This window comes from Balaenoptera acutorostrata, chromosome X (assembly GCF_949987535.1).
Source record: "Balaenoptera acutorostrata chromosome X, mBalAcu1.1, whole genome shotgun sequence".
In the NCBI taxonomy this organism is placed as follows: Eukaryota; Metazoa; Chordata; class Mammalia; order Artiodactyla; family Balaenopteridae; genus Balaenoptera; species Balaenoptera acutorostrata.
The window spans coordinates 102059188-102131276 of record NC_080085.1 but is presented as its reverse complement, the minus strand read 5'-3'; the positions used below and the strand labels follow the sequence as shown (position 1 = coordinate 102131276).

The 72089-nt window shown below is 36.3% G+C and overlaps 2 protein-coding genes across 4 annotated transcripts; one reads left to right on the top strand and one right to left on the bottom strand.

The window, feature by feature from the left end:
* Nucleotides 1–25822: 25822 nt before the first annotated feature.
* Nucleotides 25823–26859, top strand: CT83 (cancer/testis antigen 83). The gene is made up of 2 exons (XM_007171670.1): nt 25823–25885; nt 26662–26859. Exons 1-2 carry the CDS (start codon nt 25823–25825, stop codon nt 26857–26859), a joined length of 261 nt encoding a protein of 86 aa, XP_007171732.1.
* Nucleotides 26860–29294: 2435 nt separating this feature from the next.
* On the bottom strand, nt 29295–53080 carry SLC6A14 (solute carrier family 6 member 14). 3 transcript variants are annotated; one of them, XM_007171648.2, is made up of 15 exons: nt 52964–53080; nt 52568–52701; nt 51456–51621; nt 47570–47701; nt 45601–45762; nt 44668–44806; nt 43418–43550; nt 41689–41829; nt 36808–37036; nt 34863–34988; nt 33540–33658; nt 32893–32992; nt 32525–32634; nt 30359–30526; nt 29295–29666 (listed from the first exon to the last, which is right to left on the bottom strand). In XM_007171648.2, the coding sequence occupies exons 2-15, from the start codon at nt 52613–52615 to the stop codon at nt 29520–29522; spliced, it is 1920 nt and encodes a 639-aa protein (XP_007171710.1). In that variant the 5' UTR covers nt 52616–52701; nt 52964–53080; the 3' UTR covers nt 29295–29519. The 3 variants fall into 3 exon arrangements, with proteins under 3 accessions (XP_007171710.1, XP_007171712.1, XP_057394239.1); XM_007171650.2 differs by lacking the exon at nt 47570–47701; XM_057538256.1 differs by lacking the exon at nt 52964–53080 and having other exon boundaries at nt 52568–52803.
* Nucleotides 53081–72089: the final 19009 nt, after the last annotated feature.

The window sequence follows — 72089 nt, the reverse complement described above, 5'->3', positions numbered from 1 at the left end:
ATTACATTATGGTTCTCTTATAAAAAGTTCATACCTTTAGAAATGCATACTGAAGATAGGGGTATATTATGATTTGGGTCATAAGATGTATTTAAAATACTTCAGCAACAGCAATAATAACAAAAATGGATAGATAAAGCAAGTGAGGCAATATCAAAGATTGTTGAATATTGGTGATGGGCATAGGGAGTACATCATCTTATTCATGTAGGCTTGAAATTTTTCTTCTAAAATTTTATTTCTTTTATTATTTTGTAATAACTCTATTTTTAAACTAATTTTTATTGGAGTATAGTTGATTTACAATGTTCTGTTAGTTTCAGGTGTACAACAAAATGAATCAGTTATACATATACAAATATCCACTCTTTTTTAGATTCTTTTCCCATATAGGCCATTACAGAGTACTGAGTAGAGTTCCCTGTGCTATACAGTAGGTCCCCATTAGTCATCTATTTTATATATAGTAGTGTGTATATGTCATTCCAATCTCTCAATTTATCCCTCCCCCTGCTTCCCCCTTGGTAACCATAAGTTTGTTTTCTACATCTGTGACTCTATTTCTGTTTTGTAAATAAGTTTATTTGTCCCATTATTTTAGATTCCACATATAAACTCCTAAAATTTCAAAATCAACATTTACAATGTGCCAGAAATGGAATCCTTTCTAACTTTTTAAACTTGGGAAAATTTTTAGATATCAACTTAAAAATGTGTGGGAGTACCTACTTTTTTCAAATTTCTTTTAAGGGTTATGCAAGCAAAATATAAACAAAGACTGCCAACGTAAGAGGACATTGAGGGTGACTTTTCTTTTTGCCTTTGAATAAGTATCTGCAGCCCAAAGCTGAGAAAGAAAGGACAGTTAAACTCTCCACATTTTCAGGAGGCCCTCCAAGGCCCAGTCTGTAACTGGGGCCAGATATCTCCCTTGGTTACTATAAAGAAGCTGCAGAATTGTCTCTGTGAGCCTAAAATATCTCTGCAGGCCACTGCCAAAATCTATAAGAGCAAAAGACTAATGAGAGGTAAGGTGAGTCAGCATTTAGTAAGCACCTTAATGGCAAGTTACAGCAGCTTTTCTCTCTCCTTTCCCTGAAGGTATAGGAGGATAAGTATCTCACTCCTTGGCATGATGCTGGTTATGGCCTGCCTGTGGCACTGTTGTAGGAGTGTAGTGGAGGGTGGTGAGGGAGCTTATGGGAGAGCATGGCATGCACCTCCTGGAGTGTGTGTGGTATATGTAGACATAGCTATTGTTGCCTGTCTCTCTACTAGAAATGTCTGGAGGCAAGGAGTTTGCTAGTACAGCCAGAGCAAGGAGGGGATGTCGTGTGGTGTCCTTGGTAAGAAGGGGAGAATCCTCACCCAGAACACTACCCAATACTCAATAGCACTGGAGTGTACAGAAAAGGACCTCAGCGGTTCCCTTGAATCCACACGAAGGAGTATATGGTACAGGAGGGGCAGCCGCAGTGGGGCTACCTAGGCAGCCAAAAAATGAGGAAACATCTCAATCAGAGAAGGGCTTGGGGTGTGACTCTATAACATATCATCAGCCAACTAGGAGGCTCACTGAGATTACACTGTACTCTGTACACTGCCCCAACCTCCACAAAACCAAAAGAAAAAACAACAAAAACGTCTGTGGTAAACATTACCATTATTTATCAATATTCAAAGCCTTTTTATCTCTGGACACATGGAGCAATTGCCCATTGAAGCTGTGTGGTGCGGCCATGAGGTGTGAACTGCATTGACCAATGAAATGTGGGCAGAAGTAGCATGCATCACTTCTATATTGAAGGATTCAATTGCCAGTGTTTGGTGCTACAGCCTACTTTTGCCCACTGCAGTGATTGTGGAAGCATTTATTGATGAGATGTTATGTTGATTGAAGCATCCTGGAATGCTGAGCCGACATATGGAGGCATATGAACTGAAGAGTCACCTAGACTCCAGAAGACTTTGTAAGATTAATGAAAAAGGGTTTTTCTTTGCAAGGCACTGAGATTTTAGAGTTGTTTATTACTGTAACAGAGCCTCAAAAATCCTGTTACTCCATCAATGACGACATATTAGCAAAAGTCACCAGCAGCTGACAGAAGACTAGTTATGTAAGATGATCCCTGCAATCTCTCTTATTCTTCCTTCTACCTCCCAATCCTATAGGAGTTTTTTTGTTTGTTTTTTTGTTTGGCTGTGTCGTGTCTTAGTTGTGGCACGTGGGATCTTTCATTGTGGCACGCAAGCTCTTCCTTGCGGCGCGCAGGCTTAGTTGCCCCCACGGCATGTGGGATCTTAGTTCCCCCACCAGGGATCGAATCTGTGTCCCCTGCATTGGAAGGTAGATTCTTAACCCTGGACCACCAGGGAAGTCCCTCCTATAAGAGTTTTGCTTGAAGAGGAAGAGGTCGGGTTTCCTGTCAGTGGTGGAGAGATGTCTCCTGATATCACTCTGAGGAAAGCACTGAATCCAATATGAGATTCAATATTGGAGTATTTAAATTAGATAACTTCTTAAAATAACTGAAATTGGCCAGTGACCAGAAAGCTATGGCATCTGGTCAAGATAGTTTTAAGGTATCTGTCACCTATTATGGAAGGGATATCAGAAGGAGCATAGTTGGGTGCAATGATGAGAGAGAACAAAAGTTCCATAATTGTAACCCACCAAGATCAGACTGATCACGAACAGTAAACCAGTTACATCTCCTACAAAATTCGAGAATACACTATATACAGAGAGAATGAATAATAGTAGGTACCTTTCTGCTTCTACCATCTGAAGAATATGTACAATTTTTTTCCATTTCTTTTCCAAAAACAATATCCTTAGGATTCATAGCTTTCCCTTTCCTAATTTCACAAGTATTAAAACAATATATCCTCCAATGAAAACCTTTTCAGTTGAAACTCCACAGTGCCCACCACAGTGTTTTTTACATCATGTCTAAGTAAATGTCTATGACATCTTTTACTAGAGGACAGGGGAATCTCAGGATGCAGACTATCTATGGAATAGTCAAATTACAGGTACAAATCTCATCATTTATGCTCAATTGACTTAGTGTAAATACTTAACATTTCCTGCTTTTAATACTTGGTTCTTGTTCGAGATTTCCCTTTTAGCCTCATATGTGGGTTTACACTGTCCTCTCTTGATCATGTACTCCTATTTCTATCTGGCAGCCTAAGCTATTTATCTCATCTCCTAGGATACTTGAGGAAATGTTGTCCTTCCTGAGTATTTGCCTCTCACCACCCCGCCTCCACCCACCCCCAACCCCATCATTTCAGAAAAACTCCTCAACTCAGGGGCATGCACAGCCTCAGTATGGAATATCCTTGAACTTGCCTCTTTCCTTTAAGATGCATCTCAGCTCCCTGAACTGTCCCTTCTCTATACATATGCGTATCTCTTGCCCCTCTTATCAATCTTTTCAACTAGGAATTCGACTCCCTCCCCCAGTGCGTACACACACACACATGCTCTGGTCCTATCCGAGCTAAGATTACTCTCAAAATGACATGTGATTTCAAGGCAAGGTTTTATGGATCCTAACAGATAATAAAAATCTCTCATTATAGCTAATTAAAAAATTGTGTGGAACTTTTCAATTTGCTTAGTCGTTTCACAGTGCAGTAGTTCTATTTATTCACAGGGATTAAAACATATTCTTGAATCTAGTGTACTCCTTGAAAAGACTCCAGCTGTAATATAAAGTAAATCTAAACTAAGTATTCACTGCCAATACCCTGCCATTTTCTTTTAACACTAAATCTTCTTCTTTCTTTTTATTTTTTATTTTTTGGCCATGCCTCACAGACCAGGAATCGAACCTGGGGTGAGAGCACCAAGTCCTAACTGCTGGACCACCGGGGAATTCCCTAAAGCTCCTTAGTTCTAGTTTATAAAATAATTCTAAATAGTTTGTAAATATTAATTGTGGTCTTGCAGTTTGAGTCAACTTACTTTCAGAGTTACTTGTATAGCTTTTATAAAAAGTCATTGAGTTTAAAAATGGTAAATGTAAACTATATTGTATCTTATTTTTTCATTTGTTTTCCTTCCTTTTTAGAATTCTCTTCCTCCTCTGTTTTGGTGACCCAGGCATTTCTTCTCTACATCTTTGCTGCAATTCAAGGAGCTGCCACCAGGTGTATGACAGCACCAACGCTATTAGATGAAATTGGCTCAAGAGGTTCTATTATCATGTGTGAGAGAGGGAAATTAATACACATGACCTAGATTATGTTTTAAAATATATTTGATATAGTAACACAAAAGTATTAATCTACCAATCATATCTAATTATCTCGCAATTGCGGAAGAAAATCAGCTGATAAGTGCTTCATAGGGTTGGAAACCCAGGAAACCAACCTCCAAGAGATAAATAAGTAAAGACAATAAGGCAAAAATACATGATTTTACAAACATGCTATAGTAGACAAGTTCTCTTATATGTTAAATAATGCTCCAGAGGGAACTGCCCTATCTTTTTTTGTTCGTTCATGCTTACATATTGGTATTACCTATAATCAATGTTTTCTTAAATAAATAAATAATTTTCCATTCAAAAGTGCATAATGTAATCCATAAATGCACTAAAATGAACACACGGATTGTTACATGTGGCAATATGCCAAAAGCAACAGGGCACCACTGCCTTCCCCTCTGCATAATGAAATGTCTGCACTTCCCTAAAATAAGTCATGTACCACATCTAGTATTCGACCATCTGACATGCAGATCTAGTGAGGGTGCCTGTGTCAACCTATAAAACTAAATTTTGGTAAACTTTCATTTTTTGTTTTTTCTTAAATATACAATTTATTACTAACTTCCAGCACCCAAGTGAATCTTCTTGTACACTTGCTAGCATGAGTGTACCCACTTTTAAGACCATGGATTTAGAGCATGGATTTGCTCTGGCAGATCTGGGTTCCAAATCTCTATTCCACCACTTACTAGCTGTGTAACCTCGGGAAGACACGATCTCACTAAGTCTCATTTTTCTCATCTGTAAAATGAAGATGTTAAAATGTTTATCACATAGAGTTATGAGAATTAAATGAGATAATGTGCATAAAATAATTGCCACCAAACCCAGCACATAATTAATACATGATATATTTTATCCATTATTAGCAAGATTACTTCTGTAGGTTTGGAATCTCCAGAAATGTGTCATTGAGAAGGGATGGGAAATATCTACTACACGTTAGCTAGAGTTGTCCTCAGAGGACAGCCATTTGGGATGGGACTCTCCCAGACTGGCCATGCTTAGGGAACCGATGAGTTCACAGTGAATAAATCTATTGGTCCTTGGAGAGAATACTTTCATTACTGCTTACTTTCTGAGATATCATCTACTTCTCTGGCTTGTCTATTGCCTTGTTGCTGCTTCTCAGAGAGGTAAATTTATACTTACTTGCTTGTTATTCTTCATCTATACTTTTTATTTGATACAGAAATTTTAAAGATTTGGCAAGGGTTAGGACAGTAAGTAAATGAATTTCAATCGTGTTTTTCTAGAAATTGTAATGGCTTGCTCATCTTTTTTTTTTTTTCTTTTTTAATAAACTTTCAAGTTTTGTTGCTCAGTAACACATACCGTGAATGAAATCTGTGTTAGCCTTGCAATTTAGTTTTTAGGTGCTAATGTTTATGTTGCCTATTCATGACTTGCCCCAGCGCATCCCAGCAAAAATCACCCCATGGAGGAAAAACAACTCTGTTTCACACAAGATCTATAGTAAGTTATTCTACCATCTTACAGTTTATTATTGTCAAATGCTGTGTTTACTGTTTTTGTACTGCTGATGATTCATTGGGCTGTAGACAAGAGTGAACTGAAAACTAGTGTTTGAAAACTAGTGAATTTGATCACAAGAAGGGATACAGTCAATTTCTCCACTTTAAAACACCTATAGCTCACAAATCAGGATTGCTATTCCTGTCCCTGCTTCATCTCTGCTAAAGTCCCTGATACTGAGTTATCACCAGCGCTGCCTCAGGAGTCACTATGTCACTGTAAAAAGGTTTTTTGTTGTTGTTGTTGTTAATACAAAAGTAATAAAAGAGGAAGAAGCTAAAAATCAGAAACATCTTAGAGAAAATGTCCCCTGAGAGAGAGAACCATTCAGGAATAACTAACCTGTTTGGTGGCTTCCGGCTTGGAAAAAAATTCTGCCTACACTGCTTGAATAGTTTCACCTCATGTTATTAACACAAAGGAAGTCTGTTAATTAGTGCTATTTTTGGATTAACACAAATTCTCTTTGAGCAATTTAAGCATCGATGCCAACAAAAAAGGGATTATTGATCATCCACGCGTTAAAAGGGACTTAAAGCAGATTGTTTTCTTCTTAACACTAGGATATAAAATGAATTATCTGAAAGGAAAGTATGGCAGTTTTATTAGAGGCAAATAGATAATGTTGGATCCTGCAGCATTTTAAGAAGCAGATCAGGCCTGTTTGGAATCCCACAGTAGTGGGCAGGGGGCTATGTAGGACAGCCTGAGGGCATTGAGTTTTATATGGCTCTGAAGACACTGGTATGTGCCCCAAATCAAAGACCAAACTTGCTTGTTTTAAAATTTTACCTCGAACTGATCGATCATTCACCCTGGAAAGAGGGTAAAAAAATTTCTTATTTTTCCTCCCGTATCTCATTCCTTTATTTCATGACCCAAAACCAGGACCTCACACTTAGTTTTGCGTTACAGTCCGGGCTTGGAAGTTGACCTGTGTATTTATTCTGGAAATTGTCTTTAAAGAAAAATGTATTACAAATTCTAAGCAACCAACATACAATGAAATATTGGAGCCCACCCGTTTTCTTTAGTTGAGGACTACCTCAGTTCCTATATCATGTTTCTTTCTGGGAAGATATAAGTACATTCCTTGCTGGTATTCTAAAAGCAGAATATTTAAGACTATTTTGTCCATTAAGAAAAGGGTATTAAAGCCATGTTAAAGTCAAAATTATTCTCTCCTCTGCCTACTGAAACTTTCCAAGAAGTGTATGCAGAATGGTTGAATATTCTTTTTAAATGTTTGGTCCATTTGTCTCAAATTGTTAGTCATCTTGTTCTCCCTTCTAATGAGTTGTAACCTGAGAGGCTGGGAGATTGAATCTGACCCCATTCTGGGGACAAGCTAAGGAAGCCTGCTGAGAGCTTTCAGTTCTGTGTATCATTTTGATGTTTGAGGTAAAATATCAAAATAAATTGGCTCCCAAAAGAAAGATACCAAATGCATACTAAAAAACTCTTGCCGTCTGCCATTCCCATCAAACTCCAAGCAATGCTGCAATAAAAGTGACTGACTTGTATTCCCTCGTATCATCTTGCTTATTCTCTCTCTCTCCTCAGACCATCTGGTGGGTTTCTGCAGACAATACCCTGCCCAGTTACTGTGAATGGAGCATTGCTTGTTGGGGAAGAAAATCAATTATCAGTTTCTTTTTCTCTTTCAATTGGAGGCGGGATTGCTCTGTTCCATTCAAGAAACCTTCCAGTGGACTATGTTGTAGCTCCCATTATGTAAAGCTTTTTATAAGACTTAAGCTCTAACGCCTCAGCTTTCCTCATTCAATGCTGTCTTCATTCCATTTGTTCCTCTTGTACACTGCTGTGCAATATTTCTTCAACATTTTAGGTGCTTTCCTTATTTCTTTTTGTCTAGGAACACTAAATCATGTGTTAACATTTTATCACAAACTTCTCTTCTCTCCTTTGAAGCAATAACTACAAAAGATTCCTCCTCACCCCTACCTACACATACCAAGTTTTGTCAGGGTTTTTATGTGCATGGGTGGTAAGGGAGGTCTTAATGACCAAAGTGCACTATCCCAACGGAGTCTTATGTCATGTTCCGAATGGTATTCTCTTTGTTCACGACAAGAATGAGTGTGTAACCAACTTGGTTTATTAAATTCCTGCTGTCAGTCTATGCCTATGGACTGACCAGAGAGAATGGTTTCTCTGATGGCTGCCTTTGATCTAAGGGCTGGATTTCAAGAGATAGGTCCACCCTGAACATTGCAGCAGAGGGAAGAAACTGAATGACTGGGAAACTTGGAGATGGTCCTGATATTTTTTCAGCAGAAAGCTTGCTATTTTACAGCTAAATGCTTTTATCCCAGCCTGAACTGCTGCTCTCTAACTTGACTTTAAAAAGAAAGGAATCTATGCTTAATGGGTATGAATTTTTCTTTTAAGATGATGAAGTTCTAGAACTAGCTAGTAGTGTTGGTTGTACAACATTGTGAATGTACTAAACACCATTGAATTTTACACTTTGAAATGGTGAATTTCATGTTGTATATTTCACAACAATTAAAAAAAGAAAGGAATCTGGAAAAAAAGAACAGGACAAAAATTACAAAGAAGACCAAGTCATCCTTGGTGACCCACAATTGCCCTTTTCCAACTCATCTGCCAACTTCCAGTCTACCTTTCCCTAACTGTACGATGACTCTTGCTATGCTCTGTCTACCCAGAGCTACATTTTTCTGCCTCTTTTAGGTCTGGTCTTGCTGAGTCAGCGCTGCATGTCACTCAGATGACACCTACATTGTCTCCTCAACCTTGTCAGTAATCACGTTAAGTTCCCATTCTGCTTACAGTTGGATGAAAATGTTCCTGCTGAAATTGTTCTGTGTTTCCCAGAAAGATATCAGTATGGAACACCGTAATGGAAATCAGCAGAATTAGGACACAGCATGCTGTAAAGAAGCATGGGGTTTAGGTGACTGTATAAAGATATATATATATGTCTTTATATTTATAGAAAGTATGTCTCATATATATGTCATATATATATATGATATATATATATATAGACAAGTACTGTGGATTCTGATAAACAAAACGAACAAAACAAAATGAAAACAGACTCACAGATACAGAGAACAAAAGGGTGGTTGCCAGAAGGGAGAGGGGTGGTGGGGTAAAATAGGTGAAGGGGATGAAGAAGTACAAACCTCCAGTTACAAAATAGATAAGCCACAGGGAGGTAATATACAGCATAAGGAATACTGTCAATAATATTGTAATAACTTTGTAGAGGGACAGATGGTTACTAGACTTATTGTGGTCATCATTTCATAATGCATGTAAATGTCAAGTCACTATATAGTACACCTGAAACTCACGTAATATTGTGCATCAACTATATTTCAGCTTTAAAAATTGCACAAATGTTAATTTTGTTAGCTTTTTGACCTTTTTCATATAACTAATTATTTCTGGATAAGTGATTTCTGGAGAAGGGAGAATACTGTAGTTATAATATAAATAGAGGTAGCTTATTTTTGCCATTCTACCTGGTCTGTTGCCTTAATTTGCCAAATAATCATAATTATAAAATATTACTGGCTCTACAATGCAGTGCCTGGTTTATTTAATTCTAGTTTTGCTATTTAATTGAAAATAAAGCATTGTGGGGGAGAAAACATGGGGTTTGAAATCAAATAGATCAACACTCCACAACTTACACAGGAAAAGTGCATTATCCTGAGCCTCAATATTTTGTCTATAAAAATGGGATAGCGCCTATCACGTAGTGGAGTTGTGACATTTAAATAGAAATATGTTTAAAGTGTTGTCACATGCAAGACACAGTCGATAAATATTATCCCTAATTGTCTAGTTCTGGCACTAACTAAACGTAGAATCTTCATCAAGTCTTTTAATCCTTTTAGCTTCCATTTCTTCTGAGTAAAATGAGGAAGAAGATCAATGGAGCATTATTATTCAAAAGTAAGACAGAAGATTGGGCAGATCTTGAACAAAAAAAGAACTTTATCTCTGTAAATTTCCTCTGGGTTATTTTTATTTTAGATCATGCAGGATGCAGTAGTGTACAGACCCAAATCCTTATGGTTTAATGAAGAGTGGGTTCATTATGTAATTTTGTTTTATTTTATAAAAAGGCAACCTGGAATTTCCAAAATTCACATAGAATCATATGCTATGACCTTGAATTATAAAAGCAAATCTATTGTGCACATACTTTTCTTACAATAACTAAACAGATAGATGGAGCTTCTAAAATGTTTGGAATTTTTCTTGTTCAAGTAAGCATACATAAACTCATCTAAAGAGTCTTTCATCAAAACTAGTTTACTCAACTTTTTGTCCCAGTAACGTGAGAGAAAATGCATAATTTTACCATTATGTATTATGAAATACTTGGAATAAAAATATGTACGGTTACCATTTAATCCTTCATATGTAAATATTTTTGTACCAGTAATATATACTACTGAACTTAATGAGTTACTGAAAACTTCATTTTTTTTGTCTATTCAACCACTCATGTAGAGAAATTGAATCAACTAAAAATGTACTGAGTTCCTATGATTTTCCAGGTATCGTGTTTCCCTGCCCTCGTGGACTTGGTGGCCTAATAGGGCACGTAGATATTAATCAAAGTGCCATGCAAATTAATATGAAATTACACTTTAAGACATGCTACAAGGAAAGGTACAGGGTGCTATGAAACTGTATAATAGGGAGATTAACCTAAAGTCATGGGTGTCAAGAAATGCTTTTTATTAGGTTATCTCTTCATAATGACACATAAGTGACACATTAAGCATCACTTAATTTTTATATTCTGAGTTGGATAATGGTATTCCTGTTCATTCAGTCACCTAAACTTGAATTTCACAATCATCATTGATGTAACCTTCTTCCTGGGCTTCTCTTACCCCCATTCAGTCCCTATATCCTATCCTTCTTCAGAGCAATATCTCACACATCTTGGCTTTTATTTACATTTCCATTGTTGCTGCCCAGTTATTGGCTATTGTCTTACAGCTGGACTATTACCTCAGTGTTCAATCTTTGATCCTGCCTGTACCCTTTCCACTCTCCAATCCTTTCTAATCATTGAGGCCAGCGTAATGTTTCTTAAATTACCTCAGTGCCTACCTTTGCAATCTGTCCCTAGCTCCGTGATTTCAACACAGTGGGCCTCGGATCACCTGGGAGACCTTTTCCAATAGAAAACTTTCTGGGATCCCCATCCCAGACCTCTTGAATCAAAAACTCTTAGGGTGGGGCCCAGGAATTTGATATTACCAAAAGCTCTCCAGAAGATTTTGATGTGTAGAGTTGTTTGAAAACCATCTTCTCAACACAGCTTCCCAGTCCTATCTCCCTCTGCTGCCCTACACATAAACAAGACTATAGCAATTCCTTAAATACCATCTTCCTTTCCTGTTTATTTGTATATACTGTACTGTTCTCTCTGCTTAGAATGCATTCGCCTCACACGTCTGCCAATCCTTGTTTTTGAAGGTTTTATTCCAAGGCCACTTCCTCCACTGGGCTTTGGGACTTCTCCTAAGCTGGAATTGATTTCCCACTCTCTTGAGAGCTCCAGAAACATTTTGTTTATAGCACTTATGCATTGTATTAGAATGTCTTGTCTCCCCTACTAGACCATAATCACATAAAGTCTTTTTCTAAGACAATCTGTAACCACCATAATGCTTAGCTTAGTTCTTTGGGTAAAGCAAGTGATACAGGGTATATTTGCTGAAAAAATGAAACAAGTTTTACTATTCTGCAAAGAGTAAGATTACCTGTGAATATACTGCTATCAGAGCATCTCCTCCTTAACTACAAAAGCTATTAAAATATACATTGCCAACCAATGTTTTCCATAAAAGTAAATGTAGCTATAGGTATTAGACATATGGATATATAAACTCATATGGTTTCAATATACACTATTTTCATTAATAAAAAAATCCCAAGTCCTTTTTGTCATTCACTCAATTTTACCTCACAGTCTGACTTCTAATTCATCCATTTTTCAAATAGCAAACGAGATGATATGCCTTCTCCAGAAGCAATGCTGCTGATGCCATGCTGTGAATCACTGAGCAAACAGCATTGGAGCAGAAACTTCTTGGCACTTCCTTCCAGAGGTCACAGCCAAAGTCTGGTTATTTTTAACTTGTGTTCTCATCCAACGAATTAATTCACGTTGTGGACTAAAATTCAAAAAAGAAAAAATAAATGGCCCTGCTGTACAATTAGTGGAATGATTATTAAAACTTCAGAAAGATTTTGATTTATACAAAGACATAGGTCTCATTGACTGGATGAAATCAAGTACCTTTTCATAAGTGGGCTCAAAGCCAATGGGTTTTCAGGAATAAGGCTTTAGAGTAGAATATGTGTTAGATTATGTACCAGAAGTTATCAGGCATTTTATGCTTTGTAGGATGAACGTGAACTAACATGTAAATTTGCTCATGGTTCCAAGGAGTCTAGGATGTTTTACTAGCCTAGAAGAAATTGTTCTTTTGAACTGATAAAGATTTAAATAAAAATGAAAATTGTCCCCGTAGCACTTGGAGCACTCTCTCTGTCATTCTCACTGTTTTTTCTTTTTCTTTCTTCAGTTTACCAATTCTCTTTGTCCTGAAGGATACATCCCTTTAGGGGTTGGGAAATAGGTTGCATGTCCCTTCTGGAACCCTCTTTCTGTCTTCTCTCATTGGTATTTGTCTTCCTGCTATCATCTGAATGTTCACTCCCTCTACTATGGTAATCGTCTTCTTTCCTGCCCTGACTTGAACCACTTTCTCATCTCGAAAGGAATCCCATTTCTCCAGAAGTCATTCAGATAAGTGCTTCTCAAACTTTAATGTGCATATGACTCACTGGTATATTGTTATAATGCTAATTCTTATACAGTAGGGCTGGGTTGGGGCCTACATTTCCAACGAGCTCCTTGGTGAAGCCCACACCTGCTACTTTGGGGACAGCACTCTGAATATCAAGGTTTTAGGGGACAGAAAAAATTTTTCATCAACTTTTACTACCTAACAATGGCCTCAGAATTTTACCTTGTTCAGAAAAATGTACATTTTTAAATAAACCTTCAATAGCTCGTATGTATATATAATATGGAAATTTTAAATACTATACCTATATCCATGGAAGAAATATTTAGGTATAATTATCATTGAATCCCTCAAATCATGTGACAAATTAGACAGATGCTTTGCTTATAAAAAGAGCCAGGCCTACCACTTTCACCACTATTATTCAACATAGTTTTGGAAGTTTTAGCCAGAGCAATCAGAGAAGAAAAAGAAATAAAAGGAATCCAAATTGTAAAAGAAGAAGTAAAACGGTCACTGTTTGCAAATGACATGATGCTATACATAGAGAATCCTAAAAAAGGCTACCAGAAAACTACTAGATTTAATCAGTGAATTTGGTAAAGTAGCAGGATACAAAATTAATGCACAGAAATCTCTTGCATTCCTATATACTAATGATGAAAAATCTGAAAGTGAAATTAAGAAAACACTCCCATATACCATTGCAACAAAAAGAATGAAATATCTAGGAATAAACCTACCTAAGGAGACAAAAGACCTGTATGCAGAAAAGTATAAGACACTGATGAAAGAAATTAAAGATGATACAAACAGATGGAGAGATATACCATGTTCTTGGATTGGAAGAATCAACATTGTGAAAATGACTCTACTACCCAAAGCAATCTACCTGTTCAATGCAATCCCTATCAAACTACCAATGGCATTTTTCACAGAACTAGAACAAAAAAATTTCACAGTTTGTATGGAAACACAAAAGACCCCGAATAGCCAAAGTAATCTTGAGAAAGACAAACAGAGCTGGAGGAATCAGGCTCCCAGACTTCAGACTATACTACAAAGCTACAGTAATCAAGACAGTATGGTACTGGCACAAAAACAGAAAAATAGATCAGTGGAACAGGATAGAAAGCCCAGAGATAAACCCACACATATATGGTCACCTTATCTTTGATAAAGGAGGCAAGAATATACAATGGAGAAAAGACAACCTCTTCAATAAGTGGTGCTAGGAAAACTGGACAGCTACATGTAAAAGAATGAAATTAGAACACTTCCTAACACCATACACAAAAATAAATCCAAATGGATTAAAGACCTAAATGTAAGGCCAGACACTATAAAACTCTTAGAGGAAAACATAGGCAGAACACTCTATGACATAAATCACAGCAAGATCCTTTTTGACCCACCTCCTAGAGAAATGGAAATAAAAACAAAAATAAACACATGGGACCTAATGAAACTTAAAAGCTTTTGCATAGCAAAGGAAACCATAAACAAGACGAAAAGACAACCCTCAGAATGGGAGAAAATATTTGCAAACAAAGCAACTGACAAAGGATTAATCTCCAAAATATACAAGCAGCTCATGCAACTCAATATCAAAAAAACAAACAACCTAATCCAAAAATGGCAGAAGACCAAAACAGACATTTCTCCAAAGAAGATAAACAGGTTGCCAACAAACACATGAAAGAATGCTCAACATCACTAATCATTAGAGAAATGCAAATGCAAACTACAATGAGGTATCACCTCACACCAGTCAGAATGGCTATCATCAAAAAATCTACTAACAATAAATGCTGGAGAGGGTGTGGAGAAAAGGGAACCCTCTTGTACTGTTAGTGGGAATGTGAATTGATACAGCCCCTATGGAGAACAGTATGGAGGTTCCTTTAAAAACTAAAAACAGAACTACCATATGACCCAGCAATCCCACCACTGGGCATGTACCCTGAGAAAACCATAATTCAAAAAGAGTCATGTACCACAATGTTCATTGCAGCTCTATTTACAATAGCCAGGACATGGAAACAATCTAAGTGTCCATTGACAGATGAATGGATAAAGAAGATGTGGCACATATATACAATGTTATATTACTCAGCCATAAAAGAAACGAAACTGAGTTATTTGTAGTGAGGTGGATGGACCTAGAGACTGTCATACAGAGTGAAGTAAGTCAGAAAGGGAAAAACAATTACCGTATGCTAACACATATATATGGAATCTGCAAAAAAAAAAAAAAATGGTTCTGAGGAACCTAGGGACAGGACAGGAATAAAGACGCAGACATAGAGAATGGACTTGAGGACACAGGGAGGGGGAAGGGTAAGCTGGGACGAAGTGAGAGAGTGGCATGGACATATATACACTATCAAATGTAAAATAGATAGCTAGTGGGAAGCAGCCGCATAGCACAGGGAGATCAGCTCGGTGCTTTGTGTCCACCTAGAGGGGTGGGAGGGAGATGCAAGAGGGAGGAGATATGGGGATATATGTATATGTATAGTTGATTCACTATGTTATACAGCAGAAACTAACACACCATTGTAAAGCAATTATACTCCAATAAAGATGTTAAAAAAAAAAAACTGGCCAGGCCTAATTAGAGGACTCTGTAAGCAGATGTTAAAATTCTCCCACTTTATGGATGTGGAAATTGAGTTCTAGTGATATGAAATAACTGGCCTCAGGTTATGAAGATTATAATTGAAACAAAGAGGATTTGAATACTAATTTTCTGACTAGAAAAATCTATTCTCTTTCTACAATGTAACTGTTCCTACCTGAGAACTAGAGAAATATGTAGAGTCACAGATAGGCTGAAAAGTCCTTCAGGGAGCTTAAAATTTTTTAAATTTAACTATCAAGTCAATGCGACTAGATTCTGGGGGAAGGAGAAAGGGCATTTGTTATTTCTAATGTACACACACGTGCACATAATATTACTAAAAGCAAAAACTTAAAATTGTATATTCAAATACATCTCTAAACTTTGGTAAAGTTGATTTAAAAAAAGTAGCAATGAACAGTCAAAACTCATAGGTAAATTTAAGTAATAACCTGCTAAAAGGATAGTTTTGTTACTATCTTTGGAGGCTTATAGATTTTTGTTCAGCATTCAATCCCACCATATTTTCTTATCAATTTGTAGAATTTCATTCACTCTTTATTTCTTAAAACTTGACTACTCTTTTTTTGAGTACAATTTTAATACACTTTCTACTGAATTATTATAATATAATTTAGAGTAAAATTCAAGGAACAATAATAACAGTATGATACCAAGTCCAGTGTACTATAGACTGATATTAAAATAGAGTCCAGAATAAAAGTCCCCATTACCAGCTTTAGGACTAAAAGAGACCAGGAAATAAATATGATGTAATGGGAAAGAAAAAGTCTAGCTTATTTCAAGGTGCAATTCCTATTTCTCTGTATACAGTTGGCCACAGTCATTTCCTGAAGCTGAATAAATAAAGCAAAACATAAGAACTGGCATCTAAAAACACATATAAAATTAAGTAATAATCATAAGCAGGAATATTTTTTCAATAGAAATGACTTCAATTTAGTTGAAATAGTTTTTCAGGGCTTTCCTGGTGGTGCAGTGGTTAAGAATCTGCCTGCCAATGCACGGGACACAGGTTTGATCCCTGGTCCGGGAAGATCCCACATGCCTCAGAGCAACTAGCCAGTGCACCACAACAACTGAGCCTGTGTGCCACAACTACTTAAGCTCTCGCGCCTAGAGCCTGTGCTCCACAACAAGAGAAGCCACCGCAATGAGAAGCATGCACACCGCAAAGAAGAGTAGCCCCCCACTCACCGCAACTAGAGAAAGCCCATGAGCAGGAACAAAGACCCAACACAGCCAAAAATAAATAAATAAATAAAGTCATTAAAAAAAAAGAAATAGTTTTTCTCTTCAGTCAAAAACTGTTGGTAGGAATGTAAATTGATACAGCCACTATGGAGAACAGTATGGAGGTTCCTTAAAAAACTAAAAATAGAATTACCATATGACCCAGCAATCCCACTACTGGGCATGTACCCAGAGAAAACCATAATTCAAAAAGACACATGCACCCCAATGTTCATTGCAGCACTATTTACAATAGCCAGGTCATGGAAGCAGCCTAAATGCCCATCGACAGAAGAATGGATAAAGAAGGTGTGGTACATATATACAATGGAATATTACTCAGCCATAAAAAGAAATGAAATTGAATTATTTGTAGAGACGTGGATGGACCTAGAGACTGTCATACAGAGTGAAGTAAGTCAGAAAGGGAAAAACAAATATTGTATATTAACGCATATATTTGGAATCTAGAAAAATGGTACAGATGAACTGGTGTGCAAGGCAGAAATAGAGACACAGATGTAGAGAACAAACATATGGACACCAAGGGGGGAAAGTGGGGGGGTGGGGGGTGGGTGGTGGTGGTGGGATGAATTGGGAGATTGGGATTGACATATATGCACTAATATGTATAAAATAGATAACTAATAAGAACCTGCTGTATAAAACAAAATATTCCCCCAAAAATGGACAAAAAAACAAACAAAAAATACCCATATTTTAAACCACTTTTCACATTCAGTTTATCTCCCAATAGTTACCGGGCTAGATTAATGTGGAGACTAGAGGACAGCAGTTCCTTTCAAATTTATGTGACTTCGGTCAGGGCTTTCACCATATCTTCATTGGATCCACCTTAACCTCTTCTGTCCAGAGCAGGCTTTCATGGAAAAAATAATGAACTGTGCAAAACCTGTAGAATGTATGTGTCTAAAGCATCATCTGACATTTTGTAGAGACTGCTTTCCAGACAATAGAAACAGTGGGCTCTGATCCTCATCTTAGAACCTAACTACTACACTAAGACACCACAGAAAAAAAATGTGACCCAACCCCTACCCATGATGGCAAAGGCCAAATGGGGAACCTAGACATCTATGCTCACAAGGCTGTAATAAGGCTCTCCAACACCCCTGATTAGGAGGCTCAGAGAAAGTCAAATAGAAAACAGGGACTTTCAACACCAATCCCTGCAACGAATCCCATCCCCATGGTGTCAGTGGATACTACATGGGGGTCCTGAGCTTACTTCCCACCCACCATTAATGAGGCGCTGTATTCCCTCCCTGCTGAGGTTGTGTCAAAGGAGGTCTAGTGGAGAGTCAGGACTTTTACCATTACGGAGATGCAGTGAAGTCACCCCTACCATGGTGTCAGTGGAGACCATGTGGGGAGCTGGAAGTCCACTCCTAACAGCAGAAATGAGTTCACCCTTCTTCAACACTCAGATGTCAATGGAAGCCAAGTTGGGAATCTTTACTTCTACTCAAACTGACAGTAATGAGGCAGCATCTCTTCTTTCACTGCCAGAGCGTTGTCAGAGAAAAGAGAAAATCAGCAAAAAATCCTGAAGGTTTCAGTGCTACCCAGAATCTCATAATATGAAAATGTCCAAATTTCAATAGAAAGTCACTCATCATACTAAGAAGCTGGATGATCCCAAACAGAACAAGAATAGACAGTCAGTAAATGCCAAGTCCAAGAGGATAGACAGAGATGTTGAATTAACTAAAAGGAAAAAATTGGCAACCCCATAAATGTATATCCAGCAAAAATACCCTTCAGTAATAAAGGGAAAATCAAGACATTCTCAGATGAGAGAAAAACTAAGAGAATTTCTTGCCAACAAACATACTGTAAAAGAATGGCTAAAAGGATTCCTCTAAACCAAAGGGAAACAATAAAAGAAAGAACCTTGGAACATCAGGAAGTAAGAAAGAGCATGGCAAGCAAAAATATGGGTGAATACAATATGCTTTTCTTCTTCTCCTGAGTTTTCTAAATTATATTTGATGGTTTAAAAAAAAAAGTAAAACTGTTTGATGTGGTTTTAAATGTATGTAGAAGAAATATTTAAGACAACTATATTACAAAACAGGGAGGGAAAAGGGACATAAAGGGAGGTACTATTTCAATATTTCACTCAGAATGGTAAAATAAGGACACCAGTAGAAACCGCAATTAAGGGACATTCTACAAAATACCTGAGAGCCTAGAGGAGCGTAAGGAGACATGATAGCTAAATGTATTGTATTTCCTGGATGTGATCCTAGAATAGAAAAAGAACATTAGATTAAAAAAAAAAACTGAGGAAATCTGAATAAAGTATGGAGTTTAGTTTAAAATAATGTACCAATATTAGTTCATTGATTGTGGCAGATTTACCATATTAATGTAAGATGTTAATAATAAGGGTACAGATATATGTGAACTCTTTGTACTAGCTTTGCAATTTTTCTATGAATGTATAGCTATTCTAAAGTTTAAAGTTTCCTTTAAAAAATTACTAGGCCATAAAGAAAACCTATGCTAAATGACTGATTTCATTCTCCAAACACAATACAGTAATAGAACAATAGAAAAGCAACTATAAATATCTAAAATGATTATAGAGATTATAAAAATAAATGAAAACCATGATGAAAGCACGGATTGGTAAAAAAAAAGAACAATTTTTTCTTAATCAATAGTTCAAAGAAGAAATCATAAAGGAAACGGTTATATATTTAGAATTAAATAATCACAAAAATACTACATATAAGAATTTACTATACAACTGTAGTAATTAAAACAGCGTGATATTGATGGAGCCTTCAGACTAATGAAACTGAAATGAAGCCAAGTGTATATGCATACATTTGTACATATATGAAAAATTAGCATATAATAGAGATGATGTCAAAATTAGGAGAATACAAGCTTTCCAATAAATGGTGTTGGTTCAATTGAGTATATATGAAGAAAAATAAAATTGGAACCCAACATCACATAATAATAAAAATCAATTCCCAGTGGATGTAAAAACCAAATATGAAAAAAAAAAACTATTGGAGAAAACGTAGAGGACTATCTGTATGATTTGTGGGTGTCAGTGGCTTTCTCATACAAGAACCCAAAGCTAAAACTATACAGTAAAATATCAAAATTTTAGTATGCAATAATTTAAATTTTTCCATATGACAAAAGACAAGGTAAAATTAGAAGATACAACTGGGAGAAGACATTTCCAACATGTATAACCAAAACCAGGTTGGCGGGGGTCAAGAATCCACAAAGAACTCCTATATATTTGTTTTTTTAAAAAACTTGTTAAAAGATGGTCAAAGAATATGGACAAGTAATTCACAGAGGAGGAATATGAATAGTCAATAAACATATGAAAGGATCATATAGTACCTCTAGTCTTAATTTTTTGAGGACCCTCCATTTTGTTTCCCATAGTGTCTGCACCAATTTACATTCTTATCAACAGTGCATGAGGGTTCCCTTCTCTCCAATTCTCGCCAGTATTTGTTATTTGTTGTTTCTTTGATGATAGCCATTCTGACAGATATGAGGTGATATCTCATTGTGGGTTTGATTTGCAATATGCACCCCTATGTTCATTGCAGCATTATATACAATAGCCAAGATATGAAAACAACCATGAATGGAAAAAGAAGAATGAGTATCCACATTTATCATCATCGAGTATTAGTTTCTTTAAAATATTAGTCAAATATCAATATATACACCTCACTTTAACTTTTATTTCTTTGATTGCTAGACTGAGCATTATTATTATTGTAATTTTTTGTCAATTGTTTTACTTCTTTTTTTATGTTCTTACCAATTTTCTACTAGAATATTCATCTTTGTTCTGAGATTTCCAGTCTCTTTCCATGTCGACATATTCCCGTTCTAACACCACATTGTTTTAAAAAGTGTTTCTTTAATGCATTTTTATATAAGCAAGTATCTTCTCTTTATTTTTGTTCTTCAAAAATTTCTTGGCTGTCTTATATTTTAAAACTTCCAGATGAATGTTAAAAGCATTTTCTCAAGTTTCAAAAATCCTCTTGAGATTTTGATCTGAATTACAGTAAAATTACATCTGAATTTTTGAAAATTTGGCATGTTTATATTGTTTAGTCTTCCTATCCAGGAACATGTTATTCTTCTACATTTATGTAAATCTTGTATCTCTCCCAGTAAAGTTTTGTAATTTTCTTCAGCCAATTTTTTTTTTCTGGGTATTTTGTATATTATATTGTCATTGTAAGTGGTCTTGTTTTCCTACTATATTTTCTAACTAGTTATTACCAGTATATAAGAAAGCTCTTTAATCTGTTCATTTACTTTGCATCCAGGCGCTTTACTAAACTCATTAGATCTAAGATTTTTTATGTAGAATCTTTTAGATTTTCTATGCAGATATTTCTTACTGCATTCACTGGAATTTCTATACCATTATTAAATGATTATAGTGACGGAGCACAGTTGTCTTTTTCTTGATGTTGATTATAATGTCTCCAGTGTGTCGTTGTTACAGATGTTGTTGGTTATTGTTTTCATCTCAATATCATAATATTAAGGACCTATTCTTTCATGCCCAGGCTTTTAAAAAATTAATGTTTCATTTTGTTAATCCAGAAATGGGTATTGAAATTTAGTAAATGCCTCTTTTGGACGTCTATTGAGATAGTCTTATAATATCGTCTTTTTTTTTTTTTTTGACCTATGGAAATGATATACTAAGAGATTTCCTAATGTTGTCATCCTAACATTCTGAAATAAATTATATTTGGTGATATTATTTTTTTAATATTGTCCATATTTTATTTGCTTAGTGCTTTATTTTAGATTTTTTTCATTTTAAGAGAATCAGTCTTTAAATTCTCTGTGCTATATTTGGCAAGATTTTATGTCAGGGTTATGTTAGCTTCAAAAAATGCTTTAGGGAGCCTTCCCTCTTTTGCCAAGATCTGACTTTTTAAATTACTGGCTAATTAAATATTACATGAAAATCTGAAAAAAAAAAACCCATAAATAATCAGTCTGGGAATTTGAATATAGCTTCCCAATAGAATATAAGCTGCAAGGAAGATTTTTGTCTGTTTTGTTCACAACTGTATCCCTACTGTTCTAGAACAGTGCCTGGTATTCAGTAAACGTTTGTTGAATAAATGGAAAGTAATGAATAGTCTCCCGGACCTTTGGTAGAGTTGTTTGGAAGGTTTCTTTTTCCTGATTTATCCCGTGTTTTGCTCTATAAAGCTCTTCTAGGGCGTCACTTACACACACACACATACCACCCCTCAAAAAAAAAACACTGGTTTATTTTAGACAACTCAACTATATGTATTACTAGAAAAATCATGTATTGTACTTAAATTTCCCACTGACATTAAGAACAATTATCATATTTTCCATTATTACAAGTTATAAAAAAACTGCAAATTATATTTTAATACAATTTTCAGGTTGGCATTTCAAAGTTTCAGTGACAAACATAATGAATTGTTAAAGTCTCAATTTGAGATGGACATTGTAGCTCATTCTCTTAGTAAAAAAGCTAAAAGCAATTTTTCTTCCAAGTCCCTTAATACTTTCCAGAACATATTACGGCTCTAAAGGTCACTTAAAATAAGCTCTAAATGTCGCTTAAAGTAAAACAATGCCACTGAAAATAAAATATCAGATTTAAGCATCATCATTCAGATTATATAATCTTTTTATTTTGCCTATATTACAGCATCAGAGGTGATACGGGGGTAGAGGAACAAAAAATGTCTCAAGTTAGGGTTGATCATAACATACACAGTCTTTAGCCTTTTTCTTTTCAAATAAAAGAAATATGGTCTAGTAATTTTGACTCAAATATGATTAATTTGAAAGGGCATGTTCTCAGCAAAATTCTATAGCAATTTATATGTAGTGAAGTCTGGATTATGGTGTCACAGATCAATGATCTGTGCTGTATTTAACAAATACAACATACCACTTATTTATTTGGCCCTGGATAATATGGTGCAATTCCAAATGAAAGGAAGCTGTAATTGAAAAGTACAGAGCAACCAAAAAAAATGAAATAAACCTACAATGCCCTCTGTTGATGAAATATGTGACTAGAGAATGCATGATCAGAAAGAAAAAATTCAACATATGTTTCTTAGTTCATTTTTGTTTAGTTTCTCTAAAATATGTCCTAATTGAATTTCATAAAATAAACGTTTTATGTTCTTCTGTTTTTACAGCAATCAGCACAAAATTATGTCAGTTAATAGGAAAAAGTATCAACATATAAATGGTTAGTGCAGTAGGCCCAGTCACGTGGCCTTGAATAGGTGTGATCTACTCGGAACTTGTTCTCGAAGAACAACAATTGGAAGGGAAGAACCATTTTTAGACAATTTCAATTAAAGCAAGGTGGAAGATGTAGATGGGTGGAATTCTGAACAAGCCAGATTGCTGTCCTCCCCCCTCATTTTCCCTAATCTTCAAATATCAGCCAAGCCCTTACAAATGATGGAGTTCATGTGCGTCTTATGGGTGCAAGGATGGTTGGTATCCTGAGACAAATTCTAAATCCCCTCCTCTAGAAGATGTCACAGAGATTGATAGACATCCTTCAATAATTCCTCATTCTCTCTTTCTCAGTAGCATAACCATAAATTTTGATTGGGCTTATCAGTACCCAGAATAAATACTGTATTTCTTGGCCTCCTTTGCAGCTAGATTTGGCCATGTATCTACATTCTGGCCAGTAAAATGAAAGTGATAGTATCATGTGCAACTTTGGGGAAATGTCCTTAAAAGAAAGGAGGCACGTCCTTCTCACGTTTTCCACCAGCCTGGTAACAGAACAGTTCAGCAACAACTTGGACCATGAGGTGGAAGATGTATGTTGAAGATGACAAAGCAACAGAATGTAACAGACCAGGGTTCCCAATACGTTTATGAATCTCCCGTGCCCACACTGAATTGCTTGTCTTTTAATCAACTCTTTTTGTTTAAGTTATTGTTGCAGTGAAATATTATTCAGCTTTAAAAGGAAGGAAATTCTGACAAGGGCTACAACATGGATGAACCTTGAAGACATTATGCTAAGTGAAATAAACCAGTCACAACGCAACAAATATTGTGTAATTCCACTTATATAAGGTACCTAGTATAGTCAAATTCATAGAGACAGAGAGTAGAATGGTGGTTTCCAGGGCATGTGTGGACGTGAGAATAGGAAGCTAGTGTTTAATGAGTACAGATTTTCAATTGGGAAAGATGAAAAAGTTTTGGAGATGGATGGTGGTGACGGTTGCACAACAATGCGAATGTACCTACTGCCACAGAACTGTACACTTAAAATTGGTTAAAATGTTAAGTTCTATGTTTTATATACTTTATGACAATTTTTAAAATGCCCAAAAAATGTCAATGTTAGCAACAGTCAATGTGCATGATGAGACTATTTTCCCAAATCTTTGAGGTGCTCCCTTGGATACCAGTAAGATCAAAATTCAAAATTCTATTGTTAGAGACAATGTTACTGGCCTTTACTCAATTTTATTTGATGAAATAAGAAATTAAATGTTAAGATAACCACAATTACATGCCAAAGGAAGCGTTATCACCCAACTATTAAATATTTAAATCCTTCAGTGTTCTATTCTTACTTCTCTTTCAGTTTGTACGCCCTACACTGACATGAGGGAGTTTCTTACACATCTAGAGCTTCAATTGTCATTTATATGCAGACGCCTCCCAAATGTACGTTTTCACTTATTTCCCTGAGATCAATTCTTTTATGTTTCAAAGTCACCTCAAACTCAACATGTCCAACACCAAATTCACGATCAGCGTCCCCATACTTGGTTATTTCCCATCCATCCAATTGAGTAGGCCATAAAGCCAGGACCTTCACTCTCCTTTACATCTCATATCCTATTATAAGCTCCTGTACCATCATGTACTTCTTATCACTTATCTCATTAATACTTTTACATTATTTCTGTGAGTATTTGATTGATTAATGTCTATCTCTCACACTAGAGTGCACATTCCAGGTGAGCAGAGACTTTATTTTGCCCATAGTCATATTCCCAGAATACAGCACAGTGCCCACCCTTTATGTGGGAGTTTAATAAATACGTGTTAAATAAATCTTTAAGCTCTGAACTCATAATTGGGAAATAAGTTTGATATGAAAAATGTATACATGTAATTCCTCTCCTTCCTGTCTATATGAAGATTTGAGTTATTCCCCAAGCAGGGTTAGTGGATTACACTTTGACACTCATCTTGAGATTACCCTGGCTATTGCTTTTAGTTCTGCGTTTTAGTTTAGTGCCATTTTGTACATTTACCTGAATTTCTTGAACGCTTCTAACTTGTCTAGTACAATGATTCCTGTATCTATCCCCTCTCATTATCTAATCCAAATATACTGTTCAATTCCTTGGGTGGAGAATAGTAAATACTTGAGGCTCACAAGTGTAGGTAGAGGTCCTGGGGATGGGGATGAGGGTAAGGGAATGGGAGAGTTTATCTCAGGACTCATACTCTGTGGGTTCAAGTCGTGCTTTTGCTACTAGTTTCAAATGAGTTTAACACCTGAATCTGTTTCTGCATTTCCAAAGGTAGACACAGTATTAAAAATACCTATAGCACAAAATGATTGTGAGAACTATGTGGAGGAATGACCCTGGAATTACCTTTTAAACTGTACAGTGACACAAATGTACATTAACTATCCCAGTGTGAATAGGGTTGGAGTGAATCCTAAAATAGCACCGGGGCTAGGGAGGAGGTATTTGGCCAAGACTCACAATTTGTAGGTAACTACTTTTACAGCCTTTCTACTTCGTTTTTGAACTTGTTTTTGAAATGAATAATGGAGTGGTTGCACCAAAGATAAATTTATCTTAACAAAAAAAAAAGGGGGGGGGAGCATTTTTAAAATCTAGTATTTAACCAGTCAATTTAGAGTCTGTACTTCTACCATGTTTCAGCTTCCCGAAAATCCCAAACTCTCCCCTCGTCTCTAACTCTGTAACCAGGTGGGCGGTTAGTAGGCGCTGCCTGGTTTCCGGAAAGCCGGTGTTACGTCATCAGGTTGTGAGTAGCGCCCCGCTGCGTGTGCTCAATTGTGAGGTCACAAGCCCTCTCCAGTATATAAGGCTGGACGCTGCCGCGCGCTTAGTGTACTGGTCAGCGGCTTCCGTGGTCTGGGCGACTAGCAGCCCCCTGCTTGCCAACTGCCAGCCGAGTGCTTCGCTGCCCGAGAAGAGTGAAGGGGCCATAGAGGAGCCATGAGTCTCCTGTTCCTGCTAATGAGCTGCGTTCTGTTCGCCTTGTGGAAAATCCTGTTTCAGGTAAAGTGTACAAGAGCAATTGGAATTAGATGAAGCTCGATGAATACATGGACTGGGGAGGGGCCATGTTTAAGAGAGTAGAGAGATAGTAAAATAAGAGTAAGGGGGAGGTCACCTCATTCCTTTTTCTTTTGAAAGAGCCCCAGATGTTGACTCTTTCCCCGCACGCTTCTCTCATATTGACCAGCGGGTCCACAGCTGAAGTATGTTATAAAAAGCCCCAAGTCACTAAGTGCTATGGTCAGCTTTTCACCCACTTGAAAAGTACAGCAGAAAGCACCCACTCCCCAGCACTACCTCCCATTTTAAGAATCTGTACTTTCTCTCTTCTTTGGCTTCTACTGCCACATGTGTTTCTGTTTGCCTCTTCCTCCCTTGTATTTGCCTTTTCAGCCATCTTTATAAGAGCTTTTGGGGGCATTCACAAGTAATTAAGGTCAAAATGTGGGTTTCCTGGTGATATTTAAAGTTCCAAGTGAAGTGCCTTTAGATAGGAATCAGACAGGATCCAGGTATAGACCTACTGGAATGCCCAAGAAATGTAAGCCAAGGGTATGGCATTTTGGCATTAAAAGGCTACTTTAATTTTTTTTTTTTCTCAGTCTGTGTTTGGGAAGGGCATATTTCCAAATCAGTGCATTCATTCAACAGATTTTTAATCTTGGGGGAGGACAATCAGTTCATTTTGGTAAACCAAGACTAAGGATGTTATTTGGCGGTATTTGGATATTACTAAACTCAATAAACTACATATGTATAATTTCCTTCCCTTACAGAGAAACACTGGTGAAATGTCATCAAATTCGACTTCTCCTGCGCTGGTAAGATCATCCTCTTCTACTCAGTCAACTAAGAGCAATACTGATAAGTGTCTTTCAGTCAACAGTCAATGGGATATTAATCTCCAAAACTCAATAGCCATGCAGAGGAAACTATTTGTAAACCTCAGCATCATGGAATACAATCTGGCTTAATTGGAACGATTCCTAGTTACTAAGGGTTTAAATCGTGCATTAAGTTAACCGGAAATCCGCTAACAAGCCTACAGAATGTAATGACACTGGAGGCAATCATTAAAGGCACTTTGAGTGGATTCATTTGAGTATATGTGTTTATGCCAAATGAATTATTATTTAAAAGGGGAGGGGATGCCAAGTCAGATACAAAATTCAGACATTTGTCAGTTTGCTCACTCACATTTAAAGAATTGATTATGTTGCTAATATATATTTCACTGGGAAAGGAATGAAAGCACAATAGAAAAAGAAACAGCTCGAGTTGTTTTCTTTTTAATAAGCTACACTAAAAAGAATATTGAGATACAGTGATTTTAATTTCACTCAAGTGTGAAAAACAGTTTTTTCTAATGGTTTACAATACAATACTGTAAATGTCTGCAAGTTTGCATTAAAGTAAATGGGATTTGATGGAACTCTTTCCATTATGCAGAATAGTCTTTCTTACCACTGTTGAATCTGTGTAATAATAATACTAAGAGCTACCACTGAGCACCCTAAAATGTGCCAGGCACTCTGTTAAGATCTGTACTTTACACAATTGTAAAGATAGTCACAGAAACTCTTAACTACTCTTTGTAGTCAGCTCTTGAAGTGGTTTCTTTTCCAGTACCACCACTACCACCAATTAGATATTATCAGTATTTCATTAGAAGTGTGCCTAAATCTTCCCTGAACTGCAAGAGTCACCGCAGAAAATTGCATGCATTTTTTTATTTGGTGAAAAGTCCACACCTCAAATAACACCAAAATATAAGGGTAGAATGCATGTAATATAATATGGATTAAAGTTAATGTCTAAGCTGTAGTTATCTATTTCAAATAGTATTTTACAAAATCCAGTATAATTGAGGAATTAACAATCTGTTGACATTCACTAACAGCATTTGAGCTACGCTCAAAGAAAACCCTCAAAATATCTAACACAAGTTCATCTTATATATGTACATAATTCACTGAGGTTGTTCAATTACAGGCCTACCTATCTACCTACCTTCATGCCCCCTCCCCCCAAAATAAGTTACCAGTGTACATTAAAGAAACACCTTAATCCCTTACTCCTTTAAGCTTCAATCAAAAGGAAGAGGAAAAGGAATTTAAAATGTATAAGAAATTAAGGCTTAAAATTATTCTTTTATTCCTCATTTGACAAGAACAAAAAGCCAGCAGTAGTATATGAGGTTCTTAAACTTTTCTGAGTCACAGATCATTTTTGATATTCTGGTGAAAACTATGTACTCTCACCCTAGAAAAATGCATACACACATACACGTAGAAAAATATTACATGTAATTTCAGCTTCATACATTCTCTGAAGCCCAGGTTAAGAACCTTAAGAATAAATGAAAAGTTTCTTACGTAGTTATGTAATGTTCACCATCCTAGGTTGTGATAGTAAACCAGTTGTCAGTGATATATAATCAATGTATAAATCTATTAGTGGATGGATCTAGAGACTGTCATACAGAGTGAAGTAAGTCAGAAAGAGAAAAACAAATATCGTATATTAACACATATATGTGGAACCTAGACACAGATGTGGAGGACAAACGTATGGACACCGAGGGGGGAAAGTGGTGGGGGTGGAGGTGGGATGAATTGGGAGACTGGGATTGACATGTATACACTAATATGTATAAAATGGACAACTAATAAGAACCTGCTGTATAAAAAATAAATAAAATAAAATTCAAAAAAAAAAGTGGATGGAGCACTTAGAACCCCCATGAGTTGTCAAAAAAAAATCTATTAGTGATATAATATGTTTTCATTAGCTTTTGTAAGCACTGGGATATAGGACTTTCTAATTTGGCTGCCCTCATTCTTGACAAGTTTCACACGTTTATCTCCTGTAAGTATGTAAATAAGTTACCACCCATAAGTAGTAACTTATTCAGATAAGACAAAATCATTCTACTTGATCTATTAACTAGAAGTAATCAAAGCTTCTGGATTCCATTTTCTAGATTTATCACTTACTGGCCATAGGATCCTTAGTTTTCTGTCTTACTTCACTATTTGTAAATAAAGAATGTAACCACTAAGTTCACCTAGAAAAAGTGAGCCATGAATACATGAAGTTTTTAGACATATGAACCAAAAGTATTAAGCTACAGTCATCATAGTATATACACAGTCTATTTTTTTCATATATATGGCATTTCTAATTAAGTGAGGCTTTCAATTTTAACACTGTCTTTTAAATATATTGATTTATTTTCCTCAGCTTTATGGAAAGGAAGGATTATGTACTAAGAAAACGTAAGCAAGTGATATTTAAAACCTTGTATAATAGAAAATATAACTATTTTCTAAATAACCAGTTCAAAATAAAGCCTTCAATATATTAGAAAAATATTATTTTTAATATTTTATTGTGAAATAGAGGCAGCTATGTGTGTGTTAAGATAATCTTAAAAGAAATATAATAATCACATTGCTAAACGTTAGTAGATTCACATTTTTATATTACATTCCTGCTTAAATGGGAAAAAAAGCTCATCATACTATTATGAACCTAGTATATACGTTTTTCTACTCAACATACAAATAAATAAAAATTTCCTCTATTCTAAAATAATCACATTACACAACCACATATTTTTAAAAACTAGATCTCATTCTGGTTTTCTACTGCCACTAACAGTAGGTATTTCATGGTCAGTCTCTTTTTCACGATCTACCATGTTTTTATATCTTTCCCCACGATGTCTTTCCAGGTATGGCCCCCAGTTAGAAGCTGGTCTGCAGCAGCTTACAATGCGCTGAAAAGCAAAGAAAAAAAAATGAAAATTTTAGAGTGTTAAGTCTCCTTGCTAACCAAAATGAAATAAGAACCATAGAAAAGTAAAAAATGATCATCTAAATTCTTAATATACTGTCTACCAAAAACAATGATACTCAAATGTAACAAATTGTTAATAGAATTGTATTAACTACAAAGCCAAAATAATTGAGTATGTAAATGATTTCAAAAGAAAGTGTTTCGTGAACCCATTCAAGCAACAATATCACTTCATACACTTTCACTGAATTCTCAGACATTTCTATCCTGGCCTTAGGGTGAGGGTTAAGTGAGGATCTAAACCAGTGTATGCCTGGGAAGTTTCAAGAACCAAAGAAAGGGTCAAACCATTGATCTAGATCCACAAAGCACTCACCTAGATCTTGAACCCAATCTGCCTGCTGAGCCTACCTTGTCATTGTCCTATTGAGATGTCATAATCAACTCCCCTAGGCCTCCATGGAAGAGGGATAACTCAGGCTCTAGACTGGGTTCAAGAAATTTACCAGAGTTTTCCCAGTTTTGACATGCTATTACAGTATCTATTATAACCACATGAAGTTTTAAAGGCGAAAATTATAGATATAAAGGAAAAAGGTCATTTGCTTTGTGTCATCTCAGTAGAACTCAGTACGGGTATAGATATAGTATAAATAATATTAACATGCTTACTTGAAGGATGGTTCCTTCAGCTTGAATTATTTTTATAATAGCCATAATTGGAATCCAAATAATGCAGAAAATAATCATACACCAGCCTATAGCAACTCCCCAGTCAGGGTATGGAATTTGGGCATACTCAGGTCTATGAAATTGTACCAATGACCAGATCAAGATTGCCTGTGAAAGTAAAATATGAAAAGAAAATGGTAAAGATTAAACTTTATTGCACTAATGATTTCATTTGCACTAAGTATTAGCAATTTGATTCCATTCCTTAGAAATAACTTATCAAAAGCAATTAAAATGAAAATACATTCAAGCCAACTAAGATAATCAGGTAACTAGCCAGAAGATAAAATACTAAATGAACCAATCTAAATAACTTGTATTTGGCTCTGAATAGATTCTTCCAAAATTAGCACTTCCATATACTTATAAAAGATACAAATACTTGTACAACATGTATTTCAATAAAATACTGAAATACAACAACATGTATTTCACTTATAGTAGCATGGTTTTATTCTGTGCTATAAGCTAGCCAGCATATCAATTAATTCAATGAGAATGTAAAGTACACTTTAGTGAACATGCTTTGTACCTTGCTTAGCAGTTGTTTCTATTATTTTCCACTACACAGAGCACCCCTTACTCCACACCCAAAACACACACACATTCACACATTGGTACATAATTACCAAAGCACCCTTCACTTTCTTATTGAGAAAAAAACGAGCTCAGTATATGTTTGGGCAAAACAGTGACTCTTCAAGATGAAAACACTTTAAGGCCAAGTTTTTTAAAAAGTGTTTAAAAAAAAAAACCTACTAGAATGTTGCAGCATTAAAACTAATTACTTAGAAATCTGTAAAGCAAACAAAACAAAATGAGCAAAAACTAAAAAATCATCTAGTAGTTCCTCTAAATTTACCTGTCTTGAATTTTATAGATATTCAAGTTTAATTTTAGAATTAAATAGATTAATTTCTTTCATTTCATTACAGTAATTTAAGTTTACTTCACAATTACCATAATTTTACATATCTACAAGAGAATGGCTGAGGGATAGTGGAATCTAATATATATGACTTTATACAAAATAGATGATAATGTATATCATTTAATATCTAATACTTTTGCATTTTAAAGTAAATCCAGTTGTCAAACCTAGTAATCAGTGAAAATTAGCTGGCTAAAAAGTCTAGTTAGATCTTCTAAGTTGGTAAAGGGCTTATATTATTATGGAGACTTGTGGAGACTTGTCAAATAAGGAAAACAATATTTAGTAGCACTGTGAAAATCATTTAGCAAGAATATAGAGCATCCAAATATTTTAGTTCAGCACACCCAGTTCCCAACCGCTCACTACTTGAACCTGACCTTAAAATGTTAAAAACACCCTCTAAAACAAATTCTAGATCAAATTATGTAATGGCCTTTTTTAGGAAAACCTTTGAAGCATGGGGGCAGTGAGAACCAAAGCATCCTCTATAAGGCTTTGCCACTGCCCCACCCCCACCATTATCTCTAGTCCATAGAATTCTCTGTCCCATTAAGTGTTTATTTTGGCATTCAGCCTTTTACTGTCCTGAGCTTTTATTTAAAGATATCATGTCCATATGTCATGTTTCTCCAAGAAGACATCTTTTTTTTAACATGAACTATTGCCTCTATTGACACACGTGAGTTTCTTTTAGTAATTTCAGATACTAAACACTTCCCATAAAAAAATATGCATTAACAACTGACTGTTGTTTCTTAGCAATTAGTATATTTAGATTGAATTCCTTGAAGGCAGAGACTGGGTCTTAAGCAGAGAGGTTAAGAACATTGTAGATCGCTCAGCATATTTTTTAGGGAATGAGCAAATGACTGGTTTTTAAAAATTTATCCTATTGATAATTTTTAAGTATCTAGGACCTTTAAGTCTATAGGAGCCTGTTTATTTTCTCAAATGGTAACTGTTTAAGCCTATGGCCTCAAAAATAATACTACAAAGAAAGGCATTGTAATTTAGGCAACTTGGAGGCGCCAGTCATGAAGTAAAAGTTGAAAATCATTACTTTATGACATTAATTTGCCTTACTGTATTCAGTGTGAATAATTCAAGTTTACCTTAGAAGTGTTTAAATATATATATTATTGATACCAAATTCATGGCATGTTAATACTTACCGTTAAAAGGACAGGCGTAATGACAAACCAGCAAGCTCTCCACCATAGCCAGAATATCCACCTTTTTGCTCCGATCATCATTTCTATATCTTCAATGAATCTGTTGCCTCCTAAAAACAACAAAGAGTACATTCAGCCCTTATTTATACTTTCATTCATTAATCATTGTGGCCCCAAGTTATCTTTCCATGTCTAAACATTTTCCAATACTACAGCAATGAAGCATATATATACCTTTAACTACATTTTATTCATAATAAATTTTTGTCCAGTATATTATACTTAGCTATTACAGTAAACATAATGAGAAGGAATCAAACTAAGTCATTTTAGTAAAATGTGTAGATAATTCTATAGTCACTATTTACCATAAATCCAGATGATTCCCATTAGTTCCAGTATAGCTGCAATCAAAATGCCCCATCCAGCACAGAAGTGGTCAATCAGATGAACCCAGTAAATTCCAGCCTACCAAAAAAAATCAGTTACTTTTAAGTATATTTTTAATTATTTCTATGATTGATGAGGTACTCAAATTGAATCTACTAATTTGATTTTAACATATGCTCCTTGGTTTCACCTCTGCCAAAATGCGAAAAGGAATGTTTTCAAATGTAAACACAAACATGGCTTTAAATATCTCAAACAGGATGTACCTTTTATTCTATACTGAGTCACTGTTAAAAAATAAGCATTTGGAATAGTTGATTATCAAATGATATGCAGTGTTTGCTCTGTAGTAGCTGCCAAGAAATATAGCCTATGTTTTAAGTCCATAACTTTATTGTAATTGGGGAAATTGTCCACTATTGGGCTTTTTCCCCCTCTGCAAAATATACTTACTATTGAAATTGTGTTATAATGGGGAAAAAATCTGGGCTAAAACTCAGAAAATCTTGATGCAAGTCAGACTTGGACTTGTCACTAAACATCCTCTTAAACCTTGGCTTCCTCATTTAGATTATAAAGTACATTCCAACTAATATTTTGTCTATGAAAAAATGCTGTAGTATACCTGAGTCACACAGATGAGGCCAAGGAGAAACAAAACCAAGCAGCAACACAAAGTTATGGGAGCCCTCATTTTCTTCATCACTTTGGGAAATAAATCTTGAATCGTTGTTGTAATCGTTTCTTCAGAAGGGAAAAAATGACATGTCAACTCATTTGCCAATAATTTTTATCACAGAAATCAACTTCTATTAATCAAATTTACAAATATGTGTTGAGAATATATGCTGGGCCCTACTTCTTACTTTTAAAAATCCACGGGGTCCTTTCTCTTGGCAGCGACCACTCATCAGTTCTGATAAAAATCAAATGCAGCTCTATTTGCTGTTTTTAGTCTATTTTATAAGGTTTTTCATTGGTAGCAATTATAAGGTAACAGGTTCCCGAGGGCTGAAGTAGTTTGAAAGAGGGTTATAGGGAAGGAAGAATTCTAGTAGAACTTTTAAATAAGGTGAATATTTGAATAAATGACATGGAGACAGAAAGGCCTTCTAGGTTTAAGAAATAAATGTGTTCGTGAAACAGGGTACTGGCTAAAAGTAGGATATATGAGTAAAAGGATTAAGAAACATATTTGAGATTTTTGGAGGGCTTTGAAAGTCAACTAGAGGAAGCTGAACTTTATCCTGTAAACTATTAAAATGGTTTATGTAAGAGCACGATATGATGAAATTCAGAATTTTTAGGTGTGTACCCTAGGGAAAATCCCTATGTGTACACAGAACCATGTGCAAGAATAGTCATTGCAGCAGTGTGTGTAATTTTTAAAAATTGGAAAGAATCCAAATGCCCATCATTATGGCAACAGACTGTGAATTAATTAGCGCTATATGTCTATGTATCAACATGGATTCATAATACATATAAAAAACAACTGTCAGAATGATATGTATGCTATGAAACTTCACATTTATGTGAAATTTTAAAAATTTATATGTTATTTATGGATACATATAAAATGTATACAAACATGGTCTGAATAACATACATAATCCATGGTGACGGTTGCTTCTAAGAAGGAAGAAATGTGAATTGTATTAGACAGAGAAACACAGGGGACTTCAAATTTATCTATAACAGTTTAGTTTTCTAAAAAAATATCTGAAGCAAATATAAAATATTAATCTCTGCTCCTTTTGGGTGTCTGATACATGAGTACTTTGTATTTTTCCATATTTAAAACTTAAGTTAAAAAGAACTTTCAGAAAGATGATTCTGAGAGTAAAAGCTAGAGGGGGGCAACAAGGGTAAGAAAAGGATGTTTTTAAGTAGAGGAAACATGAGTAAAATATAAGAGGGATATGTTAACATTGGGAGTATTACTTACCAACGGAAGCAAACTGAGAGTCGAGACCCAAAGTCAAAAGCATGAAGAAAAATAATATGGACCAAAATGGCCCACCTGGGAGTTGAGCTAGAGCTTCTGGATAAGCAATGAATGCCAAATCAAAACCTAAGAAAAATGAATGGCATTTTAATTTAAAATTAGTTGCCAAGAAAATTCACATATTTGAACATTTTCAAAATAAGATACTAGAAAAATCTCATTTTAATTTGGCAACCCAATCCATAATATACATTCTTTAGCAACTGTTTCACTTTCACTTTTAGAAGTGTTTGACTGGGTTGTTCTACGATGTGATAATGTGAACATGTGACGTGAATTAAGCTAGTGAGATAAATTTTGTAAATGGTACATTTCTCACATAAGAAATCTTAACTATATCAATGATTTTGTTCAGCTGATTTTATTTATTTTTTAATTAATGAAGAACAATTGTCTTAAACTCCAGAAACCTAAATTAGGTCACCTTAGCCTAGAAATTCTAAAAAAATTACGCTATCAAGAAAGATATGTTCATGGAATTAACTTTTTAGTCTTTAACTCTCTTTCCAAATGTTTACCCAAAATCACTATATGTAGTGCCATTTAATTTATTTTTTTCACTGTACATTTCACAGCCGTGTAGTGCCATTTTATTTTTTTATTGAAGTATAGTTGATTTACAATATTATGTTAGTTTCAGATATACAGCATAGTGATTCAGTATTTTTTGCAGATTATACTCCATTATAGGTATTACAAGGTAATGGGTGTAATTTTAGTGCTGTTTTAATTATTATATGGATACCCGCAAAATTGTATGTAATGAAACTATAAATTGAATCTTATTTTCTATTTGTTTTTTTTGGGTTTTTTTGACTTATTTTAAACATTTTATCAAGAAGGCACATTATTTTTTTTTTAAACAGCAGGTTCTTATTAGTCATCAATTTTATACACATCAGTGTATACATGTCAATCCCAATCGCCCAATTCATTCTATTTGATGTATGTTACCTTTAGAGACGCTTTATAAAAAAATTTCAGTCATGTTATATGATACTTAGTTTTAAGTATTTTAAGTTTCTCCAACCTCCCAGAGGACTGACCTAGGAGTCAGGAGAATTAGCTTCTAGCCTAGGCTCTGTCACTTCCTAATGATTCGATTTTCTGCAAGACATAACATTTCTGTGCATCAATCCATTCCTCTGTAAATGAGGAGCTGGATACTAGATGATCTCCAAAGTCCTTTCTAGTCCTAACATTCTATTCTCATTCACCAATCTCTCCATCAAATGATACTAACCATAAATAGAAATTTAATAAGAAAGTCCTACTTAAAAGAGCCCTAGAATTCTGTTCCTGAGGATCTTTAGGCAGATAATTAAGCATCCCTAGTTAATGTCTTTAAAGTTAGGAATTTCACTAATCGGATTCCTTTAAAGCTGGACACAGCTGTATACTCAAAGTCAGTTGTGTTTCTATCTGTATGACATTCGTGCGTTTTAAAAATTCAGACTTAATAGTGTAATTTTACATGGATTAATTTTTATATATAGTCTCTTATATATTCATATATACATATTAACACACACATGTATATATATGTATGTGTATATAGATATACATACACACAAATGAAGATAATGCATGTAAAGTGTGTAGCATGATGCCTGATACTTGTAATTGTGCAGTAAGTAGTTCATATTAAGGACTAAACAAAATTTGGAAAAAATATTCTTAAACAAGTGTTCTGTAATGTACTGTTGTTTCTCAGATCATCTAAGAATTATTAAATCATTAAAACAACCAAGTTATATAAGATGAAATGAGAAAGAAAACACAATACCCTAAATCTTGAGTGCTTTAATTGCTATAAAATATATCAGTGTTTCTTAAATGAGCTATATTGAGTTCATCAAAGTTAATAATATATAGCATTACATACCTGATTTTACAACTTGAGAGACTTCCTTTCCAGATATATGAGCCATGTGTCCCAATATAGAAAAAATAGCAAATCCAGCGAACACACTAGTGAGGCAATTTGTCAAGCAAATTACAATGGCATCTGAGAAGCAGTTGTTATTGAACTTATTGTAAGATGACAGAGCAACTAAACCACCCCAAGCCACTGACAAGGAATAAAATATCTGTGTGGCAGCATCTTTCCAAACCTACAAGAGAAAATAATATTTAAAAACACACTCTTAATTTTTCATTTGTATAAAATATTTCATATATACAAATGAATAAATATTCATACAAGAACAAAATAAATACCCAAGTACCCACTACTCAGCTTAAGAAGTAAAATGTTACTAGTCTATTAAAGCCTCCCTGTGCCCCTTCCTGATCATATCACCCTTCCAACCTCAGTGGTAACTGCTATCCTGACTTCTGTGTTTATCATTTCTTCAATTTTCTTTATATTTTTACTAACCTAAACAATATGGCATTTAGCTTTACATGTTTCTGAGTTTATAGAAAAGTTTTCTTAAAGCATGTAAACTTATACAACCTGCTTTTTCCATTCAGTAGTGTATGAGATTTTTCCATTATCAATTTGAACCATATGAAATTTCAATTTTGTAAGTCAAAAATGAAAGAATATAGGCAAATTCATATGGTTCAATTAAATGTATGTAGTTCTGAACATTTTTTTCCACTGCTGTATTGCCCCACTAAATATTGCCAAATTATGCTCCAAAGTAGTTTTATCACTTTGCACTCCCACCAGCTGGTATGAGAGTTCCCATTCCCCTACATCCTTGCCAACACTGGTCAGAATTTTTAATACTGTCCGAACTAGTGGCTGTGAAATGAGTTTTGATAACCCTAAGTACTTTATAAGGTTTAGCATGTTTTTATGTGTATATATTCCATAGTCTTTTCCTGTGAAATTCCTGTTCATATTTTTTGCCAATTTTTTGTTTGGGTTATTCACCTTATTTGATCTCTAGGAATTCTTTATGTAGTTCGGATTCTAATCCTTTATCTGTTATATATGTTAATTTTTTTCTCCCAGTTTGTGGCTTATTTTTTTCACCTCTTAACATTGTGTCCTTTGATGAACCAAAGATTTTGTTTTAATGTAGCTGAAGGTATTCATCTTTGCTTTTATGTATTGTTCTTGATTTCTCTGACTTAAAAAAAAGAATCCTTAGCCCAAGGTCATAAAGCTACTATCCTATATTTTCTTCTAAAAGGCTTAAAGTTTTGCTTATATCCTTAAGTTTTCAGTTCACCTGAAATTGATATTATGCATATTAAATTAGAAATCCCAACACATTGTTTTCTAAATGGACTATCAATGATCCGAAGATCATTGATATTATCAATTATGTCCAAAGATAATTGATATTTTCAGTTATATCATTTGGATATCAATTATATCAATTGGATAGTCCATCCCTTTCCCACTGACCTGCATCCCCACCTAAGTCTTCCTCACTTCTTCAGAAACACCTTGCTTTTTTGCCTTTTCTCCTTTGCATACATTTTAGAAAAAATTTTCAAGTTCCAAGGAAACTGTGCTGGGAATTTGATTGGAATTCTATTTACTCCACATATCAACTTGGGGACAATAAAAACATATTAATTCTTGACAAGGGTGGTACTAGGCAATTTTTGAAGAATGATGATACATTTAGGCATCCCCTCAATCATCCAGTACCCTCATTCCATGTTTTGATTAGAGCCCCACGTGGCTGGCCTCATCTCTCCATCTAATTCGACCCCTTTATCATTCCCCCTTTCACAATTTACCCCTCCTACGTCTTTGCTAAAGGACAATAATAAATCATAGAAACTAACCTAGGTAAATCCATTTTAATAGTAAAATTCTGTAGATATAACATTACCCCAAAGAAAAATCTAATTGTGAAGACTTCACATAATAGGGCTGGCATGTATGTAGGCAAAAGTGTGTTTTTAGTCCATCTGAAAACAGGACTGGTCAGTGGAAGGCAGGCCGTATAACATGGTGACTAACAGTTCTTGCTCTGGAGTCAAAAAGAATGAAGCCTAAATCCAGTGTGTCTCACTTTCATTGAATTTGATTTATTTAACATCTTCAAGCCTGTTTCATCATCTATAAAATGGAGATGATGATGATAATAATAATAGTAGTAATAATTATGTGTCCTAGGAAGGATGTGAGAATTAAATGAGATAACATATGTAAAGCAATTAGTAGGATACTCAGTGATAGCTATTATTGTTTTTATGGAAAAGAAACATAAATTGATACTCGGTTTCTTTTGTGGAAGTTAAAAACAATAATTTTCTCCTTGAAAGGTATGTAATGTATTTCCAATTTCAATTGAAATAAAGTTGTTAGGAGTGAAATAAATACTTACTAGGTCCTCAGAATACAGCTTGATGTTAGATTATTATTACATTTTATTTCTCACATGATTTTGTTATATATAAGTGAAATATATATATAATATATATACTGGCAGGAAGCCAATAGGAAGTAAAATGGATGGATAAATAGATGGATAGATAGACAGCTAGATCATGGTTATTTCACTTATATATAACAAAATCATGTGAGAAAAAAATGCTTTCTTATTTCTCAGGCAGTTGTACATGTTAAGAAATGAACAACATGCTTATGTTGGTCTCTCAGCTGCTTTGACTTGATACATTATGTATGCATATGTGAGTGGGGGGAAGGAGGCTGGAGGTCGTGTGGCAGGTCTGGGTTGTGTAAGAATGCTACTGCATACCATGATGTACCTAGGCTGCAAATAAAAGTGAAATATAGTTCCAAACATAGTTATAACCTCTATATCTACCCATCTCATAGCTATATACAAGATGAATAGTTGAGTGATTAGGAAACCTTAATTCAAGATGCAAAAGCAGGCTATGTAAATTTAATTAAATGTGAATCTTCCTGGGTCTCAACTTCATCACTGTAAAATGACGGAGTTAGTAAAATAGTCACTGGAGACCCCTCTAGCTATAAATTTCTATGGTTCTCTACTGTCCTAGAGATATCAGTAGAGTTCAAATACTTAAAGAAAAGGAAAAAATATATACTTATGATTGCATGTTTAGAATATGGCTTGGAGAGGAACAAAAAACATCTAAGAAAAAATTCTCATTGCCAGCAAACCCAAAGAAGGCCTGAGGGTAGTGTTTGTGTTGGGGTGAGGAGGTAGGATGGTTAAACTGTATGTTTCATAAGGAGCTTTAGGCTTAGCTCTGATGTTTTAAAGACAATAGAGACACTGAAACACAGACCAGTATAAAATAGTCATATAAAATTTTCAGGATAGTTTCATGGAGCTATAAAGCCCAGGTGATCTGAGGCTTGTAAAAGCCACTTAAAGGAATATCAAAGGGGCTTTTCAACTGTGCTCCAAGTTATGAGGTTTAAAGAAAATGGAGGGTCCACTTCTTAGGGAAAATGTTGCATCTACAATAATATAGTATTATATAACAGCAATAATTAAAATACTTGTGTGCTCATATTTATATAACTGTTTACCATTTCAAAGAACATTAACATATTTTATCTTGTTTAATAACCTAACAGAGGGAAGATGATGAGTCCCAACTTCCATTTTATTTGTTTCTCATCTGTTACCCAAAACGGTCTAGTTGGAAAGAGATTAACAGACAAGATTAAAAGATATGAGGCCCAAGGTAAATGAAGAAATCAACAGTGGCCTACGGACACATCAAACTATGTTGATCTCCAACACATAAACAATAAAAGTTCATAGTTCTAAAATAATTTACGGTTTTATGGTTAATTATTGAGTGAAAATTATTTGGACACACAGAAGGTAACTGAAGGCCAGAGATTGACCTCTCAATTTTCAAAAAGGTAAAGGATGGATTTCCATGACTAAAAACTGATAAATTTGACTTGCTTACCAGAAATGTTCTACAACAAATAATTAAATATCCGGATTGTGAGTATTTAGAAAGTCACAATTGCTGGAAATTAGCATGAGTTCCACAAAGAATACCATAGCAAACTAAAACTAATATCCATTTTGGCTAACACTACTAATATGGTAGATATTATAGTGTTTCTTGATTTTAATGTAATATCGTGGGGTTTTACCTGACCAGAAGCTTAATGTGTTCCAAGAATGTGACATGACTACTAAAAAAGTGGAAGTGTTATTAGCCTGTATCAATAGAAGCATAGTATATAGAGTACACTTACTGACAATGCTGTCTGCAGTCAAAATTGTAAAAGATTTTATGTACCTATGATACACACAGCCATTGTCTGGAGATGGACTAATATTAAAAGGGGTTACCAATTCATATTCATGGCACGTATTTATATGTCTGGTACAAGTAACAGTTTTGTTTATGGAATGCTTCATCCATTTCAAATTTATGTTTTAACTTCATAATATTAACTTTTGATATTAACTTTTGAAGACAATTAAAATTTATATTAGACCATTAAACCATCAGCTATAATCTTTAAATCTACTACGAGTTTCTCTGATAAGTCACATAGCCCTAGTCATCAATTTGTGGGTATTCATGCATGAAATATTCTTTTTCAGATTAATAAGCCCCAAATCCTTTTGGTCAAATAGAATCAGTTTGAATAAAATGACTTTGAAAATCCTATTGCTAAAAATGATTGCCTCACTTCCAATAAGAGAGCATTAGTGTCATGTTAAATAGTTAAATCAGACATCCTAGGGGACGGAAACACTACTAAACTTAAACACATGTTCTTTTGCAAGCTACTATATTATGACACTCAATGGCAATCAGAGATTTTCAATATTGGCTTTAACGTTTTAACTCCTCAGATAATTTGAAATCCAAATTGTCTTACCTCAGCTTCCCTAAGTTTTGTAAAATTTGACTGTGCTCCAATATAGTATGAAATGCCTTTTGATGCACCATCCAGAGTTGCCCCTCGGATCAGCAGGATGAGCAAGACAACATAGGGGAAAATAGCTGTAAAATACACCACCTACCAAGAAGAACAACCAAAAGTTCATGTTATTGTTTTAAATCATGGTGTATAATTATATACAAATAAAGTTATTAGCCAGTTGAAATTAGTAAAATAAAGTATCAAAGATTTCATTAGGTTATTAATGTCTGATAATACTAATACCAATGTTGGCATAATTTTCTCTTTCTGTTCTCACCACTCTCAAATGATCCACTTTCAAAACACTCTGATGTATGAAGCAATATTTACCAGGTTTGTGTTGTAAATACACAATACATTAGCAATGGTAACTTGGAATCTAGATCGAGTGCTTTCCTAAATGTATCCTAATAAATGTCTGAGGGAACTGAATAGCACCTCTTGGTAAATTACTGCATTGATGTGGGAAGGGAAATGATTTTAAACCCTGCAATGATACTCAACCCCCAAGGAGAAGGAAAATCTCCTAGTAGGTGTCCAAATCCCATGAAAGTTGATTAAGTGAATACTGGACACTTGCTATTATTATCCTTAAAGCTACCATTAAGAGAGTTTGATAGCACACATATATACGTGTGAACTGCTTGTGTCCTAGATAATACATGGTTCCAGATGAGCAGACTGCCTTTGAGGCTGGCTTTTCATTAATGTGGATGATTTCTTTGGTCCATAGATGTCCTATGTTTGATAATATGCCCAAGGAGATGATTTAAACAAGTCATCCAGAGACCAATAAAAATTAATTGCGTGGGTAAATGGCTTTTAATGGATTCTTTCAATATTAACATCAAAAAGGAACCAAACGTTTCAAAAATGTGCAATTGCAACATTATTTTGGAAAGTTTCCACTGACTTTGTGATGTTCACTGTATTTTTGTGATCTAGCAGCATGTCTCATTACAATGTAACATTAATTGACTGTGCTAGATACTGTACCAGAACACAAAGATAGTATCCACAGTTATTCCTGTCCTCTGTCTTTAAGGAAATTTCAGTCTAGTGGTTACAAACACATACACATTTACTTTTCTGAGTACTGTACAACTGCTCACAGAGAACATTTCATATTGTTCTCTGAAATTGCCACAATGCTCTCTGAAAGTTTAAAAAATAAAACAATGAAGTGGGAAATGTTTTTCAGAAGAGGACTCTGCTGAGATAAGGTTCTGAGTCAATTTTGGCAAGCTTTAAGAGAACAATGGTATAGTTTTTTTCCTTCTCTCTCTAACAAGGGGAATCCTGACACTGTTAACCTATATAACATATATAACAAGGATCTAAACTTTCCAAACCAAACATTGCAATATGTAATTCCATTCAAGATGCTTCTTTATTATAGTAGGACAGAAATACTCCCAAGCCTCAGAATGCTGTATCAGCTAGAAGGACCCAAGTTTAGAGAAATTGCACACATCTAGTACTAATTTTTGCTTGTTTTGTTTTCTTTTTAATAATAGCAGTGTTCTTATGTATTTTCTTAGAGCGAGACTGCCTACTTAGAAAGCTTTTCACACATTTGAATGTTCCCATCATAGAAAAAACATGCATTTGGTACTACCTGGCATTGAACTACAATGAAATGGGAAAACAGCGACATCACTGTCTAATGTGTTTTCTAAATTACCTTCCCAGAAGACTTGATTCCTTTAAATAGTGCTGTTCCAACTATGAGCCAGGCCAGAAGAAGACAAAGTGCTAAATACCACACAATGACTCCAGTCTCATCCAATCCGCTTGACCGTTGGAGCGCCACTTTACTGAAAACACATAAGCCCTTTGATGAACACACGATCACTTATCTTAATACATTGAATTTTTTAATATCTTTCATCCAGGGAGAAGCTTCATGAGTATTTTATTAATACATCAATGTTGTATGAGCCTTTTATTGATACAATTGTATGGAGGGGCAAAAATAGTTCAGTGAAAAATTAGGCTCTGAACTTTCTGGTCAACTGCAGCCAATCCAAAATTCCAAACCCCAGAATAAAAGATCCACTCATTCCTTTAGCTATGATTTTCCCCTAATATTTCAAAGCTCCTGTATGGAAAGAAATTAAACTTACATCAGATTATTTCATTTTACTCATTACGGTATTTTTTTCTCAAGTTCAAATGATGGAGAAAACATTTAAATTGTATTAAATATTTTCTTATTCATCATACTTGTAGTTACCAAACCTAAATGGTCCCATTATTTATACCTTTTTCAAAGGTATAATTCCATGATTTCCACTAGGGACATATATGTATCTAGGATTTTAATTCTTAGCTTGATATTTGGAACATTTCAAGGTCCAAATTTTAAAAGGGTCACACAGAGCAACAACATGGAGCTGAGGAAGTTATGTAAGGGTAAAGGGTAGGTATACAGTAAGGAGATTAAAGAGAGATCACTTAATAAAAGCAAATATAACCCCAAACATCTATTTTACCATATAATGACAATTATAAGCAAAATGGATAATGAAGAATCGCAGCCTTAAATAGCAATTTTGCCCCCAATATTACTCATCACCCAACTGTTTATCATTAGAACTTGCTCATTATAGTCTAAAAGTTGCATATTTTTCCTTCAAAGCAATGCCCTAGCTTCTAGCTAATAAGCACTGTATAAATCATCACTGACAACATTGTGCCCATTTAATAACTAACTTATAAATGACAATCTGTTAACTATGAGCTAATTTTGCAGGCTACTACTACTCACACAGGCTAGGTAAACATTTGAGTCAAACGAAGTATAATTTGCTCTGACTCCCTCCCGCTTTTTTTTCTACTTATATGAGTTAAGAAAAGAGCTGATCAATACTTTATTGTTATAAAAATTTTTAATAACATCCGTTTAAGATGTAGATAATTTACTGTACTCACTTCCAATATTGTTCACTGGGAAGCTGCCCTGGCTGATAAACTTCGCTTCCATTGAGGCAGGTAAAATTGTTGACGTCTACCCAGCTTTTATTCACTTGGAAGATTTCACCTAGCTTAATACTCACATTACAATGTGTCACTAAAAATTAGAAAAAAGAATACATATACAGACACATACTTAGTTTTAGAAGAGTACTTACCTGGAAAAAAAAAGTTTTAATGATGAAATATTTAAAGTACTGTCTAAATTGTTACTTGGTGAAGGTGGAGTAGAAATCTTACAAATGGAAAAAGCCATGCACATTCAGCATCTTAAATCCTCTCTACTACTAAGCTGGGGGTGAGCATGAAAATATCTGCCTTTTTTAATTGTGGTTATATTTATAGTAAAAACAGCTATAGAGTAATAATCATTTCAGCTTGGATTTAGTGCTCTAAGGAACTTTTCATATGTGGACTTATTTAACCTATATAGATGAATGACACCTTTAAATTCCTAAGAAGTGTTAAATCTTTATCACTTTATCCTCCAATATACACAGGCAATCCCAGTGGTAATAGTCTACAATATTGATGCTACATTATCCCAAAGATTAGCAACACTCAACTGAAACAGTACTACTATCATAAATAGTGCTTTTCTCTCTTACCACTTTCCCATTTTCTTCCTTTTCTTGATGCCCACAACTTAGGCCTGCAAGAAGTACTCCAAGTAGTGGTTTAGCCTTGCTGGGTGCCCTCAGTAATTAACATATGGCATTAATCAATTTTCAGGTTATACATGCTTTATTCTGCTTTTATCAATAACCTATGGCTCACTTAAAATTGAACCTAAATTGGTTAGAAAATGATTTAACCCTTTAATCTTCTTAGAAAATATAAAAGAATGATGCAGAGTTAATAATACTTTTTAAATAAATAAATGAATTTTACCTATAGGCGATCTGCTACAGGTTTTATCTGCCCAATAAGAACAATTTTGCCATGGTAGTTCACGTTGAAAAGAAGCAAACATGTAGTAAAGACTATAGGCAATTATGACATTATAATAGATTGTCACAAAAATGGATATCAGGACCATTGTAATCCCCACACCTGGAAAAGAGAACAATTAAAATAAAAAACAAGTGAAATTTGTTTTCCTAATTCATAAAGCTGCGTTTCAATTTCCACAAAATCTATTTTAAAATGAGAAAACTGTTTCAATGTTTTCTCTCTCTTTTTTTTTTTTTTTCTTTTTTTGTTGGGGGGAGGCAGTACTACTGTCTGAGTAGCTTTCTTCTCAAAATTATTTTGATGATTGACTTTCTGAGACAGTTTTTTAGTTGATCAGAAAAAGGTACTAAGATCAAAGACCTGTATTAAGCCATCGAATTCACATAAGGGAAAACCATGTTCATTATTCTTTCTTATTAAGTCTGTAAATTCTGGTCAGAGTGGATACTATTAAAAAAAAAAAAACTGGGCTTCCCTGGTGGCGCAGTGGTTGAGAATCTGCCTGCTAATGCAGGGGACACGGGTTCGAGCCCTGGCCTGGGAAGATCCCACATGCCGCAGAGCGGCTGGGCCCGTGAGCCACAACTGCTGAGCCTGCGCATCTGGAGCCTGTGCTCCGCAACGAGAGAGGCCCGCGCATCGCGATGAAGAGTGGCCCCCGCTTGCCACAACTGGAGAAAGCCCTCGCACAGAAACGAAGACCCAACACAGCCAAAATCAATCAATCAATCAAACATACGCATCTGATTCAAGATCCTCATTAAAAAAAAAAAAAAAAAAAAAAAACTATTCAAAGCTCATATCCTATCGACTCGCTGACCAATACTTCCCTCTTCATCTATAAACCAACATTTTTTTTAACATCTTTATTATAATTGCTTTACAGTAGTGTATTAGTTTCTGCTTTATAATAAAGTGAATCAGCTATACATATACATATATCCCCATATCCCCTCCCTCTTGTGTCTCCCTCCCACCCTCCCTATCCCACCCCTCTAGGTGGTCACAAAGCACCGAGCTGATCTCCCTGTGCTATGTGGCTGCTTCCCACTAGCTAGCTATTTTACGTAAACTGGGACGAAGTGAGAGAGTGACATGGACATATATAAACCAACATTTTGACAAGTAGAAGATAAATCCTCTGAATGAATGTCCTAAAAGGAGAGTGTACAGCATTTCTACAAGTGCATGTAAAGAAAATTCAATAACTCAGTAACAATCCAAACTTAAACTTCTGAAATTTCTTTAACTCAGTAGTTTCAAAATACAGCAAGCATACTGAATGTAACTCCTATGTTAAGACTAGCTTTTGAGGTAGCTTCCTTAATATTCCAGCACTATATTCTATTCACCTCGCTATAAATATATTTTTGATGTTACACTGAAGCCTTTACAAGTAGTTTTCAGCAGCTAGCACATACCAAAATGATATCTAATCTTCAAACAGAAAGGCTGTTGGATGTTTAATAACAATCAAAGCATTTAAAAAAAAACGTTCCTAGTGTCCTATTCCATTAGGAGCATCCAAGAAAAAATCGTGACCTGCCCTTCAACTTTTCTGAATGAGGCATTGTAAAAGATATGCAAAAGCAAGAAGACAAAGACCACATATGAAGCAGGAAAAAAGCCAGAGCCATAAAGTTAACGCACAAGACTGTTTGCCAAGAGAATTCAAAAGGTGAAAACAGGAAAATAATGACACCTTTACAACTCTCTCATATCCTTCTTAACCCCTACCATATCTGCAGCCCAAGATAAAGAGAAATATAAATTAACATTTGATTTCTACATTCGACAGTGTCAAATAGTCAGAAAAGCAACGTATGCCCTTTTGCCTTCAATATGAGGACAGCTATATGCAGGAATAGACCAATAAGCACAATAAGGAAAACATTTTAATACCAACCTTGAAACAATGGTAGAATCCTCCAAACTGAAACTGGACCTAAGCTAGCAAATTGTCCCAGTGAGCACTCTAGGAAGAACAAAGGTAAGCCAGCCAGTGCTAGCATAATCGCATAAGGTATCAAGAAGGCACCTAGAAAACACAAAAAAAGAACCAAAGCACTATTATATGCCCAAATCTTGACGGCACTTTGACAACTAGCACAACATTTTGAAAGCATTCTGATATAGTGGAGTCAGAGAGTACTGGGTTTAGGCTCCAAATTTACTACTGTCTGTGAGAAAATAGTTGATTCTCTAAATCTTGGATTCCTCATCCATGAAATGGGGATGCTAGTATTACCTAATGAGGTTGTTGTGATTATTAAAAACAATAGCCCATAAAAAGCAATGCAGAGAAGTTGAATGATCACAGGCTTTGGAGCCAGATAGCCCTAGCTTTATATCCTGCCTCCATCATATACCAGTTATGTGACCTGGGGCAGTTCACCTAACCTCTTAACCTTGGGTTCCTCATAAATGGGAAGAGCAATGCCAGCTCATCAGTCTGTGGTAAGGGTTAAATCACAGAGCCTATGTGAAAACACTTGGCGAAATGGGCAGGCACATAGTATATTTTCAAAGTTAAGTTCCCTCCTTTCTCCTTAAAAAGTAAACAGTTTTTAAGACTTAGGGTTCAAATGTTAAACGTGGTTCAAAGTGGAAGTTACTGCAGCTAACTAAGTTCAGTATTCTCCAAATAGTCATAAAGGTCTTCACTCAACGTTAATAAGAAACATTATTTTTGGTAGAAGAATCTGAACAATTGAGATGCATTCAGAATTAACTTTCAATTTCATAAGGACTAATTCTCCTACATTTAGATTATTCAGGCCCATTTTTGGTTTTTGTTTTAAACCTCTTATTATTTTACTTTTTTTCTGCCCGCTTTTAGGGCATAATACTATTCATTAGAACTATGACCAGATTTTTGGTAGAGGCAGGGACAGAATATTAAGCTTATTGTTCAATATTCTAGAAGTCTTAACAAAGTTTAATAAGAAAATGTGGAGATAAGTGAATAAAAATAGGCTTTGGATTATGTACATTTCATTTAGCCATGTTACATTTTTTTCCTCATATATTTTTCCCATTATGATACTATAACATCATACCTGGGAATTACATTTTTCTAACCCTAAAAATATATTCTACTAAAAATGGGAGACAATCGGGCTTCCCTGGTGGCACAGTGGTTAAGAATCCGCCTGCCAGTGCAGGGGACACAGGTTCGAGCCCTGGTCCGGGAAGATCCCACATGCCGTGGAGCAACTAAGCCTGTGTGCTGCAACTACTGAGCCTGCGCTCTAGAGCCCGCAAGCCACAACTACCGAGCCTGTGTGCCACAACTACTGAGCCTGCACGCCTAGAACCCGTGCTCCGCAACAAAGAGAAGCCACTGCAATGAGAAGCCCACACACCACGACGAAGAGTAGCCCCTGCTCGCCGCAACTAGAGAAAGCCCGAGCACAGCAACGAAGACCCAACACAGCCAAAAATTAATTAATTAATTAACTAAAAAAAATTAGGTGACAATAAAGTACTTGTTACATACAAGTCACTAGTCACCAGAACATAGGGACAAATATGTTTTTACAGATGTTGCAATGTGCATACCATCATTACTATGACTAATAGAAGTTTAATTCCTACCAATGATAAATATGAAGAAAAAGTAATACAAAATATCCCTATTTAAACACAGCAATAAGCAATGCTTTGCTAGCCCGGTGTAACTAGGTTTTTAGACACACGCGAAAAAGGATTTTCCTCAATGCTGTATAAGGCTTTTCACCCATTATATTATTTCATTATTAATAACAACCATAACTGGTAAATTATCAGTCCAATATAGTGGTCACCAATTGTTAGTCCTGCTGACCTAGACCCTAAGGTAGTATGATACTTCTCTTTCATAAACTGTTAAAAAGCTTCTACAGATAAAAATGACTCCAGATTTTAACAAGTCTTTCAAGCCTGACCATAATTGTAAATCTAATCTATTAACATTTGACAAATTTGAATTTCATGTTCCTCTTTTACCCTTGGGTAAAAGAGAAAGAAGCAATTGAGAGAGACTAGATCATCCATTACCCAAATGATGTGATCTTTAAAAACTGAGAGCCAATATGATATATTAATTTTTAGAGGAAGTGGTGAAAGAGGTAATAGCATACAATAAATAATGCCATTTTATTTCGGCTAAGTTTAAGAATTCTCTAGTAAATCTAGTTTAATATAGTTCCTGGAAATTTATAGTAAGTACTGGGCCTATGTATGATGTCAACTCATAGGGAATTTCCTATTCTAAACTTGAACATAAGAAGCTGGAAAGGAACCTGAATGCTTCTCTCCACTACACGGACCTTAGGACATAGACACCAAAAAGATTGTGATTCCTGAGTCATCTTCCAGCTCAAATTTATACCAAACCCATGATTAAACAATGTACGCTCTAGAAAGGGTAATTTATGTCACCAACACTTAAAGTGTTTGATAAACAGAGCCCCTTTCTTAACTCTCTGAAGGCCAGTATGAATGTTTAATATAACCAATTAATAAGAAATATAAGATTGAAATATCACCACACAAAATCCTATTGTACCAAGAAGAATACTTATAGTGGCATCGTTTCACTGGTATCCAATTATGAAATATAAAGGGATGTCACCCCTACACTTCTAACAGAGCCTGTATACAAGCAAATAAAATATGGTAAGTGAAAAGTGGTTTCAACATTACTAGAAGATTGTGCAATTCATTTTGTTTCCTTTTGTGTGTCACTTCAGACTTATTATTATTATTTTTTTATTCTTTAATAACATCAAATATCAAGTCATTGCTTCCCTAACTGGTTCCCAAACTTTTTTTACAGTTGGTTTTTTTTTTTTTTAACTTTGGGTTTATTTCTTTATGGCTGTGTTGGGTCTTCGTTTCTGTGCAAGGGCTTTCTCTAGTTGCAGCAAGAGGGGGCCACTCTTCATCACAGTGCGCAGGCCTCTCATTATCGTGGCCTCTCTTGTTGCGGAGCACAGGCTCCAGACGCGCAGGCTCAGTAATTGTGGCTCACGGGCCTAGTTGCTCCGCGGCATGTGGGATCTTCCCAGACCAGGGCTCGAACCCGTGTCCCCTGCATTGGCAGGCAGACTCTCAACCACTGCGCCACCAGGGAAGCCCCCAGACTTATTTTTTTCTCCTTGTTCTAATGGAGTCTTCCTTAGCGATCTATGAGGTATAAACCGTATTATGTTGCAGAAATTAAACACCTAGCCTTGATCTACATTCTATCGCATTTTCAAAGGACCTTCTACGTGGTCAATCCAATTTGAAATACATGTAACTGAATATTGCAGCTTAAAGTACAAAACCTTTAATTACTTTTTAATCAACTCCTTCCACACTTAAATTTCCAAAATGTAATGCCTTATTTTATTTAAGCAAACAATTTATTTGAGCTTCTTATGAGAATGAGAATTCCCTGCCTTTTGCTTAGATTCAGCTATAAATTAGGCAAAACACAACTTGAGTGTGAACAGATTATCATAGGAAGGTGTAAATTAAGAAGACTAAGTCATAGTTGAAGATGACATGGGATTTCAGATCAGAAGCTCAGAAGTGCTAAATATACAACTTTTATCAAGTTTATATCTGAACATCTTGTGAAGCCAGCTTTCCAATGTGAGCTAGAAACTCATAGTCTAATAATAAAACGCAGTATGCTCATTTCCCATCCTCCCACTAACCCATATTATCATATACCTTTCCTCAGTTGTTAAAATATCCTCAGAGGCCATAAAACACCGCACTTAAAACTGAAGAGGAAATCAGTTGGGGTGGGGGGGAAATACCTCCGCCATTGTTGTAGGTCAAATATGGGAATCTCCACACATTCCCCAATCCCACTGCATATCCAACCATAGATAAAAGGTAATCCGATTTTTTGGACCAGTTACCACGGTCCGGATTCTCATCATTTTCACCAATATGGAAATTCTCAGATGAAGCCGTCACTTTCTAGAAAAGGGAAAATATCAACAGCTTTTTTTTTTTACTATTAAAAATTCCACAGACGCATAATTTCACAAATCCACAGAGTGACAGTGAGACAGAGACAGAGAGAGATTGAGAGAATGAACCCTGAAAACCATAGCCAAGGAGGACACTTTCCAAGGCTGGGGAGATTTCTGAGGATGGCTGCTTTTACTTTACAACGTTTATCACATGAAACGAAAAAAGCTCTGTAGGTGGATATTTTTACTACTTCTTCGGGTTAGATCATCCAAATTTTGGTGGAAAGGGTACATGTGGCACCCAGCATGAAGGGCAAATGAAGGTGGGAAAATAAAATTTCAAATACAAAAGTCTTAAAGATGAATTAGGTAAAATCAACGCTCTTGAAATCGGAGGAGATATTTGAGAAAAAGGATGAAATATAGTTTCTACTAAAAAAAAAATTCATAGACTCTTTTTCATATTGGCTGGTAGTTTTGATGTTTGGAGTTGTCAGGGAAGTTTAACTTCTCTCCATATCTTGGAGAGTAAAATCCGTGCTTTTCTGAAAGCCACAGAATAATATTCGGAGACAAATTCTCCTGCCCCACCAGGTGGAGCAGTGCTCGCTCCACTTCAGAGGACAGGGGAGACTTCCTCAGGTCAGATAAGGACAGTACTTTCCTCATTTCCCTCCCGCATACGGACACAGTCTGGAGAGGGACAGAAAACACAAGGTGGTGGGCACACCCGAGGCAGAGGATGAGGTGACCCTAAGTCTTCTAGCCACCAGAGTAAGAACTGTTCTATGTTTCCTCTACTCTATGGGGACATCTTGGGCACACATGAAGGCAGTTGAACAGAAATGTGGAAAACGGAACAGTTGCAGAGAGCAAAATCTGAGACTTGCCTCCCCTTAAGTTTTCCCTTCCCAAGCCCTCCGCACCTCCCATAGCTCCCAGACTCCTACCTCCTTCCCTCTGCACTTGAAGAAGCTCGGGCACTTCAACTTGTCCATGGTTCACCGGCTCCCTGGGCTGCTCTGCCTGTCTTGCAGTCTGGCGGAGCTTGACTGGTGGCAGGTGCACACTCTTCCGTCGCTACCTGCCAGAGTGAGCCACCATGCCCAGGGGTGGGACCATTTATGGAGGTAAGCTCTCTCCTCCCCCGCCCCGAGCACCCTGTCGTGTCAATTACTGGAAGGGACTAAAGTGAGCCTCCGGTTTTTCCCCAGGTAAGCTGGCATGTAGCAATCCCCTGCCCTGGGCCCCGGGAAAGGGCTGGGCTGTGAGAGAACAGAGCAGTCAGAGCCGAGATGACTGACAGCCTTTGACTCAGAGCCGTGCAGGTGCCTTCGCAATCTTACCTCCTTTCTGGGGTTCCCTGCTTCCTCGTAACCTCCTCTCTTAGTCTGGTCTCTGTCCTGAGGCCAAGTGCTGATCTCCACCGGGGCTGGAGGTGGGGAGGGCATGGTCTGTGGGGTCCATTCCGTTCCCCAAGATTCTCCTGAACAGACTGTACTGTCCTGGGCTCCGGGATTTCCCAAAGTTTTGCCCCTCACTAGAAAGCACTTGATCCCCTGGGGCAAACACTGCTCCCAGAGGGAAAGCTCCTGAACTGGGCACCTTGAAAAGCAGCCAGCTGAGATAAGATTACTCAGCTGGCTCTGCCTGAAAAGAGCAACTTTGAGCCTATGTCTCAAGCACCTTTCTCAGCCTTCAGGACAACGTTGTCTTTTACAGGGATCGATTTCAAAGAGGCCAAACAAAACAGATTATTGAGCAGGTTTACGGGGAATTTTAACCCTAACCAAAGACTTCACTTTGCAAGAAGGGCGAGGCCTAGAAAGTAAACTATGAGGAAGCATCCCAGCTTGGCCAGGGAGGAAAGTATTATTATAATGCTGTTTACCAATGTAGCACCTTTTCATCAGAAAACTCAAAGGATTTAAACTCGATCAGACAGATAAAAGATGATGGCAGTTCTATGAAGCACAGTACAAATCACTGCATGCGGAGGAACCAGCCTAGAGCCAAATCCTGTACCCTATGTTGCAGGTCCTTTGTTCTTCCATTTGCAATACAAATATGCCCTGGGGAATCTGAGCAGGTAAGGCAGAGGAAAGTCCACGAGTGAAGTGGGAAGGTAGTAAGGAGAAAGTATCAGTAAGTTTCATCTAATTTTGTCTTGAACACAGCACAGGCTGGTGTGTGTGTGTCTGTGTGTCTGTGTGTGTGTGTGTGTCTGTGTGCGTGTGCGCATGTGCACGTGCATGGACCGATTAGCGTTATATGCTACTGGTGTGACCTAAAGGCTAAAACAAAGGAATTACATTAGCCTGTCTTGGCCATAGAAGAGAGGAGAGGAAGGAAGACTTATAAACCTCTTTATGAAAGAATGAGCTAAAAAGCAAATCTAATAGCATTTACCAAACTATCAAAGTCCCATATCAAAGTTCTGTTTGCATGGGGCACTGGATACAGATGGTAACCGTCGGAATAGAGACTAGGAATCTATCTATCCCAGGGGTAGGTGGTAAGCAGAGGAAACAACCAGCAATTTTCCCTGCCTGTTATACAGTAGAGAAGCTTCTAACAACTTTGAAAGTTTAGAGGTGTAAAATTTAAGATAGAAGGTATTTTAGAGAATGTATTGTTTGTTTACTTGCTTGCTTCGGGTATATTATTCCCATTGCCACACGTGGCTTTCCATGACATGGCTTCTTCCTACCTTTTCAGTATCGTCTCTTGCCATTCTCTGCCTCAAACTCTTGAGCTTGTGTGTCCTTTCCTGTGCATGCACATACATTTTGTTACTCACCTGTGTGCCTTTGCTCATGCTGTTTCTTCTTCTGGAAATTCCTGCCTTCCTCATTTGGCTAACTACTACTCATCCTTTAAGACTCTGCTTAGGCGTTACCTCCTCCAGATCTTTCCCCAATGGTCGCGCCTCTATTACTACAAACTGGGTTTAGATGCCTCTCCTGTGGATTCCTATGCTACTCAATACTCATTTTACATTGTGTGAAATTATTTGCTTACAGTCCTCTAGACTGCAAATTCTCTGAGGGCAGGGAAACTGTCTTAATCATTCCTGTATTTCCAACGCCTAGCACAAAACCTAACAGACACAGAGAAGGCACTCAGGAAATGTTTATTAGAAAATTTGACTCAGAAAAGGCCATTTAATAACTTTGTGGTCAAAGAAGGGAAAAGACAACTGGTCTAGAATCCATCCCCAAAAGATCATAAAATACCAGGAGCTCATTTTCTCTTCTTTGGGGATCTGACTTATTAACTGATGAACAAACCGTGTTTGTGAATTCTTTTATTTATGGGACTTGAAAGAAGTGTAGAAATTGAGTGGGAATGTTAGCACAAGTTCGTGTGCCCGAAGCACAGTGAGGCCAAACAAACCAAAACATCGGAGTTTGGAGCAGAGAAAGGTTTATTGCAAGGCCATGCAAGGAGACGGGTGATTCATGCCCTAGAAAGCCCCCGAGCTCCCCGAAGGGTTTCAGCAAAGCAGTTTTAAAAGCCAGGTGAGGGAGGGGGGGTCACGGGGTATGTGATCAGCTGATGCACAATTCTCTGATTGGCTGTTGGCGAGGTAACAGGACTGTGTCACAAGGGTTAACATTATCAGTCCTTAGGCCTGGGCCCATGTGCTCATGGTCATCAAATAGTTGACATCTTCCATTTGGTGGGGGGTTTTCACACCTGTAAAACAACTCGGGAAATGTGCATTAAATACTGTTATCTAGGTACTTCAGAGAGGAGCTAAAGCAGAGGACGTGGGGGAAAGACCTGTCCCAGGAAGGCCCTGTAGGGTCCTGCTCGGTTACAGGCACGAGAGAGAGGAAACTACATAAACTCAGTCACAGGGTAGGAATGAGCATAGTATGGGAGAACATGAAACGAATCTGTTTGTTGGGGTTAGAAATAAAGTTGGAGAGAGAAAGAGTGACCATTCACGTGCCTTTAAATCCAGGCCTAAACCATGGTCTGGTAAGCTATAGTAAAGTGATTGCAAACTTGGGAATCACACATAGCACACTCTATTTTTGTTGTGCAAAAACACCTCAAAATTATGACAAATGACCTTCAAGCATCAAGTTGTGCAATGCTGGACTTTAAACTATGGGCCGTCTCCTCCAGGACACACACACCTCAGACATGAATCTGCTTAGCCTAAAAAAAAAAATCATTGACAGAATTTTAAAGATTTATTTAGTAGTAAGTCATTAGCAACTAAAAATCAGCTCCTAACTATGACTTTGTCCAGGAAAAGAAACATTAAAATAAAAACTGACCCAATAGTTATAGCCCACATTCTTTCCCCTTCTTACTGAGATTAAATTTATGTCACTATCCATGGAAGTCCCTTCGATCTTATTTTTAGTCACTAAGTATAAAAGGGTATCATTATCTAAGGCTTTCTTCTAGCTGTTTGGATGTGAAAATTGTGCACAAATCAGAAGGCAGTTGAACAATCTCACAAACCCAATGCCTTACTGAGTAACCACACTGTTTTCTAGACTTCATCTGGAAGAACCCTATTAAACTTCACCAGCTGAAAGTATAAGAGAAGGAACCCTACTAGTCTACCTACAGGAAAAAGAAATATATTTCTGGAAAAATTCTCTCATAGTAAATGTGTGTTTATGAAATATCCCTTTAAAGTTTATAGTTTCAGACAACCACTTTATTCAAAAATATCTGACTACACCCATAGTCAAAATATTAATAATTTCTGAAAAAGTTTCATTCAATCCTAGGAAGTAAAACATACTTAGGAAAGACAATCACATAGATTTCCTTGCTGCCAGCCAAAGAGGTAATGATTCTCTAGCTATGTCAACTAGTGAAAGGACAGAGAAAACGCTTACTAGTTTCCTACAGAATACTAAAGGATAACATGCCAGAGACCCTTGAAAGGAAACAAAGGCGCCTGATGCATAATTTCATACTGGTGCTTTCTAAACAGGAAAAGTGAATCTGTTAACTTTCATGATTTTTTTTTTAACATTCGCCATAGCATATCATACAGCTTTTCTTAAGTATTATGTGTACAAATCATAGGTGTACAACTTGATGAGTTTTCACAAATATAACACTCCCATGCACCAAGTTCAAGAAACAACAGTGCCAGAAGCCCAGAAGACCCCTCCTTACCTTCCTCCCGTTTAACTGCTATCTTGAATTTTAACGTGGTAAATTAGTTTTGCCAGTATTTGAACTTTTCATAAGTGGAATATTATGGCATCTACACTCTATGCTTGACTTCGTTTCGCTCAACATTACGTTCTGGAGACCCAACTGTACCGTAACATAGATCTGTAGTTCATCTATTGTCATTCTGTATAGTATTCCAATGTGTGAATATACCACAATTTATTTATCTGTTTTACTGATGACATTTGGTCTGTTTCTGGATTGAGGCTGTTTTGAAGAGTGCAGCTATGAACTTTCCTGCAACGTTGTCTTCTGTACGTGTTTCTATTAGGTATAGAGCTAGAGTGAATTTTCTGGATCACAAGGTATACCCTGTTCAGCTTCAGTAGATGTTGCCAGTTTTCCAAAGTGATTTTCCAATTTACATTCCTACCAGCACTACCCATAGATTTTTTTTAAACATCTTTATTGGAGTATAATTGCTTTACAGTGGTGTGTTAGTTTCTGCTGTATAACAAAGTGAATCAGCCATACATATACATATATCCCCATATCTCCTCCCTCTTGCGTCTCCCTCCCACCCTCCCTATCCCACCCCTCCAGGTGGTCACAAAGCAATAAGCTGATCTCCCTGTGCTATGTGGCTGCTTCCCACTAGCTATCGATTTTACATTTTACCCATAGATTTTTAAAGGTCACATGGAATAGAATGGGCTGTGGAAGAAGCAGAAGGAAGATGGCAGGAAGAGGGTGCTTGGTGGGAAAAGAGAAGAAATAATTATTTACCGAGTGGGGTACTGTGTTAAGTGATCTATATTTATGATCTCATTTAATTCTCATAGAACCCCTTTGAGGTAGAAACAAGTGTAACCCCCATTTTACAAATGAAGAAACAGAGGTTTAAAGAAGTTACACAACTAGTAAATGACAAGTCTGATATTTGAACCCAGACTTTGTGACTCTAAATACTGTGCTCTCGGACCACTTTACTATGAGAACATGAGGACAAGATGTTAGAAAATGCTTTATCTGTGGCATTCCTGCTGCATAGGGCTTGGTATTCCATCAGCATTAATGGCGATATGGAATAATCAGGCACCATTTGACCCTCCATATCCAGTAGAACAGTACACATAGGTGAAAAGTTTCACATAGGTGAAACTCTGCTTAATTTCATCTTCAGTGAGATTGAACAAGCTTATCTGTATTCCCTCCTTGAAGGAGAAGTCACGACTTAGACAACATCTGTGCTTCCTTCCCAGCGGAGTCTCACATTGTCAATTTTCAAGGGTCATCACTGAGAGATTCGGATTCAACTGACTCACAGTGAGGATGACCAGTAATGGGTGTTCAGGGTGAGGGCTGGATTTCAGTAGTGAGAACTTCAAAACAAAGAGAGACACACCTTGCTCTCTAAGGTGTAACAAACACATAGGATTTAGAGCCTACGGAACACTTAGGTGCTTCACTAACCATCCCATACAATGCAGATTTTTCTTCAAAATATCATTTACCAAAGCACTTTTTAATATAAGAGATGTCTGAATCACACTAGGCAATGGAGCTAATGTGGATTTTTTAAAAAAATAAATCGAGAATGTTCTCTCCCAGGACAGAGAGGGTCTTCCTTCAGTACACCAATATTTATTTTTTCTATCACCCTGAAACTTTGATTATGTACCCACAAGAGGTACTCTTTAAATTGTTAGTAACAATGAATAAACATTCTAATTTGACTTAGACTTAGTTATCTGATACTATTGTAATGATGCATTAAAGAAGAGAAATATTTAGTTTTCACCCTTGATACACTGGTACTTCTCCTTTTAAAATCATTGCTGTAAAGCATGCATACTGCTAGTTTGCATTTACAATAATAAACTGTATCAGAACTATGTGCTATAGCACTTAAATATCAAGTCCTTTAGAAATCCAGGTGCCTAATCTTTTGCTTTCCCACCTAAGGAAATTATTCATTTCATATGAACCACAGAATAACTAATCTTAACTTCTTAAATAAAAGCAAGCATTAAAAAAAAATCGTTTCAGTATGAAACTTAACTGAAATCCACCTTCTAGGGTCCTTTAAGAAGATAAAATCAACTAAAGAACAGTTATGATAACACTATCTATGTTGATGTGCAGGAATTCTCAATCTTTTATTCTAATTAATAAAGGTCAAAATGGGAGTTGACATTACAACATATTCTAAAGAACTGGAAAAAGAAGGGCTATGAACAAAACCGATCATGTGTATACAGTATAGGATTTATTTCTTCTTGCTTGGCTGAAGTCCTTTAATTTAAAAGTGATGTGCAGTAGAATGTCTAATATGTGAATAATATAATGCAATTCTTTCTTCCTTCACCAGGCACAGCGATGTTCTAGCTTCTTTTGCTAAAACTGACATCTGAGGCCTCCTTCATCTTGCACTTTCTTTTATTGCTGAATTTCATGGCAACTGATTTGTTTGTGTTTTATTACTGTCAAACAGTACTGTTACTAACAACAATAATGTTATCGCCTCTAACAACAATAACAATAACCAGAACAACAGTAATAATATCAGCTACTCTTTGAATAGCTGCCGTATGCCACACACTTTATGCTATTTTCAATCCTCACAACAACTCTACCAAATAGGTACTATTCTTATCTTTATTTTTACAGATTAATAAACAGGCACAGAGAGGTGAAATAACTTGTCCAAGGTCATAGGGCTGGAAAATGCAGGGGCTGATATTCAAACCCAGTTCTGTTAACAAAACCTAAGTAACAAAACCAGTAATCATACTGCAAGGCTTCTCATTCCCACCTCAGCCTTTTTTTTTTTTTTTTGTAGTTTGTTTTTTTTTTAACGTCTTTATTGGAGTATAATTGCTTTACAATGGTGTGTTAGTTTCTACTGTATAACAAAGTGAATCAGCTATATGTATACATATATCCCCATATCCCCCTCCCTCTTGTGTCTCCCTCCCACCCTCCCTATCCCACCCCTCTAGGTGGTCACAAACCACCGAGCTGATCTCCCTGTGCTATGCGGCTGCTTCCCACTAGCTATCTATTTTATGTTTGGTAGTGTATATATGTCCATGCCACTCTCTCACTTTGTCCCAGCTTACCCTTCCCCCTCCCCATATCCACCTCAGCCTTTCTTGATTATTCTATAATTTCTTTTCCTCCTCTCAGCATTCCTCCCTTTTGTTGTTTATTTTTATTTCTCCTTCCTTTACACTATATCATGCCTAACCCAGTCCTTCTTACAAACTGTTTTCCCTTTCTTGGCAGTCTCCCCTCCTTCTATCCCTCCCCTCTCAGTCAGTCTCTCTTTAAAACACAACAAAGGGTAATTAGTATTCATCACCATCCTGAACAGATAATACCTTAAACCCGCCAGATATCTCATTTCTCCAAGCTCGGGATCTCTTTTGGGAGAGGAGGGGTGATTCAGCGTATAAGCCAATTGGGATCAGTTCCATGAACTTCCTACAACCAGAGATCAATTTATGAAACCAGTACCAAGAGCTCTGCCAATACACATGGGAGGGAGGGCTTGTAAATGAAATGGAGTTCAGCTCCATAATTGGTACTCTTATAGTTATTAACAACTGTGGGGTACAGCAATCAGTCACTGGTGGTCAGGATTTCAGGCTGCCCATGACCCTGTGTTATTGGGACGCTGTTGTTTTCAGGCTTAGGAGTGGTGATACGCCTGCCTTGTAATTACGTGACACCAGTTAATGCCTCAATGTGGGTTACAGACTGACTCATTTGTTTAGATCTTTTGTGTCTAGAAATGAAAGAGCTATATGATTAAGACTTACTGGGAAATATTATTGAAAATGCAGGAAAAATTAAAAAACCACCTCTTATGTAATGCCTTTTCATTGAATCATTTTACCAATTTGAGTTGCTTATTCCAATGAGGTATGCTAAGTGAAATAGGTGCAATGTGTATTAGTCCTATTTTTCTAAATTGTTAAGAGAAAATCACTAACATTGCTGTCTCATAACTTCTTGATGCAAAAAAAAAAAAATCTATGGAGCTAGGAAAAATGGCAACATTCTATGATATAAGTATTAAATCTTATTACCTATTCTAACTAGGATGTCCTTTAGGAAATAGAAAAAATACTTATATTGATACCCAGTATATTGAACAGTGGTGGGTACACATGTAACTTTTTTCTGATTATTGCCTTTAACCACAGTGTGTTGAATCTGTGTGTCCTGACCCATAAAAACACCTCAAGAATAAAACTGTCACTATTTGCAGATGACATGGTATTTTCTCTAATCATCAGGGAAAGGCAAATTAAAACCACAATGAGATATCACCTCGCACCTGTTAGAATGTCTATTATCAAAAAGACAAGAAATAACAATTGCTGGCAAAGGTGTGGAGAAAGGGGACTCCTTGTACACTATTGATGCAACCACCATGGAGAACAGTGTGGAGGCTCCTCAAGAAATTAAAAATAGAACTACCATATGATCCAGCAACTCTTCTTCTGGGTATTGATCTGAAGAAAATAAAAACATTAACTCAAGAAGATATATGCACCCCTATATTCATTGCAGCACTATTTACAATAGCCAAGATACGAAAACAACCTAAGTGTCCATCGATGGATGAATGAATAAAGAATATATTATATGTGTATATATATATGGAATATTATTCAGCCATATAAAAGAATGAAATCTTGCCATTTGCAATAACATGGATGGACCTTAAAGGCATTATGCTAAGTGAAATAAGTCAAGCAGAGAAAGACAAATACCACATAATATCACTTATATGGGGAATCTAAAACAAAAACAAACAAACAAAATAAGCTCATGGATACAGAGAACAAATTGTGGTTGCCAGAGGCAGGGGTTGAGGAAGGTGGGCAAAATGGGTGGTCAAAAGTTATAAATGTCCAGCTATAAAATGAGTAAGTACTGGGGATGTAATGTACAACATGGTGACTATAGTTAATAATACTGTATTGCACATTTGAAAGTGGTTAAGAGAGTAGATCTTAAAAGTATTCACCACAGGAAAAAGTTGGTAACTATGCCAGGTGACAGATGTTAGGTAGACTTATTGTGGTGATCATTTTGCAATATATACAAATATTGGATCATTATGTTGCACACCTGAAACTAACATAATGTTATATGTCAATTATATCTCAAAAAATAAATTAAAAAAAGAGGAAAACTGTAACACTTCGCACATATAACTTTTTATATATAACTTCTCGTATGATCCTCCCAATAACACTATGAAATAGGTGGCAAATGTATCATTGACCCCATTTTACAAAAGAATCAAAAACACAAAAGAGCATGGGATTCTCCCAAGATACTGTGTTTTCAAAGGACACCTATGTGAGTGGCAGAGCCAGGAATGAACTCTGGTTCCCTGCTTCCCAGACCTGTGCTCTTTGCTGGAGCCCCACTCTAACCCTCACTTTAGGGGCTCTGCCTTATCCTTGCAACTAAACTGACCTTTGGGACCTAAGCAATGAAATCTTCTTGGACAGGGTTGGTCCAAGACAGAGAAGCCTTATTCAGTGTCTCTTCCTACTATATTAAAGCAACATTCTGGTAAAGAAAGGGCCACTTGGCGCATATACTACACTAGGTGCTTTGGGGAAGCTGTGGGTAAGGAGCTTGCAGTCTTTCTCAGGAGGGTGTTAGAGAGTTGAACAAGAAAATGAATAATCAAGTGCTAAATTGTGAGTACAGACTTAAGTGCTTGGATGATTGGACTAGCTGGAGAGAGTGTCACAGGAGACTTAGGATAAGCCTTGACTGAAAGGCTTAGGGTTTATGGGACAAGATAACTAATCAGGCAGGAATGAGGATAAAGCAGCATAATACAGGTCTGACTAAAGCAAACAATTTTGTGTGACTCAATGCAGTGGGATTACCAGACTGCAAGGTTCATGAAGAGGGGACCTCGTCTTGTTCACCGCTGTATCCCTGGTGCCTTGAAGAAGGCTTGGAGCATAGCAGGCTCAAGAAATATGTTTTGCTTGCTGAGCCTGAGAATAGAGATGCCTGAATCTGGATTCCACCTTGCAGGTAAGAGGGAGCCTTTGGAGTTATCAATAATAGAATCACTGGAGCATTTCACAAAGTGCCTCTAGAAATATTTCAAATTTTATTTTGTATCCAGGCTTCATCCTACATCCTCATTCTATCTAAGGATATCTCAAAGTAGATAAGGGCAAAACAGCAGTCCCAGTGCATGAAATGAGGCTAAGGAATGACCAAAGTAGTATTCATTTTTATTTCTTTGGCTGTCGTCAGAATCAAATTTATTATAATATTTGTGTAATTTCTTGTGGCTTGAAAATCTAGATTTAAATTTATTTGCACAGTTGATAAGACTATAATTTGGTATAAATTTTTGGAGGGAAGTTTGGCAACATGTATCAAAAATTTGAAAAATGTTCATACCCTTTGACCTGGTACTTCTTAATGCTAGGAATGTAGTCTAAGGAAACAAAGATATGAACAAAAATTTAGCATAATCGAGAAAAACTAGTAACGCACCAAATAACTAAATATTTTGTGACTGTTTCAGTTAATTTTATATAATTCAACCAAGAAAATTTCTGTTGTAGAATAATTACATACAAAAATGCAAACATGTACTCAAATAGACTGGAAAAAGTCCAGAAGAAATTATGCTAAAATATTAGGGAGGGGGTTCTCCAGGTGATGAGATAATAATTTATATTGCCAATTATCACATATATTTTTTATAATCAGAGAAAAACTATACTTTCTGAATTTATTTTTTTAATCTACCTTCTCATCCTTTCTGCAGAGGCAAAAGAAAAGTAAATGAACGGGGACAGAGAAATGGAAGTGACAATAAATTCAATGTAATTGAGGAACATATCAGTAGGTATTATGAACTATGCCTAGGTACCCTAAGCCCATTGTTGGAGTAATTCTGCAAATTACTCCCTTATCTTAAGGTTCTTGCCCCAGTATGACTGTTCATGCAAATAACAACAGAAAAAAAGTTAAAAAAAGAGTTCAATTCAGATGGTTGTCTGCTTTCTGATGTCCCAGGGAGGGGAGAGTGGTATATGTAGCTCTAAACGTGGGAATCTCTTTGAAATCTAGTCTAAACCTCTATTCTTCTGCTTCCTGCCCTTAAAGTTGGTGTAAAATTTAAAACAAAAAATGAAGGAAATAGAATCTAGCAACTTTGACAGTGTTTACTTCCTCCCAACTTTGCAGTAACTGGGAGTATTAAGAAATATGACTACTAACCTCAAACAGGCAGTTCCCTGCTGGCTTTCTGCTGACATCATCCGAGGTAATGCCTGGGTAGCAGAGGGGAGGGTGGTTCTTTTCTGAACTCCATGCCCCTATGGCCCACGGGCTTTCCTCTTTCCTTCTCCCTTGCCTCCCTCCTCTGCCCCATGCCCACTTCTCACACATGCTCAGTCAGCCAGTTGGAGCGAAAAAACTACTGACAGAGCATGGCAATTTCAAGGTATAAACTATCCACAGGTTAGGTAAATTGCAGGTACACAGGCTTATTATTTAAATTAGCTCGGCACAGCTTACATGTTAATCAGGCCCTTAAAGAGGCTGTTGGTCTAGATTTTTCTCCAAAGCTGGACAGCTCATTCATTTGGCCCTCTACTTTCCTGACAGACAAGCAGTCCCACCCCTCAGGGCTGAGGTAGAACTGCACCTTTTTTAAGTACTCCAAAATTATATAGCATATAATACTTATTTTACCTATTGAGTATAAAAGCAATATTTTTGTTGTAAAAAATCACAAAATAAGAAAAGTATAAAAAAACAAAAATCATCCATAATACCTCCACCCAGATACAACCACTGTTGTTCAGACATATACTTTGTATCTATGTAAATATTTATAGGGACTTCCCTGGTGGTCCAGCAGTTAAGACTCTGCAGCTCCCAATGCAGGGGGCCCAGGTTCGATCCCTGGTCAGGGAACTAGATCCTGCATGCCGCAACTAAAGATCCTGCATGCGGCCACAACTAAGACCCGGTACAGCCAAATAAATAAATAAATAAATATTTTTAAAAATGTATTTATAAGTATATATGTATATTTATATAAACAAAATAAATCAGTTTCATGTTGTAAAAAAAGTTTTGCACCCCTTTTTTTTTGCACCTAGTGTTATATTTTGAGCATCTTCTTAGGTCAACATTTTAAAAAATGGCGTCATAGCATCCCTTTCACATGGGTATGACAATTTATTTGACCTATTCTTGGCGATTTATAATTTTTTAAGTTTTCATTGCTATAAATAATGTCTAGATAATCATCTTTGCCTATAAACTATTAAGGATTATTTCCTCAGGATAGTGTGATTTGAAATCAGAAATGACTGCTTTAAGGTTTAAGACATATTTCTAAATTACCATCCAAAATTGTACCAATTCACATTACCTCCGGAAGTCTATCAGAGGACCTTGGCAATTCTTGGCACATGACAATTATGGGCCAATACTTTCAGTATGGTTTGGGAACCCTGACCCAGTCCCAGGTATGCAAGGGTCTTACCTATTTATTTGCATCCCACATTTACTGCAATTTCCTACCTATAATCAGAAAGACTCTCTATGGACCTTCATGGAAAATCACTTTTTTTTTTTTTTTAAGTTTTAGGAGGCTGTATTTTATTTTTTGTCTTTAAATTTATTTATTTATTTATTATTTTTGGCTGTGTTGGGTCTTTGTTGCGGCAAGCGGGGGCCACTCTTCGTTGCGGTGCGCGGGCTTCTCGTTGCGGTGGCTTCTCTTGTTGCGGAGCATGGGCTCTAGGCTCGCGTGCTTCAGCAGTTGTGGCACACGGGCTCTAGAGCACAGGCTCAGTAGTTGTGGCGCACGGGCTTAGTTGCTCCTCAGCATGTGGGATACTCTCCAGACCAGGGCTCAAACCCGTGTCTCCTGCATTGGCAGGCAGATTCTTAACCACTGCGCCACCAGGATAGTCCCTGGAAAAATCACTTTTTAATATGACCTTGAAGTCAAATTAGTGGTGGTTTTGTTATCTATCTCTTAGTTACATTTCTCTGTGAATTCCACTTACATCCTAAATCTCATCAGAATGTAATAAAAGTTACAGGACAAATGTCCATGTGAAAATCTTACTGGCAGCTAATGTGATTTCAGATGACCAAACAAGCCACTAAATAAAGTGTAATTCCCTAATGTTTTGTGTATGATTTTAATTAACTTCAGTCAATTCCTGCGAAAGTTATAGGAGAGAAGCCTAACATTTCATGAGGGGTATCATGTGCCAGGGAGTGTGTGCTTCTCACCTTACATGAATAATCTTATTTAATCTTCACAAAGCTCTTAGGTGAAGTTCTCACTGTGCTGTTTTTCCGGTAAGGAAATTGAGGCTTAGAGAGTCTAAGTAACTCTGTTCCAACCACTAGAAAATGGCAGAACCACATATGAGGCCCAGGTCTATCTGACACCACAGCTGGAACTCTTTCCACTTCCCCATGTGACATTCTGAAAGGTAAGTTGAAACAGAGATATCACCTCCTATGATCAATAATTTTCACCTTTTTGCTACTTTTTACATTACTTTTACTATGTTTGATTCTATTTCCATCCAAAACCCTTCTACCGTTAACTAGTACTACCCCAGGAATATTCTGAAAATGAATCAATAAGTGATTGCAGAGCCCATTAGAAGGCTAAATACAGCCACCCAAAAACACAACACACCTATATGAAGTATATGACATTGAAGCTGCTGTAAGAATGACTTTGGCTCCAATTTTAATGTTGTCTATTAGTTTATCTGTAGATGTGCACTTTCTTATTTCACAATATTGGGAGAGAATATTTGTCCTCAGATACCTTCATTGTAAGTCTTGCACCAGATACCTTCATTGTAAGTCTTGCAGACATCTACAAATGCCACACAGAATTTAATCTGTATGTCAAGGTACAAGTTACTAAATATGAGGTCAGAACTAATCTAATGTATGAATCAACTTCTTTCAGAGCATGTCTCTCCCTCCTCTTCCCTTAAAAGGAATGGCTTGCATTTCAAGTGTTTGTTTCTTGTTTCTTTGAATAAATTATTAACCACTTGTATGAGAATCCTATAAATGTTTGGGAAACAATCTCTGAAATGATTCTTTTGTCCACAGGAGCCATCTTGAGTACGTTAAAGCTGTTGGAATTTACAAGATAGCGCCTAGTTACAGAACTGGTATTGTCCTAGATAAACTCATACTAACAAGCCTTGTAAGGCAATTTATGATTATCCCTCCAAGCCAGAGTTTCTCAACCTCAACACTATTGACATTTGGGGCCAGATGGTTCTCTTTTGTTGGGAGGGATTCCTGTGCTCATAGTATGTTCAGCCGCATCCCTGACCTCTACCCAGTAGATGCCAGAAGCAACACTCCCCCCCACTCCAAGTTGTGATCATCAAAAATGTCTCCAGACACTTTCAAAAGTGTCTGAGGGTGGAAGGTAGTAGACAAAATCTCTCCCAGTTGAGAACCGCTGCTCTCAGTACAATGTCCTTAACTTCTTTGTAGTGAGGTGCTACTTCTGATTTCCACTCAGAGCTTGAGATTAAGGTAAAGAAAAAAGAAATGGCTATAGAGAGGAAAATGCTTGAGTTGGGGAGGTGTGGTCAAGAGGGTAGGGTATATCTACAAGGACATAAAATATTAACCTCTTCCCTACTGGATTGTTTTAAAAAAGAATCAAGAAAGTTATATTTGCACTAATAGATAACACATATATTTGGGAAGTATATTGGAATGGTTAAGAATTTAGTCTGTACAACAATATGAATCTTTATGGGAATCCCAGCTCTGCCACTTCCTATCTGAATGACCTTGGACAAGTTTCCTAAGCATCCTATGTCTCAGTTTCCTCATTTGTAAAATGGGGACAATAATATAGCACTTTTTTCACTGGATCGTTGTGATGAGTCAATAATAGAATGTAAATAAAGTGCCTATTAGGGCAAAACAAGGAAAGCACCCCAAAAAGGTAACTCCTTTTAGGTAAGCAACATAAAAAGACTCTTGGAAAGTTGTTTGGGGACTTCCCTGGTGGTACAGTGGCTAAGACTCTGCACTTCCACTGCAGGGGGCATGGGTTTGATCCCTGCTTGGGGAACTAAGATCCCACATGCCACGGCCAAAAAAAGAAAAAAAAAAAGAAAGTTGTCTGACTAGTTCTTTTTCCACCTTGATGTTTTGATTTTGGAAATACAGAAAAAAAAAGGTACTATACCTATTTTTGTGAGCTAACCCATAGAAACTTTCCTGAACAATTTCTCTAATAATCTTCCTGCTTAAATGGAATTTTAGCTTTCTTATTTTTTTTTTTAATTATTATTTCTTTATTTATTTTGGCTGTGTTGGGTCTTCATTTCTGTGCGAGGGCTTTCTCTAGTTGTGGCGAGTGGGGACCACTCTTCATCGCGGTGCGCGGGTCTCTCACCATCGCGGCCTCTCTTGTTGCGGAGCACAGGCTCCAGACGTGCAGGCTCAGTAATTGTGGCTCACGGGCCTAGTTGCTCCGCGGCATGTGGGATCTTCCCAGACCAGGGCTCTAACCCGTGTCCCCTGCATTAGCAGGCAGACTCTCAACCACTGCGCCACCAGGGAAGCCCTAGCTTTCTTATTTTTAACAAGGAAATGATTTCCTGAATTTTTAATCCATGTATGATTATTAAAGAATAGGCTAGAACAACAGCAGAATCCCCGAAGCTGCCCAAAGGACCTGCACGTCTTATGCACACGTGCACCCGGAACTAGAGAGTCCCAGCCATTCTGGAGCCACTGCAAGGATTATTCAAAGTTTGTGAAGTAAGAGAGAGTGCAGCAGAGGCTGGCTGGATTTGGGCCCGTAAAATCATGTTAGACCTGTTTGGTTCATGTGTGATTGAACTGGCTTGTGACAAAACATTTAACTATGAGGCCAAAACTTTGACCTTTTCTGGATGACTAAGAAAAATTTACCAACTGAATTGAAAACATCGAAGACCAAGCTCATGTACCTCTCCCTTGAATCACAACAAATTTAATATCCAAGGTCCAACTACAAAGTAGGCAGCTATGCCTTTGAAGAGAAAAGGAAGAAGGAAATTGATTTCAATGCACATAGAGATTTAGCAGTCAGAAGTTCTGTTATAAATATCTCCTGTATCTTTCAACCCCTCCCTTAGATAACAAGTCTAAGATCCCTTAAGAGCCATGAAAATAATGTGAAAAATGTTCTGTTCTTGTCAGCCTCCCTAAATCTCCTTTAAGTTTCAGCATCAATATTAACTCAGCCAACTACGTCAGTGCTTCAAGAAAGAGAAGTGTTTACCAGCAGAGAGAGATCTACACTGAGACTTTGACGACGGCCTCTTGCACAGACCTTGAAACCTAAAAGCTTCTGCTGACTGATGCCATGATTGTAACTAAGGAGAACCTGAGATATTTCTCTAGCATTTGCCTCTCTTGTCAGCCTGATTCAAATCTGTTCAACTTCAAGACATAGTATAGACATAGTATAGAAACTCAGGGTCTGGACCATACTTTCCCAATGTCCCTGTGTTTCTTTCTACATTACTCCTACCCCCGATAAATAAAAGTGCAAAGCAGAAAATCAAAATCATCAATAATCCCATCCACCAAAATGTAACATTTTGGTACATAAATAATTTGAAACTTTTTCTATGGAGATAACATATTTTTTAAAAAAGCAAACAAAGGATCACTTGATAAATTCTTTTAACGAGTGTTTTTCCTTATCTATTATATATACATATTATTTTGAAGAGCAACATACTTACAGACAAATGTACAAATTGTAAGTATACAGTTGCCTGATTTTTCACAAAGTGAACATGCCCCATGTAATCATCACCAGGTAAAGAAACAAAATATTACTGGTTTCCCAGTGCTTTGTGCCTCCTCCCAGCCACAGTGCCCATGCCAAAGGTAAAACACTATCCTGACCTCTTTCACCGTTCACTTTTATGTTTCTGAACTCTTTATGAATGGAATTATAGACTATGCACTTGTTTCTGTATCTAGCTTCCTTCATATTTTATTATAAGATTCATCCAAGTGGTTGCATGTGGCAATAATCACTCACCCTTTTTTTTTTTTTTAAATAAATTTATTTATTTATTTATTTATTTATTTATTTGGCTGTGTTCGTTTCTGTGTGAGGGTCTTCGTTTCTGTGCGAGGGCTTTCTCTAGTTGTGGCAAGCGGGGGCCACTCTTCATCGCCACTCACCCTTATTATTGTACAGAAGTCCATTGTGTGAGTGTACAACGTTATTTATTCATTCCATACTTGATGAACATTTGGAAAGTTTCCAATTCTTGGCTATTATGAATAGTGCTACTTCAGAGTATTCTTGTACATATCTTTGGTGCATTTTATGTTCACATTTCTCTAAACATAATTAAAAGTGCAATTGCTGGGTCATAGGCTATGTTAGCCGTTTTCCAAAGTTGTGTAAGTTTACACTCCCACCAGCAGTTCATGGGCATCCTAGTTGCTTTACATCCTTACCAAAACTTGTTATTATCTGTCTTTTCCATTTTAGCTGTGCAAATGGATGCATTTGCACAGGATGCACAAACCTGAGACACAGGTTTGCGTCTCAACCTGTTTTCAATTTGCAATTCTCTGATGATTGATGATGCTGAGTAGCTTTTCATAAATTCATTGGATATCCTTTTTTGTGAAGTCTGGTCAAGCATTTTACCCTTTTGTCTATTGGGTTGTCTGCCATTGTTGATATGTAGAATTCTTTAGATATTCTGGTTACACCAATTTTGTTGGTTATATGTATTATAAACATCTCCCAGTCTGTAGCTTGTTTTTTCATTCTCTTAATGATGCTTTCGATGAACACAAGTTCTTAATTTAGTGTCCAGTTTTACAGCATCATCTTTTGTTAATAGTCTTTTTGTGTCCTGTTTAAGAAATCTTTGCCCAAAGTCAGTAAGATATTGTCCTGTTTTTGCTAGAAACTTTATTGTTTTATCTTTCTCATTTAGATTGGCAGTCCATCTGGAATTGATTTGTATATGGCGATATATGGAGGTGAGATTTCCTTTTTTTCTATATCTAACCAAATAGGCTATGAATCTAGCACCATTTATTGAGAAGGTCATCTTTCCCTGATGCACTGTAGTACCACTTCTGTCATACATGGAGTAACCATATATGTGCAAATGGGTTTCTGAACTCTCTATTCTGCTCCATTGCTCTATTTATGTAATTTTGTGCCAACATCATGCTTTCTTAACGCTTGTAACTTTATAATGTCATTATCTGGCAGTCCATGTCCTCCATCTTTATTCTCTTCGTCTTGATTATTCCTGGTCCTTTCCATTTCCATAAAAACTTTAGAATAAGCATTTCAATTCCCACAAAACACCTGCTGCAGTTTTAATTGAGCCTGCTACAGAATTTATAGATCAATTTGGAAAAACGGATATCTTTACAATAGTGAGTCTTCAAAACTATGTGCCTGGTATATACCTCCATTTATTTAGGTCTTTTTAATATCTTTCAGTGAATCTTTGTAGTTTACTGTGCATTGATCTGACATAGATTTCATTTGATTTCTCCTAGATATTTGCTCTTTTTATGGTATTTTAAATGCTATATTTTAAATGTTCATTTTCTATGATTGTTTCTGGCATATAAATACAGTTGTATATTTGATCTTGTAGCAATGACCTTAATAATTCACTTATTAATTGCAATAGCTTGTTAATAGAGTCTTTTGGATTTTCTACATACACAATTTCATCTGTGAATAATGACAACTTTATTTCTTTCTTTCCAATACTTACACCATTTTTCCCCTATCTTGTTGCATTGGCTAAGACCTCTGGTACAATGATAAATGTGCATCCGTATCTCATCCCCAACCTTGGTGTGTACTAGGGGGAGAGCCTTTCAATACTTTATTGTTAAACATGTTTCCTGTAGGCTTTTGGTATATACTCCTTATCAGACTAAACAATTTCTCCTCTCTTCCTAGTTTTCTATGTTTTATTTTTTAATCTTGAATGGATTTTATCAAACGTCTAGTGAGATAAAATATGAATTTCTCCTTGATTCTGTTACAGCAAATTACATCCATTGATTTGAAAATGTTAAACCACTCTTGCATTTCTGAAATAAAAACCTATTTGGGATATATTATCTTTTTAAATATAACGCTGCATTTTATTGGATAATATGTTAGGATTTTCCATTATACAAAATTTTATGGGGCTTCCCTGGTGGCGCAGTGGTTAAGAATCCACC

Coding starts and splice junctions, on each gene's coding strand:
- CT83 (XM_007171670.1), top strand. CDS start 25,823: ATGAGTCTCCTGTTCCTGCTAATGAGCTGCGTTCTGTTCGCCTTGTGG. Junction 25,886..26,661: donor TGTGGAAAATCCTGTTTCAG/GTAAAGTGTACA, acceptor CTTCCCTTACAG/AGAAACACTGGTGAAATGTC.
- SLC6A14 (XM_007171648.2), bottom strand. CDS start 52,615: ATGGACAAGTTGAAGTGCCCGAGCTTCTTCAAGTGCAGAGGGAAGGAG. Junction 51,622..52,567: donor TCAAGTGCAGAGGGAAGGAG/GTAGGAGTCTGG, acceptor TCCCTTTTCTAG/AAAGTGACGGCTTCATCTGA. Junction 32,993..33,539: donor GCCTCATCTGTGTGACTCAG/GTATACTACAGC, acceptor TTTTTTTGGTAG/GCTGGAATTTACTGGGTTCA.